This window comes from Ursus maritimus, unplaced genomic scaffold, assembly GCF_017311325.1.
Source record: "Ursus maritimus isolate PB19 unplaced genomic scaffold, ASM1731132v1 scaffold_14, whole genome shotgun sequence".
Classification (NCBI taxonomy): Eukaryota; Metazoa; Chordata; class Mammalia; order Carnivora; family Ursidae; genus Ursus; species Ursus maritimus.
In genome coordinates, this window is record NW_024423786.1 from 62,077,708 (window position 1) to 62,131,983 (window position 54,276).

At 50.1% G+C, this 54,276-nt stretch overlaps 2 protein-coding genes across 6 annotated transcripts; both read right to left on the reverse strand.

The window, feature by feature from the left end:
• Nucleotides 1–9,690: 9,690 nt before the first annotated feature.
• Nucleotides 9,691–25,233, reverse strand: DHRS7C (dehydrogenase/reductase 7C). Of its 5 annotated transcripts, none has more exons than XM_008688009.2 (7): nt 25,148–25,233; nt 24,770–24,923; nt 17,399–17,511; nt 15,640–15,853; nt 13,643–13,735; nt 10,777–10,932; nt 9,691–9,940 (listed from the first exon to the last, which is right to left on the reverse strand). In XM_008688009.2, the coding sequence occupies exons 2-7, from the start codon at nt 24,921–24,923 to the stop codon at nt 9,732–9,734; spliced, it is 939 nt and encodes a 312-aa protein (XP_008686231.1). In that variant the 5' UTR covers nt 25,148–25,233; the 3' UTR covers nt 9,691–9,731. The 5 variants fall into 5 exon arrangements, with proteins under 5 accessions (XP_008686231.1, XP_008686230.1, XP_008686228.1 ...); XM_008688008.2 differs by having other exon boundaries at nt 24,770–24,926; XM_008688006.2 differs by lacking the exon at nt 25,148–25,233 and having other exon boundaries at nt 24,770–25,114.
• Nucleotides 25,234–34,725: 9,492 nt separating this feature from the next.
• Nucleotides 34,726–48,589, reverse strand: GSG1L2 (GSG1 like 2). The gene is made up of 5 exons (XM_040630030.1): nt 48,280–48,589; nt 41,371–41,418; nt 40,196–40,348; nt 38,266–38,377; nt 34,726–34,999 (listed from the first exon to the last, which is right to left on the reverse strand). The coding sequence occupies exons 1-5, from the start codon at nt 48,587–48,589 to the stop codon at nt 34,738–34,740; spliced, it is 885 nt and encodes a 294-aa protein (XP_040485964.1). The 3' UTR covers nt 34,726–34,737.
• Nucleotides 48,590–54,276: the final 5,687 nt, after the last annotated feature.

The following is a 54,276-nucleotide window of genomic DNA, read 5'->3' on the forward strand; positions in this document are numbered from 1 at the left end:
CCCCCCCCCCCCCCCCCCCCCCCCCCCCCCCCCCCCCGCCTGCTGCCACCACCCCACCCCACCCCTAGCAGGTGGACAGAACCTCAGGCTTACAGCAGAGCTGGGCTCTCTGCTTGGCCTCACATCATTTCAGACCACGGGAGTTCTCACCATCTTCCCTGTTCTTTGTCTAGGGAGAAAGCAGCTGGAGTCAAGTATCAGAAAGGTGTGAGTGACCTTCTAAATATATGACTTGCTACCCTTCCCACTGCTATTCTCTGTCCAGGGAAAAGAGGGAGAAAAGTTTTAAGCAAGGGCATCTGCAAGGGGAATGCACCTTTGTCCAAGATGGCGTTGGGCTCATGAGCAGTCATGGAGGACCCTAGCACGCATGCTTCCCCAGAAACACTTCGCGCAATGGTTTCCAAGATGGCGTTGGGCTCATGACCAGTCATGGAGGACCCTAGCGCGCATGCTTCCCCAGAAACACTTTGCGCAATAGTTTCTTCATTAAAAGAAATACTAGATTTCATTGGTTCTGGGCATGCCTGTTTTCACACTTCACCGTCTCTGAAATTGGGATTCACGCTTCCCATTGAGGAATCATAGCATTATGTCGTAGTCTACTTGGCAGCTATGTATTTTTTCCTTAAGAGTATGTTTTTAAAAACCATACTACTGATGAAATATAGTTGCTATGTCATGTGACATGGGATCCGATTGACAGTTGCTTACAATAGTTATTCACCAGCTAGAACTTTGGGTTCACTCTTTAAAATGTAAGAATTATCATGCGGTAAAGTGAGCTTTTACGGGGTACGTGTATGGTCTATGCATTTTAACCATGTACAGGCTCACGAAATCACCACCACAATTAGCATACAGAACAATCCCAGTCACCCCCCAAAATCTGTCTTGTGTTATCCCTTCATAGTCCTTCTTCCCTCTTCCCAAATGCCCCCCACACCCTGGCAACCACTGATTTCTTCTCCGTAGTTTTTTTTTTTTTTTTTTTTTCGAGAATGTCATATAAAGGGACTCATACAATATGCAAGCTTTTGAGACTAGCTTTTTTTTTTTCACTTAAAATGCCTTTATGATTCATTTAGGCTCCTGCACGTACCAATAGTTGGTTCCTTTTTTTCTGAATAGTGTGTCATCGTAGGGATGAGCTACAGTTTGTTAAATTGTTCACCTGCTGAAGAAAGTTGGATTGCTTCCATAGTTCAACAGTTATAAACAGAGCGTCTATAAGCATCCACGTCCAGGTTCCTGTGTGAACACATGTTTGTTTCTCGAGGGCAAATCCCCGGGTGCGGGGTCTCATGGTATGTGCACGGTTTCGCTTTTAAGAGATTGCCAAACTGTTTTCCAAAGTGGCTTCACCATTTTGTATTCCCACCAGCAATGTATGAGCATTCCGGTTGCTCTGAATCCTTGCCGACACTTAAGATTGTATATTGAATTTTAGCCATCCTAATAGGTGAAGAGTGGTATTTCTCTGTGATTTTAATTTGCGTGACCATGATGGCTGATGGTGATGATCGACTTTTCATATGCTTCTTAGTTACCCATATATACTCTTTGATTCAGTATCGGTTCAAGTCTTTTGTCCACTTTTGGAATTGGTTGTTTTCCTCTTGTTGAGTCTGAAGGTTCTTTATATGTGATGGATACAAATCCTTTGTGGGACACACAGTTTGCAAACATTTTCACACAAACTGCAGCTTGTCTTTTCATTCTCTTAAAAGTATCATTCACAGGGCACATGTTTTCATTTTGATGAAGTCCAACTTATTTTTTTTTAATTAGTGTTTTTGCTCTTGGTCACGTCAAAAACCTTTTTTTGCCTAGCCCTAGGTCCCCCAGATTTTCTGTTTTCATGTAACGAAAAGTTTTACATTTTAATCTTTGATTCATTTTGAGTTAATTTTGTATAAAGTATGAGAATTTCGATTGAGGTTCCTTTTTTTTTTTTTTCGCATACAGAGTTTGAATATTCCAGCAACGTTTGTTGCAAAGACTATCTTTTCTCCTTCGAGTTGCCTTTGCACCTCTGTCTGAAACTAATGGGCCTTATTCAGTGGGAATCCTTGTTCTGTTTTTCCCTTTTCACCCATATACACTGTCTCTATTACAGTAAGTGGCTCACTTTGGGGTTAGATAAATGTCATTCTACGAATGGGATTTGTCACATCCTGTGTAATGTGACGTGCTGACCTAGGCTGGGTCTACACGGTGGTAAGAATCAGAAGACTAAGGGAGCTTCAAAGAGGCGAGAGTGGGTGCCTCTGAGACATGGAGTCAGGAGAAGGGAAGGACTGAGGTGTGCGGCTGGAGTTCTCCATTATACTCTGAGTCAGTTACACTCTTTTTATACTCTGTATCTGTTTTACTTTGAACTGTTCAATATCAATTTTTGTTATTTGAAAAGGAATGGAGACAAATGGACAATATTAATGGGCATTTTGGAGGTACCGGTAAAGTTCTGCTTTTTCCTCTGGGTGCAATGAGCAGGCGTCTTTCTCTTGCGCAAACCCACTGACTTCTCCGCGTCCACTCTGTGCACTTTTCTCCATGTGTATCACGTCCTTTAATCAAATACTTTACCAAAATGTAGCTACCTCGGGGACTGGGATTGTGAGCTGAGCGATAAGATGTAGAATTTTGCTTTTCACCTTATAACCACCTGTTGTGTTATTTTTCCCTCCCGTGTTTTGACGTATTACCTTTATAAAACGATATTTAAAGGGATTTTCAGCGTGTCAACTATAAGAAGAGAAGGAAGTGGACCTCAATGTATGCACACGGTGGAGATGCCCAAGAAAATCCTTTAAGAGAAAAAACAAACTGTAGAACAGTATGGTATAGTATGATGCTTAAAAAAAAAAAAAGACTGGAGGGGCGCCTGGGTGGCACCGTGGTTAAGCGTCTGCCTTCGGCTCAGGGCGTGATCCCGGCGTTCTGGGATCGAGCCCCATATCAGGCTCCTCTGCTAGGAGCCTGCTTCTTCCTCTCCCACTCCCCCTGCTCGTGTTCCCTCTCTCGCTGGCTGTCTCTATCTCTGTCAAATAAAAATAAATAAAATCTTTAAAAAAAAAAAGACTGGAAAGCCATCTACCCACTGCCTTGGCTTTTTTTCTTCCTTAACTGTGTATTTCCTTCATTGCATCTGTAAGGGTCAGAATTCTGAGAGCGGGTGGGACTTTCCTGTGCGGGACTTTCCCAGAATGAACATGTATCCGTTTGACAACTATAAAAAGCGAAAAGAAATGGGAAAGTTAATTATAAAATAATAAAATTAATGGACACACTGATGTGGGCATTTTGGTCCATCTTAGGCAGTCATGTTCCTTGGGATCTCTTTGAGACCACAGCCTGAGGCTTGTTGATCCTTGCAGTATCTGTAGCATCTGGCGCGTGGTAGGTTCTCAGTCAATGCTATTTAAAATAAAACACCTCGGGGCGCCTGGGTGGCTCAGTTGGTTAAGCGTCTGCCTTTCGCTCAGGTCATGATCTCAGGGTCCTGGGATCGAGTCCCGCATCGGGCTCCCTGCTCAGTGGGGAGCCTGCTTCTCCCTCTGCCACTCCCCCTGCTTGTGGTCTCTCTCTTTCTGTCAAATAAATACAGAAATCTTTTCAAAAAGAATAAAACACGTAAATAATAAAAGCACTTCTTAGGACTTGTGCAAGTTAGTGTCATTGTTTTGTTTGGCTCATTACTCTCAACTTTTCTTTAGGTCGGTCTTTTTCACTAATTCACTGTGATTGATTCTCCAGAACAAGACTTAACAAGACCCCAGAGCCAGGGAGGGGAAAGCAGTCGGGTGTCAGAGGCCGTCTGTCCCCATTACTGGGTACCCTCGCCTACAACGCTCTTTCTCACCCTTACTTACGTGACTCTTGTATTTGACATTTCTGGCCCAGGGGTAGCCTGTCACTTGCAGGATGCTGTAAGAACGGCTCTCTAGGGGCGCCTGGGTGGCACAGCGGTTAAGCGTCTGCCTTCGGCTCAGGGCGTGATCCCGGCGTTATGGGATCGAGCCCCACATCAGGCTCCTCTGCTGTGAGCCTGCTTCTTCCTCTCCCACTCCCCCTGCTTGTGTTCCCTCTCTCGCTGGCTATCTCTGTCTCTGTCAAATAAATAAATAAAATCTTTAAAAAAAAAAAAAAAAGAACGGCTCTCTGACGCTGACAAGACGTGGGGCTGAACGCTTGTCATGAGTACCCCTTCACCTTCAGATAGTCAAGCACCTTATGTGTTCCCCTTAAAAGATGCTATGAAATAAGTACGAGATTTGCCCCAATATTATCAACGACACTAGTGTTGCAAAAGCCATGTAACGTATCCCACATCACCCAACCAGCAAGCCGTGGAGGTGGACCCTTTCCGGACCCCTTTGTTATATACCTTGCACATTCGTCTGGCCACGATCCTGCAAGCCTTCGGAATTCGAAGAGCAAGAGGCTTCAGACGCGGGCTCTCTCTCCTCAACCTCCTTTCCAACGTCCTCCCATCCCCCCAGTGGTTCTCTCCATCCAGGGAAGTGGGGCCACCACTCTTATGGGAGTCACCACAACAGCTCTTTATGTATATGCTGGAAATAAGGCTGTTGTTTTTTAACATATAAAAATGAGAAGATAGATCATAAATTTGGAAGTGTAAATTACATATGCCGACAGTTCGAAGAAGAAGAATAAAGCAATCACTTATGTACCCACCACTCAGCTTAAGAGATGCTAGCTTGACCAGCCCATCTGAAGCCCCAGTGCCTTTGCTTGGTCACGTCCCCACTCCTGCCCGGCACAGGGGTAACCATTCTAGTGATTTCTTCAGATCCTTCTCTGGCTTCTCTTTAGAATTTCATCACATGTGTTTATGCCTAAACTCAAGCTGGCCAGTTTTTCTATCCCAGAAACTTGTAATGGGGTGAGGGGCGTTTGAGAGACTCTGTCAGCTCACTCTGGAGACCCAAGCTCTGAGATTCTATACATTTAGGGTCGGATTTGACATCTCAGCAAATCAAGGGCTTGGACAAGCCAGAGCTGCTTGGGAACAGAAATCCTGAATACACGGAGAAAGACGGCCGACAAAGAGAAGAGAAAATATGGGGCAGACACCTAAAAAGAATCAGACAAGACACCATGCGGGGGGAGAGAGAGAGAGAGGAATCCCCCAAAACTACAGCTTTTAAGAATGCTGGTAATTTGTTTTTGAGAGATTTTCCCTTACTCTTTCAATAAAGTTCCTTTTTACATGAACGAGTTTGAGTCCATTTCGGTTTCTTACCAACTATGGATCCCTAAGTTCCTGATATGCCACAAATGGTGCCACCTTCCAGAAAGCCTTCGGTCTTAGCTGGGGTCTGCCTGAAGACAGAGCCTGGGGCAAGGACTGGGAGGAGGTAATTATGGGGAAGGTGACCCCAGAAAGCAGGGAGTTGGGGGGAGGGGAAAGGGCAGAAGAAAAAGCCAATAGAGTGCACTTTACAGAGCTGGCTCCGCTGTGAGCAGCTGGGCTGTTGCAGGAACCATAAGAATGTGCCTCAGATTTGCCCCTCCCTTGCCTGCTGACTCCTGTCCCCTGTCCCTCTGGGGACATTAACTCCTCTGTGATTCTGGACAGCATCGCCAAGGGCTGAAAGCACTCTTTTGCTTTAGAATAACCCCCCCCCCCAGATAGAAAAGTGCCCGGGGGAAGTGGAATGCACCATAAATGGACTTCCTCTTCCTTATGGTTTTCTTCCCTCTAGCTTACTTTATTGTAAGGAAACAGTAGAGAACGCATATAAGGTACAAATCATGAGTTAATTGACGATGTTATCAGTAAGGCTTCTGGTCAACAGGAGGCTATTAGCAGTTAAGTCTGGGGAGGAGTCAAGAGTTATATGTAGATTTTTGACTGTGTGGGGGTCAGTGCCCCTAACCCCTCTGTTCAAGGGCCAACTGTACAAAGAAAGGCCTTTGCCTGCAAAATGTGTTCTCTCTTTCCTTTTGTGAGAGCATCTTCATTTTCTCTTGGGAAACCACCCCTTCCCCATTCTGTTCATCAGAGCCGCCCCTAATCTGTCCTGCCCTAGAATGGACACATGGCCCAGACCTGGGTAATCAGACACGTGGTGGTGATTTCAAGATGGTCACGTGGCCCCAGTGGGTGTCAGTACCTTAGTTTGAACTAGTGGGAAAGAAGGCTCTCTCTCTATTTAGGTTTTAAGCAGGTAGGGCATGAGCCTGGAGCTGTTGGTGTTCATCTTGTCCTGATGAAGGGGGGAGACTGTTGAGAGTGAAGCCCACCCATTAGAATAGGTTGCTGAGAGATGGGGAAAAAAAACCAGAAACAAACAGACAAAAAGACTGAATCTTGGTGGTATGGCACCATTTGGTTGCCTGGATCAAGCCATGCCTGAAATAGGCTTTCCAGTTACTTAGGTGAGTAGATGTTTGAGTTGCGTTTATGCCACACGGAACCCCCAAAGTCGTTACTGAATTTTCAAGGATTCAAATGGGAGATGGGGTGGTAACGAGTGTGAGAGGCCCAGGACAACCAGGGTGACCCACTTTGATCCCTGTGTCTCCACCAACCTATCAGTTACTCTGGGGAGGGATCCCCAGTCCAAGAAGACCATCTGTTTCCAGGAAGTCAGGTGAGGGAGGCAGGCTGGCAGCTGGTGGGGTCCTTCCTGGCTCAGGAGACCACATCTGCCTGGTGGCTGCTGGGCGGCTGACCTGGGGTCCCTCCTCCCGCCCTGGACCCAGCCCACTATGCTGGTTGGATGCTCCTCCCCCAGGGCACCAGGCTGTGTGTTTCTGACCCTCCATCCTCAGCCCTGCCCTTGCAGCCAACTCTTCTGCATGACACTGAGCACGTTTGCTTGGAATATTCCGGAGATGGATAGTTGGACCCTAGAGGGCCTTATTTTGGTGTCTGGAATCCACTAGCAACTTTGGAACAAGTAGGGCCCTCTGGTTGGGTGCTGCTTGATTCTCCGACGACATACAGAGCTGGTAGTTCTTCCAGCTCAGCAGTAAGCACACCTACAAGGATGCTCATGTCTCCTTGAGAGATTGGCCCCATTTCCTCTGGTTCTAGACTTTGCCCAAGGCAGCCTCACAGATTTCTTCTGGGCATCAGCTATCAGGCAAGATGCAGGCTGGAGACAGGTGTGCACTCAAGTGGGGTGTATTCCTTTCCCAGGGCTGCTGTAAAAAATTGCCACAAACTGGGGGGCTGAAAACAATGGGAATGTATTGTGAGACAATACAGGAGGCCAGAAGTCTGCAGTCGAGGGGGTGGCAGGGTCCTGCTCCCTCCAAAACCCGTAGGGGAGAGCTCTTTCCTCCTCATCTCATCCTAGCTCCTGCGGTTGCCGGTAGTCCTTGGTATCCCTTGGTTTATAGCTCTCGCGATCCAGTCTCTGTTTTGGTCATCATGTGGCATTCTCCCTGTGTGTCTGTCTTCACACAGCTCTCGTCTTATAAGGACAACTGTCACATTGAATTAGGGGTCAACCTACCCTGGTGTGACCTCATGTTAACCAGTTACATCCACAATGACCCTATTTTCAAGTAAGGTCACATTTCAAAGGGACTAGGACTAGGGGAGACTCAGGGGTCCTGCAGTGTCACTCTCGGGTCTGGGACGGTCACTGACCTCCGTGACTCTGTGACTCAGTCCAGTCTCCTAACCGTCCCAGAGCTGTCCCGGTTCTGCCCTGAGTATCTCACAGAGCACAGTCACCCTGAATTTCCTCATCTGTGAAGTGGATTTGTCAGCCCTGCAAGCGACTCAAGGTTCCCGAAGTCCGAACAGGGTTCCAGAGGGGAATGCTCATTGGAAACTGGGAACTGCCTGGAATTTTGCGGGATTACACCTGTGCTGTGCAGGAGTCCTCGGAGAGCAGGTAGATGTAAAATCGGCTTGGAGCCACAGTGACACCTGGTGGCCACTTCACACATTGCATGACACTTCCCACAATTGACTAAATTTTTTCCCTCTGCTTCAGCGAAAGGTTGTGGGTTTGGTTTTCCTTTGCTAGGCGGTGAGCTAACCCCATCGCTAGAGGGCAGCAGGCCTGGCGTGGACACAGGGACACCTGCAAGGCAATAGGAGCCAGCCAGCCAGAGGGAGACCAAAGGACAAGGACAGGAAATTCAACTTCAGAGCATTTGGCCAGTCAGTCCCACGGAGGCTGCGTCTTCCTGAAGGGCCCTGACCTCCTGGGCTTCAGGGCAGCCAGTGGGCAGGGGGACATCGGAGCAGACCCACGTACGCGGGAGGTCCTCCTTCCTGCCTTGTTCTCCATATGGCTTCTCTGGGGGAGTCAGTCCCAGGGTCGGAGATCTGACCCCCCCCCACTTTGGAGTCCTTGAGGTTCCAGCGCGTCCTGTCCGGTTTCAGGCATTTTCCTGCTGCTGCTCTTTCCCCTGGTTCTGGTCTGAGCACCACTTTAGCGCCTGACCCCCCACCCACAGTAATACCCCCCCACCCTGCCCCCCACCGCCAAATACAGAGGCCTGACTCAGCCTGCCCTGCCTGCCGCTCAGCCAACCCTCCTAAATCCCGGCTCCGCGTCCTGACCATCAGCCTTACGCTGGGGCGGGCTGGGTTCCACAGTGATCCCATGACCCCGCGCATTTCGCGTCCTAGATTCAGGTTTATACCCGTGCATATGTGCACAGTATATACGTCGATTGTATAAACGGCTTGGGTCGGGGGGGGGACATTTGAGCCCTCCTTCATCCATGAATATTAGAAAAGTTTGAATCAGGAGTTACCGTATTCGTGCAAAAAAACATACGCTATACTTTCCCCAAATCCCAAGGATCATGAACGGTTTTGTGTAAGAAAAGCTACCCTCAGAAAGATGCCCCGCCAGGAACCTGAATGGTGGTTTTCAATGAGTTTTGCTTTGAGAATGCACCAAAAGGCTGCAGGGAGGTGGGAACCCCCCAGGGCACCTTAGCACCACCTGAGAAACATTTTACAAACAGCTGTTCCCCGGGCCCTCCTCAGACCCAGTAATTCCAGGGAAGAGGCGGATTCCGACATGTGCCGCCAACGTGGGGGCCGCGAGCCACGTGTGGCTCTTTTCAATTCACATTCATTCAAATGAGATAAAATGAAGGAGTCAGCCTTGCTGGCACACAGGCCCCATTTCCAGCGGTCACCAGCCACCTGTGGCTCGTGGCCACCACCTTGGACAATGCAGATGACGGACTATGTCCACCGTTCCAGAAAGTTCTGTTTGGCAGTGCTGCCCTGGAGGATTGCCAAGTCCTGCTTCTGATGTTGGAGGCTGACACGGGCAGGTCAGTCTTGTATGAATTGGGGGTGGTTTTCTAAGTTCCTCAGTGGGCTGATGGGCACGGTGTGTGCGTGCATGTGTACATGTGTGTGCGTGCGTGCGTGCATGCGTGCGTGAGTGCATGTGTGTGTGTGTGCGCGTGCGTGCCTATATGGGGGTCGGACCCATTATGGTTCCTGATTTTCTTCTGTTCAGTGTAACCCTGTGGAGTCAGAAAGCTTCTGGAAGTGTGTCCTGGGAACGTCAGGTGGGAGAGAGAGACACCCAGAGGCCCTGCAGAGACTGGGCTGGCGTCCAGGCCGCCCTCCCTGGGGTGGGGAACACCATAGACAGGTGTAGGTTAGGGACATGGCTCGTGTTGGGCCCCCATGTCGAGAGGACAGACGAGCAGCCCCTTGCCGGGAAAGCCTTTATTCCCATCGAGCTGACCCATTTGGCCCCCAGCAGTTAGCCCTCCTCTGGGACATTGAGTTTCTCCTTCACGCCACAGGCCACCACTGCAAAAAAGAACTCCGGGAAGAAGGTGCGGATGTAGACGGCGGCCTTGGGGATGGGGTTGGCCATGAAGACCTCTTGCTTCTTCCGTCTCACAGTGCGCATCACCTCCTCGGCCACATCCACAGGGTGCACGCCGTAGGTCAGCTTCCTGAAAAAGACTGAACGGCCCCCAGGAGGGGCGGGGGTTAGAGCCTCTGGGCACTAGAGAGGGAGGGGGGCCGGGCCTGGAGTTGTGGGCTACCGGCCAGCTCGGCCCTCCAGTGGCCGTGAGGCCGTGGGGGACACTCTCCACCCCCAGAGCCTCAGCTTCTTCATCCGTAAAGTGGGCATGCAGTTTCCTGCCCTATTCACTTCGCAGGGTGGTTGTGGGCCTTTGCAGGGAGGAGAAAGAGCCGAAGGAAGAAGGCGCCCGATAAATTAAGGAGCTGCTGTTTATAGCTGTCGGGAAGCCGAGCTTGTCCAGTGCCTCCTGGAACCTTCAGTCTTCCCAATGCACAGGCAAGGCCGGTACCACCATCATTCGTCACTTTTTAAAGGGGAAACTGAGGCACAGAGATCAAGAGAATTGTCCCGTGTTGAGCACTGAGTGTAGGACAGAGGCAAGGTCCGAGTGTAGGCAGTCCCGTGCCAGACCCTCAGCCTCGACTCTGTGCGGCCTCCCAGGGAAAGGGGGCGGGTCGGAAGGTCTTGAAGACCAAATCTGGCTATTCCACACGGGAAACTGAGGCCCAGAGACAGGCAGTCACCCGGCCAAGGTCACAGAGCCTGTGAGTGACGGAGCCGAGCCAGACCTTGGTCGGCTGGTTGCGGGTTAGGATTCTCTCTCCCTGGTGCCTCGGGACTGAAGTTTGGGGGCCCCCTCCTTGCTGGTAGCCAGGTGCAGGGCCCCACCAACCCCCCCAGTCTCGGGCTTCAGGAACACGCCCTCAGGCCCGATGACACCAGGCTGGCCCCTCCCAGGCCCTGTACCTCCAGCCCCCCTCGAAAAGCTCACATTTCCAGAGGGAGGCCTCCCAGTTTCCTTGGCCTGGATCAATGCGGTAGGACCGGATGAAAGTGGGGCTCACGGTGCTGACGACAACATTGTATTCCTCCACTTCGGCTCGGAGGCAGTCGAAGAAGCCTAGGGCAGCGTGCTTGGAGGCAGCGTCTGGAAGAGAAACCAGCCAGGGGTGGGGGCAGGGCGAGGGGGGGGCCGGCCCAGCTCCCCTGCAGGAGCGCTGGCCACAGAGGCGTGCACACACGTTCCCACATCTCAGCTGGAAGAGGGCTCCCACGTCACCCAGCCCTGCCCCTCACCCCACAGATGAAGACAGAGAGCCCTCGGGTGGGGGACGGTGGACTGAGACAGAGCTGGGTGGGATCGGATCCCACTTAGCCACCTGTCCACAGCAGGACCTCGGGCAACTCGCTTTCCCTGTCTGAGGCTCAGTGTTCTCCTCTCTAAAATGGGAAGAATATGCCCCTTGGCAAGTGGGGGTGAAGATGAAAGGAGAAAATGTGTCCATGACACCCGGCCCAGGCATGAGTTCCCATTCCTTCCCTGTAAGGCCGGTACCAGCTGGTGGCCCCGGAGAGCCCGGAGCAGGTCTCCCCTCCCACTTTCCGGCCCTTTTCCTCCAAGGTCCTGTCCTTCTAAGCTACTCACCGAATTCACTCCAAATGGATGAGGCCGTGGGTTGGGTAAACAAGAGCCTTTCCAGGAATTTCAACAAGAGTAGAGTGGACATTCCTTAAAGCCTTGGGGGGTTAGAGGAACATCTGGGAAAGGGTGAATGTCAGCTTCCCATTTCGGGGGTGTCAGTTGGAGGCTGAATGAGGCTGGGGGTGGGGGTACCGTGGTCTCTGCCACCACGCTGACACCTGCCGGGAGACCCAGCCCCCTCCGAGGCAGCCCTAGTGAGGAGCGGGTTGCATGCTCCCCAGATAGCCCTTGCAAACGACTGGCCCCTCACCGTGCAGGATTAAGAATGCAGATGCCAAGGGCCCAGAAGACAAGGACAGTGACAAGACAGCCTCTCGGAGCTGCTGGGAGGATCCAGCAAGACGGGACCATCCCACCGTGCGTGGCCAGGGGAACCCCTTGGATGAGTGGTCACTCGGTTTTCAGCGGGGCCCCAAGTAAAAATGCATGCAGAGGGCAACAGGGGCAGTGAGGGAGAGAAGCGAAGGTGAGCCTCATGGTGTCAGATCTTCTATTGCTCAGGAAGCTGCAAAGCCTGGTTTTTACTGAAATGTCCTTGTATTTAAATAACGAAATACCGAACAATTCCGCACCTCATTCCAATGCCTGGGCTTTCGCCCACGGCACGGGCTCTCCGACACCAGCTGGGTGTCCTACCACGTCATTGTGGTGCAGTCTGCCCGGCGATAAACTCAGAGCCCCAAGGTGAAGGGCTCGGTCGCAGGACTGCCCCTGTCCCCGCTCAGTTCCGGCCGATCACAAGTCCCCCACGTCCTCTGTCCTTCTGACTGAGCCTCTGGAGACCAGAGGTTGCAACCACCCCCTCCCTGTGATCTATCAGTCTGCTAGAGCAGCTCGCAGAACTCGGAGGAAGGTTTTACTTAGTGGACCCTCAGTTTCTTATAAAAGGACAGAACTCAGGAACAGCCAGGTGGAAGACATGCAGGGGTGGGGGGAGATGAGGCCTGGGGAAGAGGCTCAGAGCTCCCATGTCTTTCTTCTCCAGGCACCTCCCTCTCCCCGAATCCCCACGTGTTCAACCTGGAAGCTCTCCGAAGTCTGTCCTTTTGGGATTTTATGGAGGCCTCGTTATGGGCACGATTGATTAAATCCTGGGCCTTGGGGGACAGAACTCAGTCTCCAGCCCCTCTCAGCGCCTCAGAGGTTGGGGTGGGACTGGAACGTCCCACTCCCTAATCACACGGTTGGCTCCCAGGGCAAGCAGCCCCCAACCTTAGGTGACATCTAAAATGGCCTCACTGACATAATAATAGACTCTTTGATCGCTCTTATCACTTAGGAAACTGAAGGGTTTTAAGAGCTCTGTGCCAGAAATGGGACAAAGACCAAATACATATTTCTTATAAACCATGTATGACAATACTAAATAGGTAATTAAAAAGAAGTTGCGAGCAGGGGCGCCTGGGTGGCTCAGGCGGTTGAGCATCTGACTCTTGGTTTTGGCTCAGGTTCTGGACTTGGGGTCGTGGGATCGAGCCCCGAGTTGGGCTCCATGCTCAGTAGGGAATCTGCTTGGGATTCTCTCTCTGCCTCTGCCCCTCCCCCCAACCCCACTCACACTCGCGCTCTCTCTAAAAAAAAGAAAAGAAATATATAAGGTATGCACCCTGCTCTCCCACAAACCAGCTATTGGGAGGAGGGACGTTCCCCCAGCTGGAGAAGTTTCTCTCCTCTCCAGACTTTTTAAAGGACTCCTGCCTCTGGGATTTCTCTCCACCTCTCCTGTGATCTTGTGTCTTTCATTCTCCCCTCCTCCTTCCTCCAAAGTTTCCATCCCTCTGCCATTGTGTGATGTGCGCCCATCTCCTCTTTCTGGGTTGTAACCTTTCCTGCCCTTTAAGGGCATCTTTCCAGAGGAAGGGCATTTGCACGGGGGCTGTGCGCCCATGCCAGGAGGCACGGATGGTGCTGTGTTCAGCCAGAGCCGGCCCTGACCTCCTGTGGGGACATGAGCTTCTGGGGGAGAGGGACCCACGGTCACCTGCATGCCAGGTGCTCAGAAATGGGAACTGAAGGGATGAAAGAAAAACCAATAGGACCATTTCACCTCCGGACGCCCCCTCCCTTATAACCACGTGCCTAGTGCTAGACACGACATCCCTTGTCTTATAAGATAGACAATCTAGGACGAAATGTCTCTGTCGTAGCAACTTACAAGCTGTGCGGAATGGGATTCCAAGCTTCCCTTGGATGTTGTTCACTAACACGATCTGGCCTGTCCTCCGGGAGATCATGTCGGGAAGCAGGGCTGGAAGGCACGGGACAATGGGTCACATTACAGGAGGGAGACCAAGGCAGGCAGCTGCAGGCAGACCCCTCCTCCAGGCCCCCCTCCTTGCACAGGGCCCCTCTACCTCCCTGCTGATGGGATTACAGCAGGTGGGCCTGTGCATGGCATCACTGACCCCATGTTTCCTAAGAGTGGGCAGGGCTCAGCTGGTCATTTCTCGGTGGTTTTCCGTGACCCGCCCATGGGCAGAGCTCAGTGGTGAGAAAGGTCATAGGTCATCCCATTTCAATCCCCCACAACGCTACTCTGTCTTGAACACCTCTCTTGCAGGTGTAAATCTTAACAAAGAGAGGAAGAGGCCTCCGCCCCGCGCCTGGGGAGAATCCCGCTGCTTCGTTCTGTTTTCCGAGTCCTCCTATTTATTGAGAGGGAAAAGGGCTTCTAATTTATGGTGATTTGATAAAGATACCCCCTGAAAATGAACTCACTTGAAAACGTGGAAATTTAGACAATGAGATGAATCACAGTGCTGGTGGAATGGGGACACGGCAAAAAAATCAAAAGACGACTTTCAGAATGGCATTGACATCGAGCCCCGGTGTGTTACAGATGGGTAAACTGAGGCCCAGAGCTAGTGACTGGACCCAGGTCTCTTAGCAAGTTAGAGGACCGACCAGGAAGAGGAGCTGGCCCGGGCTTCCCCTCCACTCCCTGCATCCCTCACTTTGATTCCAGTGAGCCTGGAACCCTCAGAAGCCGCCTGACACCTGTCACCCACTGCCTGGCCTGCGCAGTGTGTCCACGGGGACCGGACTGGAGGAAACCATTGTCTCTGGGGCATCCTTTCAGAAGCTCCGGAAAGCCATCTTTCTGCTTCAGATAACTTTCCCTTCCTCTGTCCTGGTGCCCCGAACCCCATTATCATGGAGATTGTGGCCATAGAGAAAGCAACTCTAAGATCATACTTCTTGAACCCCATGTTCTTTTCTTTCTTTTTTTTTTTAAACTGTCTTTTTTTTTTTTTTAAGAGTTTATTTATTTATTTATTTGACAGAGACAGCCAGCGAGAGCGGGAACACAAGCAGAGGGAGTGGGAGAGGAAGAAGCAGGCTTCTAGCAGAGGAGCCTGATGTGGGGCTCGATCCCAGGACTCCGGGATCACGCCCCGAGCCGAAGGCAGACGCTTAACGACTGCGCCACCCAGGCGCCCCTGAACCCCATGTTCTAAACTCAGAAGTTCTCCATGCATATATCCTCCCTGTTGGGGTTCTGCTTTGATAGACTTTGGGGTGGGGAGTACTTCAACTCTTGGTTCTATTCCATGTCATTTCCAGCCCCAACCCCCAGGCTCCCGAGCTGCATTTAACCTTGGCCGTGAGATATCTCCGCAGAAGAGCTGCCATTTTACCCTTGAAAGGGATTCTGCCCTCCCTGTTTCTGCAAAGGGACGGACACTACGCTGGGTCTCTTGTAGGCTGGGGATAAACCCCTTTCTTCTTTATTTCTGAGGACAGAATCTCTACCCTTGACCAACTGACATGGGTAGGAACAGATCCAGGGTAAGGGCGATATATAAAAATATATATGAAACATGAAGACAACGGTCCAGAGATGTGGGATGGGATGGGGGGGGTGTAAGCCATGGACATAAGTGAGAAGAGGGGATAAAGAGCAGGGCTTGGGTGGGGAGCACAGTTTCCCAGAGAGGGAGGTTGGAATAGACTAGTGGGATACTTTCACAATCCCTTTCCTTTTATCAACACTTCTAGCCAGAATGCTGAAAGCTTTTGCCAAATAAGTTGAAATTTTTCTGAGGGGGCTGGAGACTCCATCCAGAATTGGAGGACTGTCTGACTATGTAACAGAGCCGTCTCTAGCCGCCGGTGGCCCAGAAATCTACGGGAAGGGCAAACTCACGAGACCTTTGGTCAGTGTGATGGGCCCGAAGTAATTGGCATCCATGATCTTCTTGTCGAGCTCCAGAGAGATCTTATGGGCAGGCCCCTTGATCTTCATGCTGGCATTGTTGATGAGGATGTCCACACAACCGTAACAGTCTAGAACCTCTTTAGCCACGTCCGGGACACAGCTGATGTCCGCGAGGTCCAAGAGGACCAGCTTTGGGGTGAACGTCTGCTGAGAGAACAAGACAGTCAAGGCACGTGTGCGAAGACCTCCCTCTCGCAGACCCTGGGGGCCTTCGAGCAGAGAGCCTCCCCTTCCAAAAGTCAGGGCTTGTGGAATGACTACAAAATAAAAACGAAGAGGAAAAAGCAGAAATGGCTCTGGGAAGAAGGAAGCTGATGGAGAATCCATCCATTGGTACCATAGCTGCACACCAGCAATCCCAGCGTGCAAAAATGCGGTGGTAAGTCTGAGCTGTTGGCCAAAGGGGCCAGAACTGATCAATTCAAACGGCCATCACCCTTTACGGAGGAAGCGGAGCGTGGATTCCAATGCAGACGCCATGACAGTATTGATGAGCTCCTTTTGGCAAATGACTTTGCAAACCGGCTTAGGAGCCAAAGGAGAACCCATCACTGAGCTCTGTAGCCGCATTTTGGTTTTGACCCAAATCGTACACTCCGTGCAACATTTTTGGAGTACCATGTACGTGCCAGGCATTGTGTTCAGCCCTAGACACTCAATTGCCATTGAGACTCTCATGGTCTATAGCGGGGAACAGGTTGGAAAACTGATGAGACCATGTGATAAACGTAATCCCAGCGTTTGACAAATATTCGTCCTGATAAGAGGGTTTCCTTGTCACATTTGTTGGGGAAACACGGACTATTATATGTCCTTCTTGGGGATACACAATGCACATTAGCATATCAAAGGCTCTGAAAAGTCCTGCAGTAAGGGAACCCACCAGATAAGTTTGGCTTTATTCGGTATTTCCCACGCAATTGACCTCAGAACCTCGTTTTAACTCAATACCTGATAACACCCCCCAAACAGAACTTGAATGCTGTGTTGTCCCTCTTGTTCTATCTCCTCAAATACCGGACTCTGGTGTGAATTATTTTTGGCTGTTTCCAAAACGCAATTCAACATCAAGGCCAAATCGAACCAAACCAAACCAAACTGTGAAGACAGCTCTGAAGGCAATTCTCTAAACGTTGCTCCAGAAACACTTTGAAACCTGCAGCCTTCTGGAAAGTACTCACCTCCCAGCGGCTTTGTGGAAAGTGACTTCACTTCCCCGACTTCTTGGGAGGAAATCTCATCTGAGGTATTATTTTATTTTAAAGGTTTTATTTTTAGGTTACCTCTACACCCAGCGTGGGGCTCGAACTCACGACCCCCAGATCAAGAGTCGCACGCTCCGCTCCACCGACTGAGTCGGCCAGGAGCTCCTGATATGTTATTTTTAAAAATCAGCCGTAAGCATTTTTAAGCATGCCCATACCTGTGCCTCGCTAAAGCTTCTGGATCCTCTTTGACTCTGACTTAAATACAATAGGGGGTGGGGACGGCGTGTTGCCAGAGGGCAAATTCTTGGCATGGGGAATTCTTACGCCTGGCAGACACGCCTGGGTCAAGATGAGTGAGAGCGCTGCCTCCCATTGCCCCAAAGCAAGCACCAAATGTCACCCACCTGGTCCATGAGCTGCTAACGGAGCGATCAGTGAAGACTAAGGGTGCCCAGGGGCTCCCCAAGCTGCCAGAAGGCCTTACCTTGCTGGGGTCAGCCACGCTGATGAGGGCGTCATACAGGATCTCCAGCCTCTCCCAGTTCTTGCCACATAGCACCAGCCTTGCCCCACCAGCGTGGAACACCCGAGCACACTCTATGGAGGAAGAAGGAAAGAGGGCAGGGCGTACTGTGTGGATGGAGCCACAGACGATGAGCCTCTGTCATAGGAATTCAAGATTTCGAAGAATTCCAAAGTCCCAATGCCATGAGTCACTTCATTCAACCTCCTCCCAGGGCTGGAACTTTTTTTTGTCATTTCCAGCCTCCGCGTGGTTACCTCCGCGCAGGGGAGCTCAGAGTGGAGACAGCCAGCCCTTCCTTCCTGGGAAGGTTCGGATTAGGATATTATTAGGATATTCTTCCTTAAGCTGGACAGAAGGATGGCCCTGCCCACCCAGCCCTCCAGGATCAAAGCCCTCGATATATCTTAATCTAAAGATACTAGAAAGAGCCATCGTGGGTTTTTTTTCAGACTTAATGCCACCAGTTTCCTGCACATTTTCTCTGTGGATAGATACGCCAGCCAGGATTCTTTTTATTTAAAAAATAAACCTGGCTTGTGTTCTAGTTAATTTTATTCTGAACGAATTCCTGACTCCCCCAACATAGGTCTTTCTCAGTTGGGCCAGGGCTGATGGACACAAAGTATTCTTGGGGGCGCCTGGCTGGCTCGGTCTGCAGAGCCTGCAACTTTTGATCTCAGGGTTGTGAGTTCCAGCCCCACGCTGGGCATGGAGATGACTTAAAAACATAGACACACAGTATTCTTGCGTAGCAATAATACTGATATTTAAGAAGGCTAAAAGCTAATGTATCTTGAGTGTTTATTTTTTCCAGGGACTCTAGAAAGACAGTTACGTAGATTAGCTGATTTAATTCCCTTGGGAGCCACATGAAGTGGTGTCTTGGGTGGGGTTCCCAGAAGCAGAATCAGAGACAGGGACTCAGGCGATCGCGATTGGAGGGCATGGATGGCCAGAGAAAATCCATCAGGGAGTGAGGTCTCAGGTAAAGTCTAGCCCCGGTTGGGTCCAAGGAAGGCTCTGGAGAGCAGAGGGGTCCCACTTGGAGGCGAGAGGACCAGCCTTTTATAGGCTTGGGTCTAGGAACGGTGTGCTGTCTCCCTCGGGGGCTGGGGGCAGAGGGTGTGTAACTCCCCGGGGAGGCAATGAAAATTGGCAGACGGCCAGTCTGTGAGCCGTGCAGCCGACACTCAGCACCTGGGGAAACAGATAAACTGGCCTCATACAGGGACCTGGGAAGGGCACCACCAACACCTACCGGGTGCCCAGTACCTGTGACCGCCTCTTTTTTTTAAAAAAGATTTTATTTATTTATTTTAGAGAGCAAGAGAGAGAACGAGCAGGGGGAGGGGTGGAGGGAGAGAGAATCTCAAGCAGACTCCCTGCTGAGCACAGAGCCAGGTGCAGAGCTGGAGCTCATGACCGGAAGATCATGATCTGAGTCGAAACCAACAGTCCCACGCTTAACTGACTGAGCCACCCAGGGGCCCCAAGGAAACCTGTTTTAAACACATATGTCAGAAAAGGGCAAATTTATTTGCTCTGCAAAGAATTGTTCTAAATCAGTAAGAAGACCAGATGAAGACCCTAATGAAGAAACTGGCTAGCGAGACGGGTAAGCAATTCTTAAGAGAAGCGCAAAGGGCTAATTAAGGCGCAAAAAGCGGCAGTTCAGTGCCGAGAATGAAGACATACAGTTTAAAGCAGGACACTAATTTTAATCTATCAGATAATCAGAAACAAAATTGGAGGGGCGCCTGGGTGGCGCAGTCGTTAAGCGTCTGCTTTCAGCTCAGGGCGTGATCCCGGCGTTCTGGGATCGAGCCCCACATCAGGCTCCTCCGCTGGGAGCCTGCTTCTTCCTCTCCCACTCCCCCTGCTTGTGTTCCCTCTCTCGCTGGCTGTCTCTCTCTCTGTCAAATGAATAAATAAAATCTTTAAAAAAAAAAAAAAAGAAACAAAATTGGAGAGAGTCACACTTTCCCTGTTGGCAGCCGTGGAAATTGCCACAATCTTTCGGAAGAAAAATTGGACGGAATCCTTAAAATTAAATATAGACTTGGACCGGGTTATTTCATTTATGGGCCTTTATTCTAAGGCGATAATTAAGAACGTCTGCAGGGACATAGTTACGATGTTGTTTATCTCGGTACTATTGTAACGGTAAAGAGCTGGAAATGGTTGTAAATGTCCAATATCTCAGATGGTTGGTAAATGATGGTATTTATCGAATATTTTGAAGGCTTTAAAACTAATGCTGCAGAAACTGATGTTTCCCTGCCATGCACTTGATTCTGTGTGCGTGTAATTGGGTGTTAAATTGCACACAGGCATGTGTAACGGGATTTTAAATGGAAAGTTTGACCAGAGCACCAAGATGAAACATATAAAATTCTGATGTTAGTTGCCAACCCAAGATGCACATTTTCTTTCTTTCTTCTTTTTTTAAGATTTTATTTATTTGTCAGAGAGAGCACAAGCAGGGGGAGGGGCAGAGGAGAGGGAGAAACAGACCACCCCCCTTCCCCCAGTAAGGAGCTGGATGCGGACTCAATCCCAGGATCCCACGACCCTGAGATCATGACCTGAACTGAAGGCAGACGCTGAACCAACTGAGCCCCCCAGGCCTCCACCAAGATGCACATTTTCAAAGGAAATCACTGAAAGGCTCTTTTATGGAGTTCAATACCCCTTACTCTCAAAATAGGACGCAAATTGGACAAGGAAGAGGAGAGAGCGGACTTTGAAAGAGGATTTGGGGAGAGGACTGCGATGTGAGTTTTTGCCCTTTATCTCTGTCCCAGGTAACAGGGAGCGTTTAGGACTATCTGAACAGCATGCTGTGAGTTCCCTGCAATGGGGAGCCAGGGGGTGGGGTCTGAGTCCCACCTGCAACATCTAATGAGAGGAGGGGGGCCATCAGGTATGCTCAGAGCAGAGGAGGGGACGGCCGGGCTGCCCCCTGGAATCGGTCTGCACCCCAAAGACCCCGTCCCACAAGCACGGTGGACCAGACCTAAGCCCTGCGATGCTTGGGAGCTGTTTTGAGTTCTGCCCAAGGTTCCCTTAGCAAGAACTAGAACCAACCACGAAGGCTTAGCTGTCTTTGTAGGTGCTGACCAGTGGGAACTCAAGGTCCCAGGAAGAGGCAGAGGGGACCACGGAGCTGGCCAAAACCAGAGGAGTCCGGATTTCAAGGGCAACTAGATGAATAGGGTGGGACCTTGCTCCTGATAACGTTAAAATCTCCGCCCCTGTGCGGGGCTTGTGCGCAATTAACATAACGTGGGTTGCGTGTTCCACCCTGGTTTTACAACACGCAGGCGCCAAGACCCCTCCTCTGCGCGCGCTGACACCACCAGGTGTGTGCATTCCCTGGGCTGGTCAATGCGCGCTCGCTGTGCTTTTTGCTCCGGGAGCCAATGCTTTGGGAGCCACCCCCAGTGATCTCCTTGCTTGCGGCAAGTAACAAACTCTCTTTTCCTGGTATCAACCCTGGTCGGGTCTTAATAAAACAGAGGGCCCCGGAAAAGCGCCTGCCCTGACGCCAGGGGCCGGGCGAGGGTTGGGCAGCTGGAGGACGCAAGCCTTGCAGAAAGGACGGGCGGATATTCCCAGGGAGGGCCTCCGAAGGACCCACAAAAGTGGCCACAGAGAAAGAGCCAGACTCGGCTTTAAACAGGTGCCGGGCCACGGAGCTTGAAGCCCCATGACAGTGTCAGCCAGAGAAGGATTCCTCCTGCTTGCCTTCTGTCCTCTTCCTGCCCCTCCAGCCCCAGAGGGGTCAGAAAGAGCAGCGAGCTGGCCGGCCACTTGCCCTGGGTGAGTGGGTGGAAGGGGGCGTTCACTTCAATGAAAATCCCCACCCTTTCTCATGTATTGGACTGGGCATCCCCATTTCTGAATCGATGTATGGATGGTATGTTCGGGGACCTATCATGCCCAAAAGGTTTTGTATAATCAAGTAGTGATCTGAAAAGTCATGAGACTATCTGATTGTTTTTAAAAAATCAAGACACAGAGGAAGGGGTTTCTCTGCTGCATGAATCTGAGAGTGGGGTGGGCTGTCCGGCTACTCCCCACAGCCCCCCAAGTCCTGCGAGCCCAGAATACCGTGCCTATCAGACCCTAACTCTGCAGGTTACACCTATAAGCATCATAAAGGAGCAAAAGGAGACCGGATGAAGTCTTCCCGAGTGATCGGGGTTCTAGGTGTGTTTTCTGTTCTTTGTACCTGAAAATCCTTTTTTATTATATTGGATTTTACAACAGAATTCACCCAAGGAAGCTTCATCCGGAGGCAGAAAGCCCGGCCTTCCGTTCTTTCTGCTGTAACCCTGAGTAGCAGCCCGGCAGGGTGTGGGGTGCGGGAGGCTGGAGCCCGGTGCTCTGACCGCCGCTGGGGGACAGCAAGCCTGACGGCGCCGTCCCAAATACGTCATTTCTGCTAAGGCACGCCCTGGTCGACTCACATGCCCCTGAGTTTGCTTCTTGACCAGCCCAGCTCGTGACCACAGCTCAGTTTATCCTGTGTCGGGAAGGAAGGTTGGCCCCACACTTTTTCTTTTCCGTGCAGCAAGCATAAGCTGAGCCCTTTTCCTTGCCTCCCTGGGGCCACCTCCTGATTTCGGGGAGATGACAAGGCGAAAGGACAGCCGGGGGCCATCATAAGAGGCCGCTGATTGAGAGGCAAGCAGTTCAGTTTCAGAAACACTTCAAGTTCAAGCGCAGTGGTTACGTATTTTCGAGAGTCCCTCTTGCTGCAGACACAGTGGGTACAAAGTGACCCGATTCCCGACGTGGCTGAGCTGTGTGGGCTTGGGGCAAGGGTCTGATGTCCTGATCTTCGGCTGATTTCCCTGGGAAACCGCTTGGCCCTGGCTCCCTTGCAACTATCCAGCGCTACCTGCCAGGTTCACGCAGGTTCCAGGGGATGGGGGTGTGTGTGTGCAGGGGGGCCTGTGGCATCGGCGCTGTGCCCCTCACTTTTTTTCTTGCCTCGGACCTCAGGAACAGAACTGCATCCACCTGTAATTGCTGTGGTCAGCTGCGTGTTCTGGCGAGGCGTTTAAGGCCACACACGCCCAACATCTCAAGTTACTTCTAAATATTTGGACTTACTTTTTTTCTGCTTTGCATTTCTTTCTGGGGTGGTTCTGTAAGGCACCCTAGTCACGACACAGACTAGACCGCATTCCTTTGCAGATGGCATGCTGCCCCTGGGGTGTATTTCCCGGGTACGGTATGTCCCCAGAACCGAATGAGACTTCAAAAAATAAATTAAAGAGGTATTTGTTTCAGTAGAAACAAATACACGTCTCCCAGCAGTAGATAGAATAGCACTGCCCAGTAGCACAGAAAATCGGGAGCGTGCGGGACTGAACAGCCTTCTCACCAGCAGGATCTGAGCGACGCTTTGTGGGACACTCGACCCAGAGACGGTAGGATGCACACCCTTTCCCGGGGAACCGGGGATCGTTCACCGAGACCAGTTGTATCCTAGGCCGTAAAATCCTGGGCCGAAAAAGATCTTTTCAAATTCAAAAGAATTGAAATCGTAGAGAGTATGTCCTCTGATCGTATTGGAATCTGGCCAGAAATTAACAAAAGTAATATACAACCACAGACTTAGCCACGTGAGCACCTTTCCCTCATAAGCTGGTTGCTTTTAAAGGCATTTATTCAATAAACTTTTTTTTTTTTTGAGTGCTTTCTCTATGCCAGGTTTCTAGATGGGTGGTGGGACACCAGGATGCACAAAACAGAGATACCACCACGGGGAGCGTGTGTCTAGCCGACCCACTGAGAAACACACGCATCCTGCACAGTGGGAGGCGTGTGCTACCAATAGTGTGTTTGGAGGCGGAGCCATGGGGTCCCAGGGGCCAGGCTGGCAGGGAAGGCTTCACGAGGAAGGGGTCTCGTGTCGGCAGCTGGCCTGCTGTTGTATGGGCAGATGCTGTGTGAAGAAGAGGGCTCCCCAAGGACTGACTCTGGGTGTCTCTGGGTGAGTGTCTCTGTTTCATTTCCCCAGGGCCACCCCTCGTCCCTATTGTCCTGGATCCGGTCTGGTTGACAAATGTGTGTGTCCTGGCTTGCCCACGAGCAAGTTGGAGTTTCTCTCCTTCCTTGCTTTTGAGCACTGAGTCGAAGGACGCAGGGTATCCTGCTTGGGAATTGCTTCTGGGACCCGTGGCGCGCCACACGGAGAACCCACTTTACCTGCCTCGTGCTTTATTTTTTATGTCACGTGGTGAGCCTGAGTTACCCACCCATTGAAATTGAACCTGTCTTCAAAGCACGTAGATTGGCTCCCCTTGGGATACCCAAGGGAATGAAGTTCCTAGAGAATTTCCAGACAGGAGGTTACGAACGTTCTCATGACGGCAGCCCGGAGGGGCTCTCTGGAAGGGGCAGTGCTCATCTCAATACGCAGCACCTGATGGACTCAGTGGATAGTAGTTGAGCGACCTAATGAACGTTGGGCCGCGTGGGTTCTACGTTTGATTAAAAATAACAAAACAACAGCAAAAAAGTACGTCCAAGTTACTGCATAGGTGGCCACACAACCATTGTTAGGAGTGATACAGTCAGAATCGTACAAACCTAAGGACACTGTCTACTCATGTCACAGATGGCCCCAACAGAAAAGCCCCCGAGACCATCCAATTCGGGGGTCACAAACATGTGCCTCCAAGGCCAGGAGGTAAACGGTCACCCTCATTAGCCTGAGTGTGATACACTGGGGCTGAGTGGGGTGTATGGTTCACTGGAGCACCTGTGTTCTGCCTGAATGTGTTCATTATCGTTATTGCCGTCATGAACCCTTGAGTGGTTCTACACGCTTTCCATCTATTCATTCATTCATTCATTCATTCATTCATTCATTCCCCAAACACCACCACGAGGTAGACATTAGCAGTATCCTCACTTTCCTAGATGGGAAATACAGAGCAGACAAGTACGGTCACCAGCGAGTAAGGGATGGAGCCGGAAACCCAACCCAGCGCCCAAGTCTGCCACCCCAGCGAAGGACTTTGCATTTCAAAATTTCCAGAACCCCATGAAGGCAAAAACAAATCGCATCTGCAGACCCGTTTTGGCCCCAAGGCTGTGAGTTTGCAAGCGTGGCTCTCCCAATTCCCCCATTTCTTGAGCGTAGGAGCTGCAGCCCCCAAAAGAGAAGACACTTGCTGGTTAGTGACAGACCCCGGGGAGAGGACACAGCGTCGATTCCCCTCCCGCCTAGCAGGGTGGCCGCACACCGTCCTGCCGCCCCTCGTCCCTCTGGTCGGGAGTGGGCACAGGGTGGGAGCGAAGCCGGCTTACCCTTGCCCAGTCCTGAGATGGCATCGGTAATCACCACCACCTTGTTCTGCACGGCTGACTTTGACCACAGCCGGGACACCTCTTGGTAGATGAAGAGAAGGCCGCTAATTCCCAGGAGCAGCAGAGGCAGCATAAGCATGGCTGTGACTCCCATCTTCTGGGGGAAACGGAGGGGAAAGGACTCAGCTTTGCAAAGAGACTCCGATGAGGACACCCGGCGCAGGGGGAGGCCCCGGGCTACAGGGTGCATTCACTGTGCACCCGCGTGTCTTCTCCAGGGAGCCGGGCTCTGTGCAAGCTTCCGGAGCCCTGCCTCTGGGCTAAGCACCCCGTGAGCATGCTAATCCCCAAACGTCCAATGAATTGGAAATTACTCACGGTGTGTCCAAAAGCAAACGGAATCCGGGGCCTGCCCTCCCAGAGGTTAATTACAAATTTAATTAAAATGGGTCTGCATTTTTGGAAGGAAATCCATGTGTTAAGGCCACTCGCTTGGGCCCTAATGACTATTTATAGCTCTCAGTGCACTGAAGGGCTTTTCAGGGTAAATATAGTGTCTATTCTGATATTCAGGGACACATGCTGGCCGGGTCTGATTTCAGAGTTCTTGCCAGGATTTTTAAAGCTCCCTGGCATGCCTGACTATTGGAGGTTTCCTTTGCACTTCGGGACTGGTTATTAGGGATCAGGACCCGGGATTGTCAGTGCAAACGGCCCGCTCTCCGTTCCTATAACCTTTGTATCAAGAGGGTTTCAGGTAGCTCAGACCAGCATGGCTGCCAGCCATCTGGCCTTCCCTTTCTGGTTGGGGACCAAAAGCATAGAAAAATTGTTAAGCAGAATGGAAGGTCTTCCTTCTCTACCATGTGTCAGCGCCATGCTTGAGTGGGATTGTCCCCCTCCAGCTGACGCCAGTGTATCAGGCAGACTCATCCGAAAACCAGCCCTACCATTTTCCTTTAACAGAAGGCAAAGGCAGTCCATCAGCACAGGTGGGTGTCATGGAGTTTTAATGCAATGGACTAGTGCCTTCTCTCCCTGCTTGGGCCCCCGGTCAGGTCTAACTGCGGTGATTCCTGAAGGGGCAGAGAGCTGGCTACCCGCTGACTGCACTACCGGCAGCTGGGACAACAAGTCCGTCAGTGAAGAGGAATCTGAGTGGCACGTCACTCAGGGTCTATCACGGGGGAAGGGAGGAGACAAGAGGAGGATAAGTCACTCTCACTTCAGGTAGGGTGATCAGAGAGTGTTGGTGAAAAGATGATGCTTGAGTGGATGCCTGAGGAAGTGATGAGGACATATGGGGGACAGGAGTTCTAGGCAAAGGGACCAGCAAGGTGCAAAGGCCCTGAGGCAGAATATGCTTGGGATTCTCAAGGAGCAGCAGAGAGGCCAGTGCCTGGGAGCAGAGTGACGGGAGTAGGTGAGTAATGGATGAGGTTAGAGAGCAGTTGAGAGCCTACATATCTTTAAAATGTTTTTTTTTATTGAAGTGTAATTAACATGTAATGTTACATTAGTTTCAGGTGTACAACATATTGATGTGACAATTCTAGACATTACTCAGTGCTCACCTGGGTAAGTGTAGTCACTATCTGTCACCATATGAAGTTATTACAATATTATTGACTATATTCCCTATGCTGTGCTTTTCTTTCTTTTTTTTTTTTTTTAAGATTTTATTTATTTATTTGACAGAGATAGAGACAGCCAGCGAGAGAGGGAACACAAGCAGGGGGAGTGGGAGAGGAAGAAGCAGGGTCACAGCGGAGGAGCCTGATGTGGGGCTTGATCCCAGAACGCCAGGATCACGCCCTGAGCCGAAGGCAGGCGCTTAACTGCTGTGCCACCCAGGCGCCCCACCTATGCTGTGCTTTTCATCTCCGTGACTTCTTTATTTTATAACTGGAAGTTTGCGCCTCTGAGTCTCTTTTATCGATTTTGCCCATCCCCCTATGTATCTCCCTCTGGCGACCACCAGTTTGTTCTCGGTATTTAAGAGTTTGGTTTTGCAGGGCAGCTGGGTGGCTCAGTTGGTTAAGCATCTGCCTTTGGCTCAGGTCATGATCTCAGGGTCCTGGGATGGAACCCCACGTCGGGCTCCCTGTTCAGCGGGGTGGGGGGGGTCTGCTTCTCCCTCTGCCCCTCCCCACTGCTCCTGCTTGCTCTCTCTCTCAAATAAATAGAATCTAAAAAAAAAACATTAAAAAAAGAGTTTGGTTTTGTTTTGGGTTTTAGATTCCACATATAAGTGAAATCATGTGGTATTTGTTTTTCTCTGATTTATCTCACTTAACATAACACCCCCAAGGTTAATCCGTGTTGCCACAAATGGCACCATCTCATTCCTCTTTGTGGCTGAACAATATTCCATCGTATGTGTATAGACCCCATCTTTATCTACTCATCTACGGATGGACCCTTGGGCTGCTTCCATATCTTGACTATTGTAAATAACGCTGCAGTAAACATAGGGGCACATGTGTCTTTCAAATTAGTGTTTTTGTTTTCTTTGGGTTAAATACCCTGCAGTGAAATTACTGGATCTTATGGTAATTCTATGTATAAATTTATGAGGAACTTCCATACTCTTTTCCACAGTGGCTGCACCAAGTTATATTCCCACCAACAGGGCCCGAGGGTTCGTTTTTCTCCACATCCTTGCCAACACTTGTTGTTTCTTGTCTTTTTGACGGTAGCCTTTCTGACAGGTGGGAGATGATAGCTCATTGTGCCTGCCATTTGCATTTCCCGGATGCTGAGCGATGGTGAGCATCTTTTCATGTGTCTGTTGGAGGGCCTACATATCTTGTAGGACATGATTCGAACTTTGGCTTTTGCTCTAAAAGAGATGGTAATCCTTGGAGTGTTCAGAGGAAAGAAAAGATGTGATTTGACTTTCACGTATACTTGTTGTACTGGGAATATGTGGTGTGGGGACGAGTTTGGAAGTAGAGAGGCCAGCCGGAGCCTTTTGCAGCAGTGACCCAGGTAGGCAGTGAGGCTGGCCTTGGCTGGTCTTCATTGGGTAGCAGTCAAGGTGGTGAGAAGTGCCTGGATTCAGACATAGTTGAAGGTACAGCAGACAGGATTTGCTCATAGGTTGGATAGAGGGGAATAAAGGAAAGAGAAGAGTCAAGATCACTCCAAGATTTTTTTTTAAGTAGGCTGCACACCCAGTGGAGCCCAACACGGGGCCAGAACTCGTGACCCTGAGATCAAGACCCGAGCTGAGACCAAGACCGACCAAGCCACCCAGGCGTCTCTACTCCAAGATTTTGACTTGAATGACTAATAGGATAGAGTTACTATTAATTTTCCTCCCTTCCTTCCTCCCTTCCTCCCTCCCTCCCTCCCTTCATTCTTCCTTTCTTTTTCTTCTTCTTCTTCTTCTTCTTCTTCTTCTTCTTCTTCTTCTTCTTCTTCTCCTCCTCCTCCTCCTCCTCCTCCTCCTCCTCCTCCTCCTCCTCCTCCTCCTCCTTCTTCTTCTTCCCCTCCTCCTCCTCCTCCTCCTCCTCCTCCTCTTCCTCCTCCTCCCCTCCCCTTCCCCTTCCTCTTCCTCTTCTTCTTCTTTTTTTGAGTTGGGGAAGGCTCCAGGGCACAGAAATTGGGAACATAGGTGAATTACAAGTTCTGTTTTGTCTGTGTTAATTTTGAAATCCTGTTGAATCTAAGTGGGGGTGTTGAGTAGGAAGCTGGGAAAGCCAGTCTGGAGGCTTGTCCAGGTAAGAGAGGTCTAGGCTCAGGTTTTACATATAGGAGCTATCACAGGTTGGTGGTGTTGCCAGACATGCAATGGGATGAGGAGACCTAAGACGTGAGCGTGGACAGGGGGGAAGTTGGAAGGCTGCGCTCTTTGGTACTCCAACATCCAGAGGTTGGGGACTTGAAGAAAGGTCAGCAAAGGAGACTGAAGAGATGTGGCCAGGGTGCTGGGGGAGACTCCAGAGAGCTATGTCCTAGGGGTCCAGTGAAGACAGTGTTTGAAGGGGGGGAGGTGACCATTTGCATCTGATACTGCTGATTGGTCAAGTGAGATAAGGTCTGACAAGTGACCTTGACTTTAGTAATGGGGAGCCGTTGGTGACATTGACAAGAACGTCCGTGTGAAGATTATCCAAAGCTCGGTTCTCCTTCAGACGTCCCATCAGTGGCTCTGTAACAGGCCAGCCCTGCGAGGTGGCTCGTGATCCATCCAAACTCCCCACACCTTCTGCTCTGACAGCAGGGTCTTCTGCACACCTTGACATTTGGGTGACAGCCTCACTAGGTCTGAGAGACGCCCGGGGCCACCGGCTACACGCTCCTCCGAGTGCGGGGGAATAATGTTAGGCTGCTTCCACTTTGCCCCATGACCCTGGAGCTGGGGAAGAGGCAGGACAGGGCAGTGGGATCTTAGGTGTGGAACTACGTTTGGGCTCAGACACAGCTCTCAGGGGAACTGAAGTTGTGCCAGGGAAAACTCACATCTGCTAAGGGTGGTGGGGATTTCCTTTTCTTCCAGCTTGACTGCCACGGACGAGGGGTATTCCAACCAAAAGCACCCTCTTCAGTCTGCACAGAGATGCTTGCTCCAAATCCCCAGTCTACCTTATAGTTAGGACAGAAGCCTAAGGATTTGCCTGACCCTGAGTAATGGTATTTTCTAGTCCAAGAATTGGGAACTAAGACTGAGCAGTGTGGGGGGATTGGGGGCCATCCTGGAAAACCTGGGGTATGAAAATCAGAGTCTAGGGCAGAGCAGACCCCAGTCGGGCTTCTCCTCTGGAAGCCTCTTCAGTCCCCTTGGTTCCAAGCAGAGGCCATGTTTCAAGCCATGAATATAGCTTCAAATTGCCCTAATCCATCTCTGGATCGGAAGAAAGTGCTCCCTCACTGGCTTCCTCCCTGCATTTTCAACCCCTTTACTCCTCCCTTAAGATGCCCTGTCCTTCCACAGTCCCACCTGGGGAGGGAGGAGGAGACAAGAGGGTTTGTCTCTCACTCTGCCCCCAGAAAGGGGCTTGGAGTCCACCTGCGCTGAGTCCAAATCCCAGTTCTGCTCTTGACTTGTAAACCTGCATCCCACGGCCGTCTTCTGGAAATGGAAACACTAATACTATCACCTTCATCCTCATGCAGAGATAGAATATAAGAGGTGATGTGTATTCAACACCCAGAAGGGGTCTGGCCCATTGCTGCACCTGATGGCCTCAGTTTCTCCCTTCTCCCTGGCAGTTTTTTCCTCATCTGTGTTGGTTCATCTCGTTGCCTTATCTCAATGCATGTCAGCACCCATTCCTGAGGACCCTGGGCAGGGTTCGGAGGTGAAGCGTGCCAGGGCTAAGTCAGGTAACATGTGTGCACATACTTCCATAACCAGGACATTGTTGGGTCTGTCACCTCCTCACACCCCATGCATGTTCTCTGGGCTGAAACGCAGGTCCTATTAGCTCAATCCTTCTTTCCGGCCAAGACCAGCTCTTGCTTTGCTGCTCAAAAGTGCTTCCACTCCTGATCTCCCTTTGGAAGCGTGGGTGCTCCCAGTGCCTGGAGACCACATCGCATCGGTAGCAGGGCTGCTGAAGAGGAGAAGCCAGGGTGGGGCAGGATGGTGGGTGGTTGGACTAGCCCGGCATATTAAAAAATTGGAATATTCGGCCTTAAAAAGGAAGGACATTCTGACACTTGCTACCACATGGATAAACCTTGAGGACATTGTCCTGAAGGATGAAATAAGCCAGTCACAAAAGGACAAATACTGTGGGATTCCACTTTTTGGAGGTACCAGAGTGGTCAAAGTCATAGAGAGAGAAAGCAGAATGGTGGTGCCAGGGGCTGGGGGGAGGGGACCATGGGGAGTTAGTGTTGAATGGGGACAGAGTTTCAGTTTTGCAAGATGACAAGAGTTCCGGGGACGGATGGGGGTGATGGTTGTACCGTAGAATTTGCTCCACGCCTTCGAACTGTGCACTTAAAAACAGTTAAGATGGTAAATTTGCTTTATGTGTGTTTTAAACGATAAAAAAATTGGTTCCAAAATGGTCCGACCTCATTTGAGGAGACGACCTGAATCTAAGATGATGTGAAGCCAGACAAGACCCTTTCATCGGTAGGTTGTGGGTACAGGTGTGCACGATAAATGTGCGCGACCGTGCATAGACGTGACTCCCGGATGGTGGGTACGACCTGGGAGAGAGAAGGACGAAGATGGGGAGGGGATGCGAGGCGTTCACTATATCTCTTACAACGTATTTCTTTTCTTTTTTAAAAAAGAGAGATCTGTGGCGACCATGACAAAACATTTACTTCTGTTACGTCGACCAGTGGCTGCGTGCACCTCTGTTACCTCAGCTCACGTGTATTAAAATATTTCCTAGTCAAAAAGAGAAAATAAAATAACCGAACCGAGAGAAAGGGAGAAGTGGCTGTATCCTGTCTGACATTCTTATCATCTCCCCTGACCTCCAAATTCTCCGGTATTCAGATTGCGACCTTCTTTTCTTCCGTGTTTTCACCGTGCAAAAAATGTCTCTCTCCTGCTTTGTGTGACAAATTAAAAAAAAAAAATCCCTAGGATTTCATGCCCCACCCAGATGTTCTGACTCTCTGACCCAGCCCAGTTGACTTAACAAGAGTGAATGATACTGTTGGTCAACGACCAAGTGATGGACATGTCCCTTAACCATTACCCTTGGCTGTTTTCCAACCTCCCCCAACCTCTCTTTCCTGGAGAACACCACTAAATTGTTTCTATAGGGCCAGAGTATGGCCTTTTGGGTTCGGGGGCAAGTTCTCAGCCACGCTTGTATCTCCATGACACGCCCAGTGGTTTTTACATACATGTAACACCTCACAGTGTTTAAGGAGTGAACAACGTTGACATGAGCAAACATGGCACATCTCAGTAGGTAGGCTTACTAACCTTATTCTGGTCTTCAGAGAAGTCCCGCTCGGCCTAGACTACCCAGTGGTGATTCCCCAAGAGGGTTTGTCTGATGACAATAATGAGGCTAAGTTGATCATTCCATGAAAACAATCCGTACAACAGACTCAGGGCCAACCAGTGAATTTAGGCTCACTTGAGACTTCTGCTTTTCTCGGTTATTCTTGCCCAAGCACTGGGAGTCAGCTGTCACCCTTCTTTGCAACCCACCTCGTAAGGGGCGATGTGGACCCTTGGCCTCTGAGTCCCCCGAGCCGGGTTGGGGAAAACCATGGAGAGACATTGCTGGCTTCTTCTCGTGATGGATTTCTTAGAACACTTGGAAACTGCCTTGTCTGTCCAAGCAATAAGTAAGCAGTAGCTAAGGACCGGTTCTCCAACAACTGACCCCAAATGGACATCTTGCTAATACCAGAAAAGGGCGTTCTAGGAAGACTGGCACGGTGTCTGGAACATTCTAGACATCTGATAAAAAGTCACTAAATGGTTAACTAAGGATGGATGGTGTCCAGACTGAAAATGATTGGTGGGTTAGCACTCTTTCGATCCTGGCTTTCCCCTGGACGTGGTCACCAAGATTTCACCGTTGTTTCCCCAACCCTCTGGCAAGGGCTCAGACTCTATCTTGTTTCCTTAAATACCCACAGGACCTGACACGGTGCTTTGCACATGGCAGATCTGAGCAGTTCATCCCGCTGTTGTGTTGACTAGGTGCCGAGTGTTATTCCAAGAACGTCCCACATCCGAATGCACTCAGTCCTCACGATCCTTGAAACAGCGAGGATTATTCTCTCCTTTTACAGATGAGAAATCTGAGGCACAGAGAAACAAGTGACTCACCCAAGGTCAAGGTAAGGAGCGAGGGTTTCTAGACAGGCACTCTGGCTCCAGAAATTCATGCCCTTCATCCAAGCTATATTAATATCTGCAAAATACTAAAAAACAGCAAGATCTCTTTGATAGAATATATATAATGTGTGTGTGTTCTTATGATCTTTCTTTATATATAGACACACATAGACACACCATACGTACCTCTGAGCGTTTTCTACTTGGTCACCACTGTTTTAAATGTTGGGGGAGGTACAGAGAACGGTCCTTGCCTTCTAGAAGTAATTTATAATCTTTAAGAGGGGAACAAGTGCATAAATAGATGATTTCAGTACTAAGGAATCAAAAGCCACCCAGGTCTGTCTTAGAGCAAAGCTAGATGGACGTGAGACACTGTGGCTGTTTCGTGATCTCGGGGGTGGTCACGTGGCTACGCTCACTGTCTGAAAATTCACTCAGCTCTACACTCAGGGTTTGTGTATACTTAGGGTTTTGTATGTTATACTTGAAAAAAATTGATGTTTAAAACATTTAAAAGGAAGAAAAGTGCCTTGGGGGCTCAGAGGATGAAGCAAAGAAATTCTTTTCCTCTTTGATACCTTCTGCCACATTCTGCATAGATATGTTTTGTTCTGTTTTGCTTTTTAAAAGAGAACCGGGTGTGTCTGTGAACATTTCCGGCACGTCTCCTTCTCTCTAGAATCAGACTCTGCCCTGATATTGGGACAGTGATCTATGTACATGGATACACAGGGGTGACGAACCATAGAAAAGAAGCCATATACTGCGGAGGGCAGAAGCCACTGGGTACAGACGGCTCTGCTCTAGGTGAAGAAATGGCCCAGGGGACCTCAGCATGCCTTTCTGAGTTGGGCTTATTCTGGAAAATTTCATTTTATATCTCTTCAAATATGCTTGGTTCAACAAAACACAAAATCCCCTGGGACCTTCATTTGCCAGACGGTTTAGCATAAGCAGATTGAGTGACTTTATTTGAAATATTCAAGGGGGTTGTAGCTTTTTCCCCCAGAAATGATGTGTTCATTAAACACTTAAATACTTTTTAAAAAATGAATCTAAGTTAGGACGTATTTAGGGTTGTTATAACTTAGCAGTTCATTTTTGTTCAAAAACCGAAAGTATGTGTCTAACAACCTGTGGCCTCAATAATATGTTAGTTTAAGATACAAGATGAACTCATATAATATTGCAACTGAACACATTAAGAAAAGCAGCCCGCCGTTGCTTCAAACAAAACTCGCACGTTTGGCAATGTTTATTTTTAGAAGCAAAAGTGCCTGGCAATTTAAGCACGGCAATTCCAACATTTGTCCTACTTAATTGTGATAAGATGTCATTCCATTCGACTGTTCTCATTTTGTTTTATCATTTGGTTATCCTTCCAAGTGGATTCTATTATAGGTGGAAATTAGGAAATTGCAGAGAAAAAAAATATATTTAAAGTAACACAAAATCAGGGGCGCCTGGGTGGCACAGCGGTTAAGCGTCTGCCTTCGGCTCAGGGCGTGATCCCGGCGTTATGGGATCGAGCCCCACATCAGGCTCCTCCGCTATGAGCCTGCTTCTTCCTCTCCCACTCCCCCTGCTCGTGTTCCCTCTCTCGCTGGCTGTCTCTATCTCTGTCGAATAAATAAATAAATAAATAAATAAATAAATAAATAAATAAAATCTTTAAAAATAAAGTAACACAAAATCAATTCTTTAAATTTGTGTCTTCTTAATTAAAATAGAAGGGAAAGTATGAGTTAGTCACACATACTATCAATTTGTGTGTGTTCCTTAAGGGAAAAATTTTCTGGATTCCTCTGTCAGCAAACATGGCAACACATTTCACACCCTTTGTAGTCAGGACCTTGCTTTCCCCTTTCTTCAGCTTCTCTTATCCTTAGTACTCACATGTTCCCTCTTCTTTGGTTACCCTTATTAAACCCACTGTCAGGAAAGCTTGAGACGCTCATTTATACTAGAGTGTCAATGGTTGATATCTTCTGTAAGCATAATCTCACTTAAAGACACTGGCATTTTACCAGGAATCAGTAGCTGAAGCCAAAGCTGTTTAATAAAGGGTAAGATGGTGGGTAGAAGGTTTATCTGGACCACAAGCCTTCTGAAGTCCACCCCAGAGATGTTCATTGTGGATAGAAGTCCCTGGCTTGCCTGCCTGTGCAGATTTTATGGCCATAAGTACTGGCTAGCACATGGACACTTTGCCTGGGGCACTTGGTGGCAGGTGCTCAGATACACTCACGAGGAGGGCATGTCTGGCAAGGCTGAGAGCAGCTTCTGTTTCCTGAACATTTTCCAAAGCCTTGGGTTTCGGGAAGTTGCGTTGAGAGTGCCGACTGCCCTCCTGTAACTTCTGTTTCTCCATGAACTCCAGGCGGGCTGCTGTGTATCTGTTCACGGCCATGACCGACACAGCCATGCAGAGGGCAAAGGAACCCCACGCGAGGCTGTCAACAAAAGGCACGGTTAAGAAGAAGTAGAGGGCTGTGGTTCCAGAATTTCCTGCTGGGGTCAGTCTGGTGAAAAACCAGCTCCTTGTTCCACCCCATTTGGACCTAGACTTTGGATCACAAGTTTCAGAGACCAGCCAATAGTGTTGTCATAGCCAGGTGGTTAAGAGAACGGACTTCGGAGTCATTGTGCTAAGTTAGCACTGTGGGTTTGCACCCGTCTCTTAAGAGCTGTGGGTCCTTGGGCTGGTGACTTTACCTCTCTGTATCAGGTTCCTCATCTGCAAAACTTGACTAATAGTAACACTGCACACAGGGTAGTTGTGAGTAATTCAATGAACTAATGCATGGGAAGTACTCTGCATGGTGTCTGCTAACATATTTTGTTGTGGCGGTGGTTGGCTCTAACCCAGGGCACGGCGTTGGTGTTGTTACTTTCTATCCCTACCTTCTGGAAGCCTGCTGCATGCTGAGATGACGGTCTACACTGTTCACCTTCCACAGAACCCGGCAGAATGTTTGCTGAGAAAGAACCTCAGCCAGCTGGCACTTGTGTTTTCAGGGGGTGAAATTCCCGGGTAACAAAGAAGTCTCCTTATCCGATGACCTACAAAGAAACCTACCCATAGCTAAGTTCTAAACCCACTCCAGCGTTTCCAATCATCCCTCAATATGACTCGACATCAAGGATACCAACAGCTAGGGGAAAAGCCCGACAATAAACAGAAAAAAAGGCGGGGAGGACCTAAAGAAAAGAGATAGCACAAGGAACAGAAGAAAACAGCAACCAGAAGAAAACCCTTTGATCCCTAGCGATAGGAAGATATCAGAAGATGCTGTGGGAACAAAGCAAGATCAGGATATACGAAAAAGGAGCAACTGGAAAACAAGAAAGACCTTTCGGAAATTCAAGTAAGATCCAAAATAAGAATTCAATAGGAAGGTTAGATGACAAAGAGAGGAATATTGTCAGAAAGGATTACAAGAAGAAGGAGCTAGAAAATGTGAGGGATGCAATGATATCTAGAAGATTAATCCGAGACTCTGAATATCAAACTATGAAGAAGTTTCTAAAGAGAACAGAAAGCCAAGGAATGGAAATAATCAATGAAATAATACCAGAAAAATCCCCAGAGTTCTAGCACATGACTATTCAGATTGAAGGGCCCATCAAGCACAGGAAAGAAGAATGAAAGTGAATGAAAGATTTCACCTCCAAAGTGCATTATCCTGACATTTCTGAACACCGGTAATAAAAAGTAAAAACACAGGGGCGCCTGGGTGGCACAGCGGTTAGGCGTCTGCCTGCGGCTCAGGGCGTGATCCTGGCGTTATGGGATCGAGCCCCACATCAGGCTCCTCCGCTATGAGCCTGCTTCTTCCTCTCCCACTCCCCTGCTTGTGTTCCCTCTCTCGCTGGCTGTCTCTATCTCTGTCGAATAAATAAAATCTTTAAAAAAAAAAGTAGGGGCGCCTGGGTGGCACAGCGGTTGGGCGTCTGCCTTCGGCTCAGGGCGTGATCCCGTCGTTGCGGGATCGAGTCCCACATCGGGCTCTTCCGCTGTGGGCCTGCTTCTTCCTCTCCCACTCCCACTGCTTGTGTTCCCTCTCTCGCTGGCTGTCTCTCTCTGTCGAATAAATAAATAAAATCTTTAAAAAAAAAAAAAAGTAAAAAAACACCAGCTTACCCATAACGGAACATGAATCAGAAGAGTATGGAACTCTTCCCAGAAGCCATAAGTTCTAGAAAGAAATGGAACTACATCTTGACATTTTTCAGGGAAAATGATTTTCAACAAAGGATTCTACACTCTGCCAAATTATCAATCCAATACAGAGCATCGAATAAGTACCTTTCCAAATATGCAAGAAATAAAATAATTTCTCCCTCACTGAAACCTTTTGTAGAGAGCTACTGGGGGATGTGCTCCCATGAAATGTGAATGCAAACTAAGTAAGATAACGATATGGGACCTAGGAAGCAGCTCTCCAGGACAAAGGAGTGGCAAAGGGACGTGTCATGTGGCAGCCCTGTGGCATGCCTCAGAACAGCGGAGTGGAGAGGAAGACGGAAGACTTTGGTGGGGCTGGACGAGTAGGGTAGGGAGAGACAGAATTGAGAGATTGCTATGTTTATGCTACTGGATTTTTAAAAAGATTTTATTTTTAAGGAATCTCTACACCCAACGTGGGGCTTGAACTCACAACCCCGAGATCAAGAGTTGCGTGCTCTACTGACAGAGCGAGCCAGGTGCCCCTGTTTAATACTATTTGATTTTTAAAAACGATTTGCATCTATTTCTTTGATTAAAAGTTAAGTAATTACAATTGGAAACGGAACAAAGTGATATAGGAAACACATAGACCCTTCTACAGATTCCGTTGACGTCTGGGATCTACTTCAACCCACAGCATAAATTGGCCATAGTTGTGGCCCACCTGCCACTGATCTGAGCTCTAGTGCAGCTGTGTTCGCCACCGGGTGCAGCACCGGTGACATCACCTAAGAAACGACGACACCTGTTTGGAAGGAGGCAACTAAGGTGACACGCAGGTGGAGAGAATGGTGCGATGCTCTGAAGAAATGTTTGTAAAAAAAATAACTTCTTCGGGCTGGGACACAAACTAAGAGGAGTACAACATCGAATAAATGATGTGGGTTACAGTGTCAGGGATATGTTCACCAAGCCCTAGAATGGTAGGATGAGGGAGTAAACCTAGAGTGTGTTACTTTGTTTTACAAAGAGAAAAGTAACATAAGAGATTGTTACACAAGATGAACATATGTGTGTGTGTGTGTGTGTGTGTAAAGCCACAGCTGTGCACTGGAAATCCATATCAAAAAGAACCCCTGTGATCTTATATGGCTGAGTCTTTCCATTAAGAGACAGAACTTTAACGTCCTGGCTTGGTCTGTCCATTAGAAACAGGGGCTGGGTCTCCCATCACTGAATTATTTACTAGGCATTATTACTCAGGACTTTCCCCTGAAGCTGTGTTTAAGAATGGAATACCATCAGTGTGTCCATCGCTTGAGGACTTGACTCTGGGCCCAAGATTTTACAAACATAATCTCTTTAAATGCCTATGAACGCATGAGACAGGTGTCATCCCTTCACGGAGGAGAGAGCGGGGCTACAGAATGGTTAAGAAAGTCATCCAAAGTCAGATGGCGGAACAATGGCCAAGGTCGGTAGTCCTTCAAAACCTCTGTGCATCCCAGCTGGCCCATCAGGACTTGGGCACCATGGCCAGCAACTCACCAGTAGGACCAGCCATAGTCCCACGTCTGAGGCTTCCAATCTTCTGGTCCGAGGTTCACAGTGATTTGAAAAATGGTGGTGTACGTAATGTGAGCCACCATGCTGAGGAGCCCTGCAAAGGAGAGCTCCATGAGCCATGGTTAGGAATGGAGTTTCTCTACGAGCCACGGTTAGGAACGGAGTTTCTCTACCTTACCTGACTTGGGTGTAAAAAAGCCAGTGGCACCGTCCTTGAGCCTTTCAAGCAGACTTCATGTTTCACGATCACACTAATTCCTTATTGTCATGAATTCACACACAGTGGCCATGTCATTCCTCGCGTGACCAACTCTCCCCAGTCTATGACGCCCGATCTCCCTAGGCTCAGAGGCTCCAATGTTCCATTCTCTCTTTCCCAGCACAGATGAGGGGTCATTGAGCTACACTTGGCCTGATGCCACATTCTACAGTGTTCTGTCATGTTGTTTTTTTTCATGTGGATGGTTTGCTAACACTTAAACACTGGGATACTGCAGATAAAAATCTGAGTGTTTCTGGCCCCACTAGACTCCCATGGCAGTAATCAGGAGGAACAGAAATCCATTGCCAATGGGATTTTCTTTCCTTTGTAAGTGTCTTGGCCTTTTTCCTGGAGACCCCTGAAGACTTTTTTTCCCATACGTTTGGTAAGACACGTTGAGGATTCGAATTCACTGTGTCTGTTTTTCCAGGCACTTGGAGGAAGCTTTCTATATATAGAGTTTGGTCTTCTGTTCAAGGAAGCTTTCTTGAATTTTACTCTTAAACCCTAGTTGTTTCATTGCTTTGTCTTTCTTTTGCGGGGACTCTGATTACACATATGGTGTTTTAATTTAAAAATGTATGGCGAATGGTGGTCCGTTAGGGATGGCTTCAGGGGCCCAAATAGAAATGAGTTCTAATCAGTGCGGGCGATTATTTATATGTTAATAGGGCCGGCTAAAGTCCTTGTGACGTAAATTCTCAAACATTCTACCTGAGGTCCTGCTCACAGTGGAAACTGATCAGACATCCAGAAAGAAGCCTACTCTCCTGACATTGGGGGCCCTTGGGCATGCCAGGACCTTGGAAGAGTCTCCAAGAGTCCATAGCCTGCTTCTTTGCTAGGAAGATCCAGAAATTGGATTTTATCATCCTATTCACTGATGATACGGCTTGGGAAAGACACCTGACATTTACGAAGCACAGAAGTGAGCTCCCAACTGGACTGAGGCACTATTAACAGAGCTTTGAGTATTGGGACAGAGAAGCGAAGGAAGTCATCTGTTCGGGGTTCTTTTCTTGATGGAAAGGCCAACTCAGGAGACCAAATGAAGTTTCTCTAAAAGTTGCTTCGAGGACACAGAAGACCCCACCCCCCCCGAAAAGGGAGTTTTCCATTCTTACATGTACACCAAACTTGAATAAAGATTTTCAGCAAGTGACCATTTCTTGCATTCTTACTACATACTAGGCGCATTCTTACCTGGTCATCACCATAGTCTTTTAAGAGAGCTGGCTCAGAGAGGTTGAGTCCCTTGCCTAGGGTCACACAGCCATGAGGTAGCAGAGATGTGAACCCAGGCAGGATTCCATGCATAACCGCCCTACTAAATTAGGCAATTTCTGTTCTCGGAGCCAGCCTCTCTCCTTCCCAGAGTTGTGATAAAGACGCAGTAAGACGTTTTATTCTCCATCCTCTATGTCTACCCCCTTTCTTTTCATCAGTCACCTAAGCATCATTGCTGTCCCCGCAATGGGGTTAACTCAGTGACTTCTCTGGTAGACCAGCCAGCTGTCCTGATGAGCCGGCCATCGACAGAAAAGAGCCAGCCTGCACTTGGACGATGGGGACAGCCAGCCTGAAGCTCAGTCCCTCCCGCTGGGGCAGGGTGGGGACTCAGCCTGTCTGAACACTGCTGTGGACAGGTACCTGCGAGCACCGTCAGAATGGCCACGGACGCGTCCACCTTGAGCCAGTGGAACCCCGAGGCGTGATAACTCACTCTGGAGCCCAGGAGGACGGCGCTTGCCAACAGCAGAAGGATATTCAAGATCTCGGCCCCAATGGACAACCACAGAACACCTGCCAAAATGTGAGGGTGACAGAGACGCTGAGCATTAAGAATTCAGAAGTCCCGCCATGTCGAGCCCTTTGATTTAGTTCGCTTCTAAAACAAACAAAAATAATAAAAAATAAAAAAACAAATGCCAAGGGGTAAAAAAACCCAAAAAACAAAAAAACCCCACAGCTACGTCTGTTGAATCTAGAAAGTTGGCAGTGATAGAGGGCTCCTTGGGGTTGAGAGAGGATTGTGTAAATATTGTCCTTCGCTGGGAGGGAAAAACACAGAATAAGAGTCTGATGCGAAGACACGAGAGATGCTGGGGGTCTCTCTTCCCCAGCTCAAAACCTAATGCGTTGTTTACATTTCACCAGAAGACTTTTTCTTTGTCTTTTTAAAGACGATACACACACTTAGAAGGCAGAGACGTCTGAGAGTTTAAGAGCCCTGGTTCGAGATCCCAAAACCTTATTTGTGTCTATGTGAGCCAATTCTTTGCCCTTTGGAGCGGACCCCGCCTGCGGCTCCAAGGAACTGTGTTGGAGATGGAGGCAAATGGACCACGGGGACAGGGAGGGAAGCTAATGTTCCTGGAAGTCCTCCAACAGAGCAAGCTAGATGCTGGGGACCCAGAAGTGATGAAATAGGCATGATTCATGCCTTCACAAAACCTTTACTCCAGCTGAGGAAACGGATACTGAGAAAGTCATCGCGGATTTGGTGAGTGTTACGGAGACACGGTACTGTAGGCAGTGGTGGCCGGAGCTCAGCACAGCATCAACCGTGCACTGGTAGCTTGCAATGAGCCACGGCGGGAGTATTCCTACCCTGGGAAACAGCAAACACTACCCGTCGGGGCTTCCCACTCCCCACCCCCAGCAAAATTTTCCAGGCACATGCAAAGACCCCACGGTTCTAGCTTTGGGATTTGACTTCATGGGAAAACCATAAATTACCCTCATCTTTCCCCCTATCCCAACAAAAACAATACAAATTATCCAGATTATGGGGCGTGCTGGTGGGCGGAACACCAGGGAGGTACCTTGTTCTTCAGCTGGTATTACACTCTGGAAACTCCTACACTTTTCACCTAGAACACAAGGAGAATATATGCGTAAGCAGGAGGAGCTGGGACAATTAGCGACAGACTGTGTTTCGAGTGCCTTCCCTCTATCCCGGGTCATTGTGAATAACGATTGGGGGGACTGGCAGACTGGTTTATTGTTCGTGTGCTGCCCCCCACCCACCCCACAGGAGTGTGATTCAATCGCACCCCATCCCCGTGAGTCCGGGCTTGGCCATATGACTTTCTTTGGACAGTGAACTGGGAGCTGCCGTGAGGTGGGTCATTTCTGGTCAGAGGCTTTAAGAGCCAATGGGCTGTCCAATGGTTCTTGTCCCCATTGGGTCTGTGATCACAGAGGCACACGTCCAGTCAGAGTCTCCATCAGCCTGGGTCCCTGAATGGCTGTGGGGAGGACTCACCCCTTGCCGACCTTGCAATCCACACAGAATAAACTAGAAACGAACGTGTCGACTTAAACCACTAGGATTTGGGGGCTGCTTTTTACATCTGGACTGATACTGTGAGCCTTAGATCGGGGGTTCTCAACTTCCCCAGCAGCATCCATTACGTATGAGCCCCAGGGAGTTTGTTTCCAGTTAGAGGGAAAGTAACAAAGTTTGTAATGATTAAAAAAAATGAATTAGAGCAGGGGCGGCTGGGTGGCTCAGTTGGTTATGGGTCCAACTCTTGATTTGGGCTCAGGTCATGATCTCAGGGTCTTGGGATGGAGCCCTGCCTTGGGCTCCAGGCTGAGCGTGGAGCCTTCTTGGGATTCTCTCTCTCTCCTCTCCCTCTGCCCCTCCCCCTGCTTGTGCTTGCTCTCGCTCTCTCTCTCTCTCAAATAAATAAATCTTAAAAAAAAAAAAAAGGAATTGGAGCAGATTCAGATCTGTTACTGAGTGACTTAGTTATTTGCATTCCATCGTGCTTTCTGGAGTGTGGCAAGACAGCATGTGCACCAGAGACTAGGCAGAACCCACCCAGGCTTAGTTCATGCTCCAGAAGGGTGGGCTTTGCCTCGGAGGACCATCTGCCATGGCAGGTGTCCAATCACCTGCTTCTTCCCCGTGGAACTCAGAGGACCCCAGAGGGGAAGTGACGGGTACAGGACAGCACACGCAGAGGCAGCGTGCTGAGCATTGGGACTCAGCCTGCAGGGGCCCAGCATTGATTTAATGCAGTCTGGTGGACGGCAGGGAAGGCACGGGGCGGGGTGGGGGGGAGGGGGATGCCGAGATGCCTGAGACCCGGAGCTGCTCCCCGTCTGGGCCGCTAGGAACTAAAACAGGGCAAGGTGGGGTGCAGATCATTGACGCGGCAAAGGAATGGCTTTCTCGTCCCTAAGACAGGTCCAGCAGTCCCTGCTGTAGCCTCACTTCGAGGCTTAATGACATAATAGACAGGAAAGCTGCTCTCAGTTCCTATACACTGAAATCTCGCTGAGATGAAATGAGTTCTGCTGGGCCCTTTTTGCACGTGGCTAGCACAGATTATTATTAATTGTAATAGACTCTAAGTGCCCTGAGGGCCAGGGTCACACCACCTGCCTTTGCTGGAAGTTTTCAGGGACAGAAATAAGCTCAGGGGAGCATCTTTCAACCGTGGAAACTACTTCTCCTTTGGAGGAGAGAAAATCCCAGGTAACTCCCCTAGAACCGACAGTGGCTCCCTATTCCTCCAGCATTGAGTCCAAGTTCCTCTTCTTTTATGGCCAGCCTTCTCTACCTGTCCTCCGAACACGGAGCCCTTCCTTTGGCTTCAGCTTCTCCCCCGTCAGGCTCCTGCAGGAAGGACCATATGCACAAGCAGGGGCGTGCTTGTAGCGGTGCGTGTCTGAAAACCGGGAACCGTAAGATTTGCCATGCTCGTTCCCACGAAACTCCGTGGGCCCTGGGGCCTCATTGCTTTGCAGTGTGCAACGCACTTCTGCTGGGTTATAGGAGGAAGAGGAACAAAGCCTGGGTTTATGATACAGCCATTTGGTTGAGCCGCCCTGCTGGGATACATGCAGAAGGGCCTCACCTGTCGCATAGGAGGGCGTTTACACAGCCTGGAGGACGGCAGCCTCGGGGACCCATCTGCTCATCTAAAGCCGCAGGGGCCTCTTCAGCTTTTTAATTAAGTCAACTTCGCATTGAGGCAATGGGTCCGTTTTCCTCACAGATTCTGAGATTTGGGGGCAGCGGCTGTGATGCTATGGTCACAGTCCCCCAAATTTGTCTGTGTCCCCCTGGTTCGACCAAGGAGGCCCCCACAACATTGGGGCACATCTCTATACTCCTGTGCTGCTCTCAGAGAAACTTTGTGCTCTAAACCTCACTCTCTTCATCTGTGAAATGGGCATCATACAAGTCCTCCAATGAGAAGTTGTGAAAGTGTTCTGTGAACTGCCTGACTTTTTTTTTTTTTTTTTGAGTGTTACATTATTCATAAAGGCGAGTACGCATAGCCTTCGACAGACTTGGAGGCCAGGCTCAGACAGGTTGGTAGAGTCAGAATCGGAAACTGGGCTCTCCCACCTGAGACCCCGTATCCTTTTGCGTATGGCCACCTGCTGTCTTTCTACATAACGCTCGGGGGACTCCTCGTCTATGTTGCCTTCCCAACAAGCCTGTCCTTTGTCACAGGAGTAAAGGGGGGGCCAGGTACAGAGCCAGGGGCAGGGCAAAGAGAAAGTGGAGGCCAGCCAAGGATATTAGGAGACTTCACCAAAGGTCTGAAAGGCTGAGTTCAGCCTGGGCGTGGAGTCAGGCCATAGTGACCCCTTGATTAATCTCAATCCTCAGAAATGGTGTTCCTTTTGAATGAAGCCAGTGGGATTAAAAGGAAAAATCTTCCTAAATCCCATGAAGCCAGAGAGGCGGGCGTTAACAGAGCTCGGAGGCAAGGGCTTCACTAGCCAGGCGGGGCAACAAGCCAGCTTGGGACACGACAGCCAGGTCCCCAGCGCTGGACTCTTGCATCCCTGTCTGCTCGTCCCTCCACTTCCGCCCCCCATGGGGTGCCCAGTCCCCTCTGTCCTTGACCTCTGGGGGGGGTTAGCCGAACAGTGAAGAATGGGAAACCAGCATGTTTTGTGGACTCATTGCACCGCCTAAGGAAAAGAACGCAGTGTAAGCACGGTCTCCGCCCAGAGTCTTCATTTCAAACGGTGGAATCAGACGCATTGCCCCCCTTGAAAGGCACTCGGGCAACAGGCACGGGGATAGGAAGAGGTGGCTTGAGCAGGGGACGTCCCCAAATCGCACTCCAGGCAAGGGCTCCCCTGGAGGGTCAGCTTTTGCAGGGATGGAGATGAAGCTGATTCAGAAGGAAAACAGCCACGAGGCCTCTCAGAGCAGCAGAGCTGGGGGTGGTTGGGCTTCCCAAGGCCCCTCTCCTGGGCTTATCTGGACTAAGGGGCTCCCTCTCCAGGCTGGAGTGCTTGCTGGCAGGTCTCCTGAGCAGCCCGCGCCCCTTCTGACCCTCTCACCGAGCACCGTTTGGGTGCCCTCCCGTTCACCTCCAGCTATAAGCCTTTTCTTTCATGTACCCCGAATCTCCCAGGCGCTTGTGATAAATTACACTTAAGAGCAGATGTTTGTTTGGAGTGATCTTTAACTGGGGGCCCCAGGCTATACTCTGCTGCAGACGTGCTTTCTGGGGCCGATGCAATGTGTTCAAGATACTTTTTTCTTTTAAGATTATTTATTTATTTGAGAGAGAGAGAGGGAGATATCAAACAGTGGTGGGGAGGGGCAGAGAGAGAGAGAGAGAAAGAATCCGAAGCAGACTGCCTGCTGAGCATGGAGCCCCATGCAGGGCTCGATCCCAGGACTGCAAGATCATGACCTGAGCTGAAACCAAGAGTCAGGGGTCCAAACGAGTGAGCCACCCACGTGGCCCTTCAAGATACTTTAAAACTGGGAATTTTCACGTGGAAATCCAAATATCTTACTTGCCTTGAAAAATCAGAGGATCTGACAAGACTGAGCGCCTAAGTCCCCATGGCTATAAAGCTGAGCTGAGGAAGGGGCTGCCCCCTTTAGCTGAAGATAAGGTTTCAAGGTCATTGGCATTCCCCGATGGCCTTGCTCCCTTTGCTTCTCTCGCCACCTTCTGTGGGCATTGGTTTTCAACCTGTGATGACTATCTTCTGTTTTATTCTCTTGTATGTTTGCTATTACTTTGGTTATTATTATTATTATTTTTTAAAGATTTTGTTTATTTATTTGACAGAGATAGAGACAGCCAGCAAGAGGGAACACAAGCAGGGGGAGTGGGAGAGGAAGAAGCAGGCTCCTAGCGGAGGAGCCTGATGTGGGGCTCGATCCCATAACGCTGGGATCACGCCCTGAGCCGAAGGTGGACGCTTAACTGCTGTGCCACCCAGGCGCCCCTACTTTGGTTATTATTTAATAAAAACTGAAGTCTAAACTTTTTGGTCTGGGGGCATCTTATAACATGGGGAGGTGATCACGTTTCTCTTAAGGGGAAAAAAAAAAGGTGTTCTGGAGTAGATGTCCTCTTCTTGGTTCTTAATAAAGGGATGACAATATTTAGGGACTGTGGTTTACCTGGACAACCTTACTATCTTAGGAAACATATTAAAATGTGAGCAAAGGTTTTTTGGCTTGATGGACACAAATGTATTCGTTGGCAGTTATAAGATAATTGCCCTTCAGTTAAGTTTTGGGCTTATGGGGGGGAGGGGAAACGGGGAGTCTGGGTTAAGAAATCGGAGCTCTGTGTCTTACTCTACCAGTATCTAACTGTTCAGTCTTCAAGGGGGGGCACTTCTGCCTCTAGAACTCGGTTTTCCCATCTATAAAATACATCCGTTGTTTTAGGTAAGACTTTCACAAAGAATGTTCCTCCGAACAGTCTTTTTCTCTGTGGTCAACTAATTTTGGGAAATCCTGGGATATGTAATAAACAGTAAATGGTCTTCTTTATTGTGAGACTTCTTGGAAATTTTAAGACGTCAACGTGCACTGTGAATTTTCAAGAAGAAAATGTAATATGCAACATTTTCCAATTTTTTTGACAATTGACACTTTTTATTTAATTTTACAAAGAGCACCTCAAAAGGCATCTTGGGGGGGGCGTCATCTTTGAGAAAGCCCAGCGAGGCGCTTGTTAAAGTCTCTTTCTGGCATGGCATCAAGTATAAATGAGAAAGGGGTCAAGAATGACACTCTGTTTCTACCTGGCTTAGCGCGTGAATCACTGAGAACCTCAGCCCTCCTTAGAATTCAGCCTGTGTTCCTGACAATATATTTAAAAACCTTTCAGTGGTGTGATCCATGAGAAGGCAGTGTGTGTGAGTATATGCGTGTGTGTGTGTGTGTATGTGTGTGTAAGTGTGTGTAAGCCTGAGAGACCCTCACACAGCCGTTGTCCCCTGTTTTAGTTCGAGAAGGCCCCCTCCTGGGACCCCGTAATAGTTTTTTATCAGAAAGCTCGGGACAGTTTCTATCATCTATCTCATAGTGTTTGCGTGAATAGGTCAAGCACGCGCCATACGCTGGGAGATGGTTTGCACCTGCTTCCAGTCCTGCCTGAAGCCGGTAGCTTTGACATCATTTAAGAGATGAAGCTTCCAGTCCCCAGCCTTCCCTCAAGGCCAGTCCCTGCAGAGCCCTTTTCCCAGTTCCCTGGTCATTGGGGAAGCAGCTCCCAACTGTCTAATTTTCTAATTCCTGCCCTCGGTTTCAGGTTCCACTGCAGCCCAACCTCCCCTAACATTACAAACAGTGATGCTTCTAATTTTCTTTAGGTTTTTCTTTCCAGGGAACATTGTCTTGCTCAGTTCCTTGTCCTGGAGAGACCGTGACCTTGTGTTGCCGGAGGGGAGAAGCTGCCTCAGGTGACACTAAAGAGCCGTGTGAATTAAATTCTTCCGTAATGAGGCTTCCACGTGCACCTGCCTTGTGTTCCAGTGCAAATACCGGAACCGTCCTGTCTCAGACCTTTGCTCGCTCCGGCCTGTCTGCCTCGAAGAGCCTCAGCCCTAATCTCTATCTATTAAAATCACAGTCCTGCTTGGAGGTCTGGGGAAGCCACCTCCTTTATGAAGACTTCGCCATGCCCAGAGCTGTCATAGGTCAGTCTTTGTGATAACCATTATCATATTTGTCCTTGTTTTAGTTTCATCTCAGTTCTCACCACGGTGGCTCACTCGCCCTTCAATCCCTCCATTCTCCTAGCACATTCTTCCTGTGCTTAACAAGGAAATGGCTTCTAGCAAATTCATTCCGTGCGGCTCTGAGTGCCCTCTTTCCAGAGGGCTTTGCTGTACCCTGGGTCATGTTTCTCTGACTTTGGTGTGTGTCTTAATCACCAGGGGAGCAAGGGGTTGGGCTTACCAGCCTTGTGACCTGAAACTCTGAGCCTCGCTTTCCTCCTTTGTGAGCTGAGGAAATCATATCTACTTTGCAGGACTATTTCAAAGGGTTTCCAGAGACAAAGGTCTAACTTGTTAAGGATTCTTACTTCTGGTGGGCGCTCCACAGAGGGGGTTCCCTTCCCACCGATGATGATAAAAGTCAGTTTTCTAAGAGAACCTGACATTCCAAGACCCCCTTAAAAGTGCGAGGACACGGTTTAGAGACGGATGGGTCCGCTTCGGGTCCTCTAGGGACTGGGCGACAGTAGCAAATGGTAAAAGCAGCGGGCACTGTCGTTTAATCTTTATAATAACCCCTGGTCACGAGTCCCGCGACCGTTCCTATCTTACAGCCGAGAAAACAGGCGTAGAGGGGTGAAGAAGCTTGCCCAAGGACACAGAGGCAGTCAGTGGCCACAGAGGCAGTCAGTGGCCGAGCTGGGACTCAAAGCCAGGCGGCCCAGCTCCAGAGCTCCCTGCACCTGTCACCCACCCCCATCCCCTGCGGCCGTGCTCACCTGCGCTGCCGAGGCTCTCCTCACAGGACTGCCAGAGCCCCACGTGGAACCTGCACTGGAGGAACTTGTCATCCCCTGTCTCCCAGAAGTACTGGACAGCCTGGCTCCCGTTGTCCCTCCTGCCACCGCTGCCGTGGCCCCCGCTGAAGTGAATGCACTGGAGCCTGCCCGGCTCGTCCAGGCACAGAGGCTTTGCCACCTTCCGGGTCCCCTCGCACCAGTGGCTGCTGCCCAGGGCGGTGAGGGAGAAGGCCAGGGCGAGGCAGACGGGGAGGACGGTCAGCACCAGCTGCCGCCTGGCCCTGTCCATGGCTGGAGGAGGTGTGCGGAGTCAGGATGAGCAGCGGGCCCCTCCCTGCCCCCGCATGCTACCCGCCCCTCTCAGCCCTGCCATCTGGCACCCTTACAGGCTTCTCTCACATCCCCCCGGGGGATCCTGGGTGCCCCCCAGCGTGTGGCATCCATGTGTCACCTGTGGCTGGAGAAGCCACAACAGGAGAAAGCACAGAGTTCCCATCAGCAGAGCTGGCCCTTCAGTCCTCCCAGGGAGTGGGTGAGTAGGAGGGGGTTGGCTTTCTGTTTTTGTCTTTTTCAACCTGAGGTAAAATAGGCAGAAGACAAAATTTACCCTGGTGACCATTTTTTACTCTCGCATGATTGCACATCCCATCCCAAGACCTCTTCGTCTTGGGACACCGGAGCTCTGCCCCGGTGAACACTCACTCCCCATCCCCAACCCAGGCACCTGCCATTCTGTTTCCTGTCCCTATGAATGTGGCCGCTCCTGGGACCTCCCGTGAGTGGGGTCATGCGGTATTGTCTCTGCAACTGGCTTATTTCACTCAGCGTAATGTCCTTAAGGCTCACCCGTGTTGCAGCAGGTGTCAAATTCCCTTTTAACGCTCAGTAGCATCTCGCTGTGCGGATAGACCACATTTCGTGTATGCATTCACCTGTCCACAGACACTCGGGTTCCTTCCACCATTTGGCCCTCGTGGAGGGCGTTGGTCCTTGACTGAAGACCAAGGGCATTTGGGCAGGTGTCTGGGTGAGTCCTCCCTACCATTGCCTTTCGCATTCATCAGGGTACTCAGTGTCGGGTGCCAGAAACGGGGAATCCCATAGCCCGCACAGCCTCTTCCCTGCCCAGCCCTCCAGAGACAGGGACTGCCAAGGACAACGTCCTGTTTCGGGGACTGAGAGACTCAAGGTGCCGGCAGCCTGCTCCAGGGCCGAAGTGCTGTGCAGAGCAGGGGTGGGCGGCACACAGCCAACAGGCTGCAGCATTCAGCACCATCCTGGGGCCTCAAAAGCTGCCAGGCAAAGCCCATGGCACCCTCACTCCTGTCCCCGCCCTCCGGGAGTGGTGACACAGAGGAGACTACAGTCACTTCTTGGGCAGAGGACACTGATGCAGGAACGAGGCCAGGGGGAGTGTCACGGAAGATTCCACGTGGTGTGTGAAACACACAGGTCCTAGGTTGCAGATCAGCACCCCCTGAGGACACCCAGATACACCTGCAGAAATAATGGAGAATCCCCGGACCAGGCAGGTAGGAGAGAAGGGCGGTGCCATGTGGGTCACTCTCTCTACTGCCTGCTGGCACAGGCAAGGGGGATGCGTCCTGTGAGCCCCGCATTCGCGGGCTTGGCCACCGGTCTTGTGGGAAGAGGGTTTATGACATCTTATCACTAGATGGCATCTGTCCAACCGTGGGGAGGTCCTGGGTGGCCCCAACCCCTCTCCCTGCAGAAAAAGAATGTTTTTGAGAATAAGTCCAAAGAGATTAGCTAGAATATTATTACCGGGCAGGCATTTCCTTTGCCAGTGTGCAGCCTGGAAGACATAGTCGTTTACGTGTGGTTCCAGAATGGCTTTCCGGCCGTAAGGAAAGGATGGGAGCATTGTTGGGCGCTCTTCGTCCTGCTGTCCCGGACACGACCACATTGATTCCAGAGATCGTACTATTGTCCCAGTCCATTTTCCGGGTCTTTGTTCGCTATGAGCATTTAATCGCTAAGGTTTAAAATCTTGCCCCGTGGGGATCTTAAAATTTCCAAGGATTTCCATGAAGCGATGCTTACTTGTTTTTCCCCAACCGTTCAGAATTCATTCACTCAGATAAGTTAGCGAAGACGAACTCCTCTGTTCGACTGAAATGGAGAGAAAAATAAAACTACCCTAAATGAAAACACAGTCTTCTTGTCTCTTGCCCACCTGCGTCTCAGCCAGACAGGACCTCTTCCTCCCGGGTCTCAGGTCTGGAGGCTGGGAAGCCTGGACAGGGACAGGTGGGGCGAGAAGGGCCAAGCAGAGGCTTTCAGAGGCCCCGCCAGAGCCCCGCTAGAGAAAAGGAACACCCCTGGAGAGTTCAAGGAAGATCAGCCTTGCCAAGGTAGCCGCATCAGTGATTCTGGGTCTCCTGACCGGGCCATTGACTGCTGTGTGGCCGCAGGCCAGCACCCCAACCTCTCTGCGCCTCATTTTCTCAGCCGTCCAGTGGAGGAATCCGCACACTCTCGCATGGTTATTGTGAGGACGAACGAAGCAGGTGGGCGTTGGCTGGAAGATTCTGCGCATGCGTACATGGCGCGCCTGCGCAAATGGGTCAGTTAGCGTGCGCCGGTGGTGCGCGGCGTGCAAGCCTCTGGCAGGTGGGCTCGGTGGCACAAGGGGCGATCGGGAGGTGCTTTTGACTTTCCCCCACGTCGTTTGGCTCTTGGGTACACAGAACCCGAGTCCTGATTGGGGGTTTGCTTCAGGGCCTGGGTCGGGAGCTGCTTTCTCCCTCGAAGTGTTTGCATAGACGGGGCTCCCCCGACGAGACCCTGCCCTTGGGGCTTCGGCCCACGGGCCTCGTGCACTGAGCAGGGCTTCGGGAGCAGAACCACTGGCCGCCTGGCTTTTCTTCCCCGGCGGCCTCTGCTGAGGAAGTCTCTGGGATCACAGCTGACTTGAGGGCAGGTCTGGGAAAAATCTCCCTGCCTTTGGGGGGGCCGGGGCGGGGGATGAGCCACTGCTGATGAGAAACCCCGGAGAATCATCGGTAGGTGGCCCCAGACCGGTTCAGACGCCCTCCGCGCGGCGTGGAGAGGGTTTGTGCAAACATTTCCTCGCTCTGTGCAGGGAGGAATGCAGGAGGAGGCCGCCTGTGGTACATCTTGGACTGTTCGAGAAACGCACCCGCGCCTGTGAAGTGGCAGGGGGGAAGGTGAGGCCGGCACCGGGCGGGGCAGCGCCCGGGAGAAGGAAAGCGGGACCCCCGCCCCGAGTCCACGCGCTGCCCATGGACACCCCTGCTGCCCGGGGGGCCAGGCCTACCTCCCCCTGCAGGAAGCGCTCTCCCCTGGCCCCTGCGAGGCCCATGCTCGCCCTGCTGCTGCTGCTGCTGGTCCCCATCAAGCAAGTAAGAGCGGTTTATGATTTGGATTGTTGATGCTTGCTGTGAGGGTCAGTTCTGCATCTTTGCTGATCCTAGAAGCAGTTTCGGGCTCTCCTAGGCAATGTGGGAAATATAAAACAGTATTAAGGCAGTAATGATTACCCGTAAGCCTAGTATTCAGAGGTCATCGCTGTTAATATTTTGGCATATTTCCTGCAAATCCTTTTTCTCTGCGTGTTTCTGGGCAGCAGAGATTATGATGCATAAAGTGTTTTGTATCCCGGTTTTCCCCCTTTACACCATTTTATAAGCATTTTCCACTGTCAGTGCGAGCTCTGTAAATAGCATTTGAACTCGTCCCATAGATCCTCCTGTCTGCTTTTACAATTTTCTCCGGCCTGAGTATTTAAAGGTTGATGGACTGTGGGTTTTTTCTCTTTTCTTTTTTCCTTTTCCTTCCTAGTATAAAAATATAGAATGTTCATTGTTTAAAAAAAATGTATAAAATCCGAAGAAGTATAAATACCAACTTTATTTTATTTTATTTTTTTAAGATTTTATTTATTTATTCCACAGAGATAGAGACAGCCAGCGAGAGAGGGAACACAGCAGGGGGAGTGGGAGAGGAAGAAGCAGGCTCATAGCGGAGGAGCCTGATATGGGACTTGATCCCATAATGCCGGGATCACGCCCTGAGCCGAAGGCAGGCGCTTAACCGCTGTGCCACCCAGGCGCCCCTAAATACCAACTTTAAGTCACTGTATTCCCACCACCCAGAAATCACCCTCTTTTGCCTTTGGGGGGCTATACTTCCAGACCTTTTTCTGCCATTTATTTACATAGAGGGTTATTTTTTCCCCAACAAACATAGGATCAGACTGTAAACATTATCTCGCTATCTGCTAATGTCTTAAATACGCGAAGAGCTAACACTTCATTGAACACGATGCTCTAAGGTCGGTGTCAGGTGCGTCCCTCGTATTAACTCATTTTGTGCCCCTCGAGGGAAGCCCTCCTTCCTGTTAATCCCACTTAGAAAAGTGAGAACGCTTTTCTGTGTCAGCCAAGGTAGCCCCACGGCGTGATGTTTGAGGGCTTCAGAGTGGGTCTTACAATGTATGTGACCGACTTGTGCAGGTGGACAGTCTGGTAGCTTGTTTTATTCTTTTTATTATTATTATTATTCAAGATGTTATTTATTTATTTATTTGAGAGAGTGCAAGCGAGGGGGAGCAGCAGAGGGAGACGCAGGCTCCCCACTGAACAGGGGCTCGATCCCAGGACCCCGGGATCATGACCTGGGCCGAAGGCAGACGCTTCACCGGCAGAGCCACCCAGGCGTCCCAGCTTGTTTTATTCTTATCCAGGGAGACTAGACTTTTGCCCCTTTTCCCATTCGAGGTTCCATTGTTATCCTGGACCATGACGTGAAGGAGCCCCAGTCCCATTCATCCGAGAAATGCAGGTAACGAAAGTACCTTGAGGAAGGGCTCTCTTCTTCCTTTGGTCCATGGGGGGAGTTCGTCCCTGTGTGTAGCCTTTGGGATTCTTAATCCCTCCTGCCCCCATCTAGGGAAGGCTGTGGTGCCTGACCTTGTAAGTGTTCACCTCATCAGGCTTTCTTTGGTGCTAACCTGGAGCCAGACAGGCAGAAAACACCTGCCAAATTCTCTGCGTCCTATCTCTCCTAGAGGCTGCCTTCAGGCCCTCACGGTGGTGAGGATGTGAGCCCAATCGATGGTTTCTTGGAATCCCTGCGGCGGTGGCAGCCTCTGGGATAGCGGCAGGGCCGTTGCTGGGCGAGTCCATACAGAACTCACATCCTCACTTCAATTCTCGGGACATCGCATATTACAACTGATACACCCAGCTAGCTGTCTAGTTTCCTTCCCCTTCTACTCGCGATCGTGCATGGGTGACCAGGCATTGCTCACCGGGTGCCAAGCATTGCTTGCAGCACTTCGCATCCTATCATAAATGGGTCTTGCTGAATGCCCCTGCAAGCCTCTCACGTGAGTGTTATTCCTGAGCCCGTTTCGTAGTCGGGGAAATTAAGGTTCATGGGAGTCACATGACTGTCACCTGCCATCCTGTGCCATCATCTGCCTGGAGGCAAGTCCCTATGTTCTCTCTTCCCTAGCATTCCCGTGCAGGCTGTGGACATGTGAATACCTATATGTTACATCAGCAAAATCCTCAGTGCCTCAGGCCGGCAGAGGACCCTGACAAAGCCACACCTTGTTCCTTTCATCGGGGCGCATTCCTGATCAATAATGTCCCTGGGAGCAGTGTCCCCTCCCCCGTCTGCCACCCGGTCTGTCCTCAGAACCTCTTCGGTCTGTCTGTCTTCCAGGGTGCGTCTATAACCCCGATGACCACCCCCCTTCTGGGTTCTCGGTCTTAAAACCCATATTTTTCTTCCAGATGTTTACATTACAAGGCTTTGCTAGACTTTCATGATGGATTTTGCTCACAGACGCGTTCCCTGCGTGGAATATAAATGACCGCGGCATGTTTTCTGGCAGGAAGTCTTCCTAAAATTCACTTAATGAGAAATTCTCAGGGATCGTGTTTCGTTTCTAAATTCAAGCGGGCCACCCCCCCCCCCCCGCCG

Coding starts and splice junctions, on each gene's coding strand:
- DHRS7C (XM_008688006.2), bottom strand. CDS start 25,019: ATGCACCCTGTAGCCCGGGGCCTCCCCCTGCGCCGGGTGTCCTCATCG. Junction 17,512..24,769: donor CATCTCAGGACTGGGCAAGG/GTAAGCCGGCTT, acceptor CTTCCTCCATAG/AGTGTGCTCGGGTGTTCCAC. Junction 15,854..17,398: donor GCGTGGCTGACCCCAGCAAG/GTAAGGCCTTCT, acceptor TTGTTCTCTCAG/CAGACGTTCACCCCAAAGCT.
- GSG1L2 (XM_040630030.1), bottom strand. CDS start 48,589: ATGGACAGGGCCAGGCGGCAGCTGGTGCTGACCGTCCTCCCCGTCTGC. Junction 41,419..48,279: donor GGAGAGCCTCGGCAGCGCAG/GTGAGCACGGCC, acceptor CTTGTGTTCTAG/GTGAAAAGTGTAGGAGTTTC. Junction 40,349..41,370: donor AATACCAGCTGAAGAACAAG/GTACCTCCCTGG, acceptor ACATTTTGGCAG/GTGTTCTGTGGTTGTCCATT.